The 72,089-nt window shown below is 38.3% G+C and overlaps 3 protein-coding genes across 5 annotated transcripts; 2 read left to right on the top strand and 1 right to left on the bottom strand.

Annotated features, from left to right (window-relative positions):
• The first annotated feature begins 4,291 nt into the window (after positions 1 to 4,291).
• RAG1 (recombination activating 1) lies at positions 4,292 to 7,458 on the top strand. Its single transcript, XM_037521628.1, has one exon. The coding sequence runs from the start codon at positions 4,292 to 4,294 to the stop codon at positions 7,421 to 7,423; it is 3,132 nt and encodes a 1,043-aa protein (XP_037377525.1). The 3' UTR covers positions 7,424 to 7,458.
• A 7,655-nt stretch (positions 7,459 to 15,113) lies between these two features.
• Positions 15,114 to 21,043, bottom strand: RAG2 (recombination activating 2). Its single transcript, XM_037522441.1, has 2 exons — positions 20,926 to 21,043; positions 15,114 to 16,984 (listed from the first exon to the last, which is right to left on the bottom strand). The coding sequence occupies exon 2, from the start codon at positions 16,954 to 16,956 to the stop codon at positions 15,373 to 15,375; it is 1,584 nt and encodes a 527-aa protein (XP_037378338.1). The 5' UTR covers positions 16,957 to 16,984; positions 20,926 to 21,043; the 3' UTR covers positions 15,114 to 15,372.
• Positions 17,285 to 69,431, top strand: IFTAP (intraflagellar transport associated protein). Of its 3 annotated transcripts, XM_037522443.2 has the most exons (8): positions 17,285 to 17,418; positions 27,723 to 27,893; positions 31,741 to 31,896; positions 49,581 to 49,726; positions 50,967 to 51,038; positions 52,392 to 52,458; positions 59,553 to 59,692; positions 68,114 to 69,431. In XM_037522443.2, exons 3-8 carry the CDS (start codon positions 31,764 to 31,766, stop codon positions 68,276 to 68,278), a joined length of 723 nt encoding a protein of 240 aa, XP_037378340.1. In that variant the 5' UTR covers positions 17,285 to 17,418; positions 27,723 to 27,893; positions 31,741 to 31,763; the 3' UTR covers positions 68,279 to 69,431. The 3 variants fall into 3 exon arrangements, with proteins under 3 accessions (XP_037378340.1, XP_037378341.1, XP_037378339.1); XM_037522444.2 differs by lacking the exon at positions 27,723 to 27,893 and having other exon boundaries at positions 17,285 to 17,374; XM_037522442.2 differs by lacking the exon at positions 27,723 to 27,893.
• The last annotated feature ends 2,658 nt before the right edge of the window (positions 69,432 to 72,089 follow it).

Raw genomic sequence — 72,089 nt, 5'->3', positions numbered from 1 at the left:
TAAAAAATACAATTTCTGGACTCTGTCCCAGACACACTGAATCAAACTCCCTGGGACCTGATGACTTGTATTAGTTTTTTAAACATAAGCTTCCTAGTGATTCTGATATACAGTACTTTTGAGAGTTGCTACTGCAGAGACCCTACTTTGAAGATTATGTCCAGGGTTCCTGCATAGAAGTTGTGGTGGTGTACTCTATCTGAAGTGGTTTAAACAAGAAGTACCTGGAGGAAGGAGAAGAGGGTCATTTTGTGGATGACTGTGACTTATAAAAAGGCTTTTGATGCCACTGACCTTTTGATGATCGTGTTTGGCAAATAGTAGTTGTGGAATGAATGAATGGATGAGTGGACAGGTGTGACAATGAGAGGTAACACTTGGGCACACAGAGGTCACTTAGAAATTGCCTGTAGACCATGCTGAAAAGGTTATGAGTAGAGACTGTGAGCCAAATACTAGGATGCAGGTGTGTGCAGGGGGGGCTACTGCTGTGGTCTAGGCTCCTGACTTCATGATGCACCTGCCATGAACTACTGCATCTGTCTAAGCCATCCCCAGGTTGGTTTGTCAAAATGAAGCTATGCCCTGAGGAGGAAAGAGCCCTAGAGCTGTGATGGCAATGCTGACATGGCAGTGTCCGATGGAATCAGAGCTGAGCTGGCAACCGTCACCCTGCCCTTTACTCTCTGAGGCTGTTCTACTCTGACATCTTTTGTTAGAAGACAGGAGAGTGCACATTTGCAAGATTTCTGTGTCTCAAGTATTGACCACAAATAACTTTTTTATAACCATAACTCTACACCATGCATAGGTGCATATATTAGTCCTGTTTCTACATGTATTGCAAAAAAAGATAAGCTAAGGATGGTGGTCAGATTTGAAGCTTAACTAGGTCTTCAAATATCAACTGGGGGATATTTAGGAAGAAATATGAAAAAGTGACTACGGGAATATACAAATCAAGCCTTTAAATCATTTTCTCTAAAATGAGGGAGACTCCTAGGTGGTGCAGGGGTTAAAGACACAGCACTATCAAGCTATCACCAGCCATTGCAGCACGAGTTTGAGTTCGAGTCCGATCCCCAGCTGGCCAGAGAGCAACCCACAAGGTGCAGCAGACCTCTCTTGCCTTGGCCACTGTTCCCCTCAGCAGTGTATTTCGGAAGATCGCTTGTTCTGCTCTCCACTCTATCTCTGGTGAATCCTCTCACCGCCTGCACCTCTGGTCTATACCCTAGTTCTTGTATGCGTAAATAAATAAATCTTTAAAAAATTTCTCTAAAATGAATTGATCACAAAAATGTTAAGCATGATAGTTCTTGCAAAAAATTCAAATGATATCAAAATGAATAAAATAGAAAACAAAAGAGGCTTTTTTTCCAGTGTCAATTCTATTTTTCAAAGTAAATATTGTTTGGATTTTAATGCACATCTTTTCAGAATTCTGTACTTTTAGCTATACATAAATATGAACAAATGTGCATTAATAGGGTCCTGCTATTGTCTTTGCTATTGTTCTATTTTGTTATATTGTTCATGTATTGTTCATATCACTGATGCTACAGAAATTGCACATACACATCCATGTACATAGAAATATTAAACTTCTGTGCTGTTTTCCATTATCTATTAGGATCACAGTTTATTTAATAGTGCCCTATGGGGGATTATTTATGCTGTTCTTCTTGAAGTAACAATTTTTAAAGAAGTCTCTCTTTTTCATCTTTCTGTCTTTATACTTGTAGGAATGTTTCTGAGAAATAACTTTCTAAATGCATATTTATTCCACCAAAGATAATATATATTTAGACTTCTTAAAGACCTTGATAAATTTTCCACTAGAATTATTATACCAATTTGCAATACTACTAAGAATGTATGAAGATACTTTTAGTTCCTCATGCCCTCATTAATATTGAATAATACCAATATTTTTAATTTTTACTAATTAGATAGGTAAAAACACATCGTTAGATCTAGTTATTAAAAGTTCTATCTTCTTTCAAAAGTAATACATGTTTATTTTTTTTTTTAAAAGTAAAAATCATCAGCAAGGTAAAAAATACAAAACATCAATAACTTCCCCTGTTAACCATTATGAGCTCTTGATTTATATTCACCTAAAAACAAGAAGAATAACACATCTCATTTCCCTCTTCCTTTTCTTGCTTCTATGAAGCTATGCCCTGAGGAGGATAAACTTAGCGGTTGGATAAACTTAGCGGTTTGAATAAACTGAGCTGTTGAATTGGAAAACTAATGAAGAAATTTGATTTGAATGTCAAAGGCTAATAACTGCGTGGTGATGGCATATTTCCATGAGCATATTTAAATAAGATTTTTTGGTAGATTTTCACATTTTGGGCCAGTGAGAATCAGGAAGGGTGTGAGTAAAGAAGGGTGATAGGTCTAGGTATCCTTTCAATGTGACTTGTGGTTGGCTTTCTCATCATGAAGTTCAATATTTAACTTCCTTAGTTTAAGAGATGGTCATGTAGTTGTTTTCTTTTTTATAACAGCTCAAAAAATGCCAGAGAACAAATGCATTAGAAAAGAGTTGGGAAAATCTAACGAAATAAAGGAATGCAAGACATTTGGGAATGAGTTCATCCATTGAGACAGAGAGAGGCCTCCTACCTGACACAGCACAGAATTAAGTAACATAATAGAACTGTAACTCTCTGTAAGATTTTGTTGGGCTGCGACTGAAATATTTTTTAGGTCAATAAGACCTTCAGAATGGTTTAGAAGGTCACACAGCCCGGCAAATAGAACAATCTGAAGGATTAGAACAATCTAAAGGATTGTTTAGGAAATTGACTTTTAGTTTTTAATGAAAAACATCTCTGAATCATAATGCATCTCTGATGCATGCTGCATATAAGATGACACTCTTCAGTAGTTTAAAGGGATGACTTAAAAAGAAACAGCAGCAGTGAGAATTAACCTTTACCACCACTGCAACCTTTACTAAGCCCCACCCCTGTCCAAAGTACATTCATTTGAGGATTAGTCTCCATGACTGCATGACTACCAAAAACCTAACTATTTGATTAATTGCCTGGGGAGGGGACGTGTTCTTTGATGTCATTGGTACATCCAGGGTGCTAACCCAGGCAAATTTGAGAGAGATAGTAGGTCAAAAATGCGGTTGCTCTTTTCAGTTCTGTGTGCTAAAATTTTGGAGAAGATTGGGCTAATTCTGTTTAGAGAGAATGCAAATGACATATTCAGACTATTTTCTGTAGTGCTATTGATGACTATATGGCAACCAGATTGGTAGGGCTTCCAGGCATATGCAATTGCTATTTTTTTTTTTTTTACCAGAAGAAAAATATTACTCCTACCGCTTATTACAAATGATAGAACTCCTACCTCTTATTACAAATGATATAGAGTAATGACTTTCAGGATGACCTGTGTGAGTTTTATCTGAAATGACTTGTATTTTTCATCTTAAAAGTCCTTTAGTATCTTTGTAGTTGCACATTATGGTTTGTTGCAAGTTTAGAGAGTTCTGTGGCTTTTGTTTCTAATGTAGACACAGCCTTATAATTTATAGCATTGTTCACTAATTAAAATTGTAAGCATAATTACTATCCATGATACTTATTATTAGTTTGCATTCATAAAGCTCAAAATTCACTTCATCCTTTCAAGTAGTGAATAATTAGTTTCTTTGGGTTTGTAGCTTTATCATCCCTTTATGACCCATTTGGAAGAAATAAACAACCAACCTTCTGAGACAGTGCTTTAAAAAGCTGAAAATATAGTGTCCAGCTAGTGCAATGAGGCTAATACAATGCAGAAAATATAACTTTTCTTTGGTTTTACTAGCTAATTTTTCCTTGCATTAGCTCAGCAAATAACTATTGAGCACCTTGTGTATACTAGGAAACTTGGGGAGATAGATGACTCACTCAAAGTTTCCGTCTTCAAAGACCTTAAGGATTTTCTGGACAGGAGATAAAATTTCACATATATATGCAAAACAAACTATTGTGTATTTAGATGTAATATATATCATAGATAAACAGACAGATAAATAGATAGAGTGATAGAATGATAAATATGAATATATAAGCACTGGTAGAGCAGGAAATAGCTCTTTACTCTGATCATCATCTGAAACAATGTATTAACATAGGAGATGTAATAAAAAACTTTCTGGATGCATCAATGAATGAATAAGTAGTATATTAACTTGTACTCCTTCCAAGATGTGTCAGTGGCATATTGGCATATTTCCTCACCTGACTTGTTTTCATTGTTCCCAGGTATCTCAGCCAGCATGGCTGTCTCTTTGCCACCCACCCTGGGACTCAGTTCTGCCCCAGAAGAAATCCAACACCCACATATTAAATTTTCAGAATGGAAATTTAAGCTATTCAGGGTGAGATCTCTTGAAAAGGCACCCAAAGAAGCTCCAGTAGAAAAAAGAGATTCTTCTGAGGGGAAAACATCTCTTGAACAATCTCCAGCAGTGCTTGACAAGGCTGACAGTCAGAAGCCAGTCCTGGCTCAACCCGCATTGAAGGTGCACCCTAAGTTTTTGAAGAAATCCCATGATGACGGGAAAGCAAGAGACAGAGCAGTCCACCAAGCCAACCTTCGGCATCTCTGCCGCATCTGTGGGAATTCTCTTAGAACTGATGGGCACAAGAGGAGGTACCCAGTTCATGGGCCCGTGGATGGTAAAACTCAAGGCCTTTTACGAAAGAAGGAAAAGAAAGTCACCTCCTGGCCAGATCTCATCGCCAAGGTTTTCCGCATAGATGTGAAGGCAGATGTTGACTCCATCCACCCCACTGAGTTTTGCCATAACTGCTGGAGCATCATGCACAGGAAGTTTAGAAGTCCCCCTTGTGAGGTGTACTTCCCAAGGAGTGCCATTATGGAGTGGCACCCTCACACACCTTCCTGTGACATCTGCCACCATGCCCGTCAGGCACTCAAGAGGAAGCGTCACCAGCCAAATGCAGAGCTCAGCAAAAAACTCAAAACCGTGATTGACCAGGCGAAACAAGCCCGCCAGCGCAAGAGGAGAGCTCAGGCAAGGATCAACACCAAGGAGGTGATGAAGAAGATCACCAACTGCCATAAGATTCATCTTAGTACCAAGCTACTTGCAGTGGATTTCCCGGCACACTTTGTGAAATCTATCTCTTGCCAGATTTGTGAACACATTCTGGCTGACCCAGTGGAGACCAGCTGTAAGCATGTGTTTTGCAGGATCTGCATTCTCAGATGTCTCAAAGTCATGGGCAGCTACTGTCCCTGTTGCAGATACCCCTGCTTCCCCACTGACCTGGAGAGTCCAGTGAAGTCCTTTCTGAGCATCTTGAATTCCCTGCTGGTGAAATGCCCAGCCAAAGAGTGCAGTGAGGAGGTCAGCCTGGAAAAATATAACCATCATGTCTCAAGCCACAAGGAATCAAACGAGACTCTTGTGCATATTAATAAGGGGGGCCGGCCCCGTCAGCATCTTCTGTCCCTGACTCGAAGGGCTCAGAAGCACCGTCTGAGGGAACTCAAGATGCAAGTCAAGGCTTTTGCTGATAAAGAAGAAGGTGGAGATGTGAAATCTGTGTGCCTGACCTTGTTCCTGCTGGCGCTGAGGGCGAGGAATGAGCACAGACAGGCGGATGAGCTGGAGGCTATTATGCAGGGACGGGGCTCCGGCCTGCAGCCAGCTGTCTGCTTAGCCATCCGCGTCAACACCTTTCTCAGCTGCAGTCAGTATCACAAGATGTACAGGACTGTGAAAGCCATCACAGGGAGGCAGATCTTTCAGCCTCTGCATGCCCTTCGCAATGCTGAGAAGGTCCTGCTGCCAGGTTACCACCCATTTGAATGGCAGCCACCTCTGAAGAATGTGTCTTCCAGCACTGATGTGGGCATTATTGATGGACTGTCTGGACTCTCCTCCTCTGTGGACGATTACCCGGTGGACACCATTGCCAAGCGCTTCCGCTATGATTCAGCTTTGGTGTCTGCTTTGATGGACATGGAAGAAGACATCTTGGAAGGCATGAAAGCCCAAGATCTTGACGATTACCTGAACGGCCCCTTCACCGTGGTGGTGAAGGAATCTTGTGATGGGATGGGAGATGTGAGCGAGAAGCACGGGAGTGGGCCGGCCGTTCCAGAAAAGGCTGTTCGATTTTCATTCACCGTCATGAAAATCTCTATCGAGCATGGCTCACAGAATGTGAAGGTGTTTGAAGAAGCCAAACCAAATTCCGAGCTGTGTTGCAAGCCCTTGTGCCTTATGCTGGCAGACGAGTCTGACCATGAGACCCTGACTGCCATCCTGAGCCCCCTTATTGCCGAGAGGGAGGCCATGAAGAGCAGCCAATTAATGCTCGAAATGGGAGGCATCCTCCGGACTTTTAAGTTTATCTTTAGGGGCACAGGGTATGATGAGAAACTTGTCCGGGAAGTGGAAGGACTTGAGGCTTCTGGGTCAGTCTATATTTGTACCCTCTGTGATGCCACCCGCTTGGAAGCATCCCAAAATCTTGTCTTCCACTCCATAACCAGAAGCCATACCGAAAACCTGGAGCGCTATGAGGTCTGGCGTTCCAACCCCTACCATGAGTCCGTGGAAGAATTGAGGGATCGCGTGAAAGGGGTCTCGGCCAAACCCTTCATTGAGACAGTCCCTTCCATAGATGCCCTTCACTGTGACATTGGCAACGCGGCTGAGTTCTACAAGATCTTCCAGCTAGAGATAGGAGAGGTGTATAAGAATCCCAATGCCTCCAAAGAGGAAAGGAAAAGATGGCAGGCTACACTGGACAAACACCTTAGAAAGAAGATGAACCTGAAGCCAATCATGAGGATGAATGGCAACTTTGCCAGAAAGCTCATGACCAAAGAGACAGTTGAAGCAGTTTGTGAACTAATTCCCTCAGAGGAGAGACATGCAGCTCTGCGGGAGCTCATGGACCTTTATCTGAAGATGAAACCTGTGTGGCGATCATCATGCCCTGCTAAGGAGTGCCCAGAATCCCTCTGCCAGTATAGTTTCAATTCCCAGCGTTTTGCTGAACTCCTCTCTACCAAGTTCAAGTATAGATATGAGGGCAAAATCACCAATTATTTTCACAAAACGCTGGCCCATGTCCCTGAAATTATTGAGAGGGATGGCTCCATTGGGGCCTGGGCAAGCGAGGGCAATGAGTCTGGCAACAAACTGTTCAGGCGCTTCCGGAAGATGAATGCCAGACAGTCCAAGTGCTATGAAATGGAGGACGTCTTGAAACACCACTGGCTGTATACCTCCAAATACCTGCAGAAGTTTATGAATGCTCATAATGCATTAAAGAACACTGGGTTTACCAATAACACTCAGACTAGCTTAGGGGAGCCATCAGGCTTAGAGGACACTTTGGAAACTCAAGATTCAATGGAATTTTAAGCAAGGCAGCCACTTTTGAGTTGGTTTTGCAAATGAGTTTTTCACTGGGTTGCATGGAGACCTTCTCCTAGTACCCTCCACTCCTGTGTGGGGGCTTCACCATCCAAGTGGTGGCAGGTTGGAGAGGCCACAGATGCTAAAACCTTGTCAGGAATAGATAACTGATGAGCTGATTGCTTGAACCACTTAGGGAGTTCAGAAAAACAACAGGAGAAATCAGTTACTTGAAAGTTCAATAACTCAGAGCAGGAGTAACTGCAGGGGACCAGAGATGAGCAAAGATGTGTGTGTGTGTGAGGAGTGACAAAGAACAGCAGTGACACCAGGAAAGAGATTTGTTTTGTGGTTTGCATTATTTCCCCTCAATTTATTATAGTTTGTATTGAGGTATAAGTGCAACTATTTCATTTTTGTAGAATTTTTTTGTATGAATTTCCCATATTTGGGTTTATCTATAAGATTTGAAAAAGCTTTTAGATTTCTCTAATAATCATGTTTTATGTTTTTATGACATGATGACCTCTGCAGAGTGTTTTTAATGCATTTTCTCATTTGATACATTAATGCAGAAATATTCCACATCCAGAAAGTTCTTGGAAAATTGGTCCTTTTCTAGGCTTAAATAAAGTCTTTATTGTAACTTTAAGAGTGTAGGAGGTCATCTGTCACCATGGATTTTTCTATAATGAAGTGGGAGGAGTCTACCTGTTAGTTACGGTTAGTTATTAAATCACATGATGGTATGTGTATTTAATGATCAGTAGTCATGTATGGTTTTTATTTTTACTTTTTATATCTTAATAATTTAGAATCTCTAAATACATTTTCATATAATATCAAAGCCACACAGGTTTTTTTTTTTTTTTTAACAGTTTGGGTTTTCTTATTGTATAAAAGGAGAATTAATATCTTGCTGAAAATATTGATTTTTTTTAAGGATTCACAAGTAATCACGACAGTACATAATCTTGGGATTATATTTCTTGGGACAGTGATAGGTGGATTTTAAGTCATGGGTGTGTTTTTGACCTTTTGATAGAAGAAATAATGCTAGAGCTCGTGGGCCTTCCCCCCCAGCCCCGGCCCTTTGGTGATTCTAGTTATTTGGAAACTATTGTCTGCATTTTTAGGAATTTGGGATTTGCCAATTGCTTGCAAGTTTGAGCAGGCATGGCATTTTGTATGCTAGTGAGTCATAATGATATGTTGGTGTTAATTAGTTTTTTTCTTCCTTTGATTTTATTGGCCATAATTGCCACTCTTCATACACAGTATATCAAAGAGCTTTGTAATTTAGTTGTCAAACATGCATCGGTGACATTATCTTAAATGGTAAGCATTTGGTGCTTTTGCAGGGATTGAACCAGTGTTATCCAAATACAGCAGTTTCCTTGCATATATCTATATATCTATATATATATATGTATCTATAATATGTAATATCAAAGACATTTATAATTCAGTTGTCAAAGACATATCCTACACATTTTAATATTGTCCTTTCTTGAAACCTAGTTTTGCATTTTGTAAATTAATGGGCTTCTAAGATACCTTCCCTTTATCCCATTTAATCCTTACAAGCGTATCTCTGCACTAATACATAGCTAAATCCATGCAACCATCCTACTCCCTGTAGAATGCTGACATTGATTTGTAGATTTTTTTCTTTTCCACTCTGCTACTCAATTGGTGGCACAGTGAATACTTTCCAATGTTAAACCCCACACCCCCCAGCATTGTAGGAACTGTTCAGCGTGCATGATTTATAGCACAACCTTCCCAATAATCCCTTAATCAGATCACATTTTGATAAACCCTAGGAACATCTGGCTTCAGATATTTCAGTATGTAGAAATGCTGCCTGTGGTTGTTTTTGTCTTCATTGTTGAGATTGCAATATTCTAGACTTGGTTTTATACGTGAGTTTTATTTTTGACAATGCCCGTTGTAAATGCAATCACATACTCCAGGGAAATTTGCCACACTGAATGGAGCATTTTTTTTTTTTTTTGAAGTATAGACTGGGACTTCAGAAGTGCAATGCATTTTTCTCCGTGAAACCTGATTCTACAAGTTTTCCTGCCAACCCACTGAGGTGCACTGCAGGGACCAGTGATAATGGCTGATGAAAATTGATGAATGGCTGGTGTGAGGTCAAAAAGTGCATGGGGATTAATAAACATGCACTGAGCAGCAAGAGCAGGAGGAAAGATGTCTTTTTCTTCCAGGTGAACTGGAATATAGTTGTGCCGCAATTTGTTTTCACAAAATATAGATGAAGATACAGATTTTTTTGGTGGAGCATGTGAATCTCGCATTATATCAACCTGAATTCAAATTCCACACAACTAGGAGGCAGGATTTGTAAGTGCCAGTGGTGGTTGGGAGAAATGAATCATCACTAGGATGCAAGTGATTTTTGATTGCAGATATGTGCCTTCAGTCATTATTTGTGAAGGCCTTTTCCAATATTATGAGATCTTAAATAAGAGTAGTTATTTTGTCCATATTTTATTTTTTCTTTTAACTAGAGAACTTTATATAAATATACCTCAGAATTCATTTTTGGTGAAATTTTTTGGTGAAATTGCACTTTACTTTATTTTCTTGCAAATAATCACATACTTTTTGAAATGGTTTCCAAGAATCTTCATATTTTCTCTTTCAGGGAAAGTGCAGGTACCAGGACACAATGGATTTATTTGATGCTTTGGGGACCTGTTTTCAAATTAAGTGTTTTGTGTATTTCAATGCTTCCTTTTATATTTTATTATTTCTTCTCCTTACTAGTATGGTGATTCTTGCTAACAATTGTATGTTTAAGTATTTGAAATAAAAGTTTGCATTTTGAAAACAGTGAGTATTTGTGATTTATATTCAACTCATAATATAGAGTGCAACATTTAAAAAATGAAGCAACATCTTTTCTTCTGGGAAACAGAATAAATTTGGTGATCTTTGAAATAAAGGGCAACAGAATAGTGATAATGAGTATAATTTATCCTACTGCAGGATGAGAGAGAGCATTTGTTTCTTGATACTGAGGAAAATAATAAGCCTTTTGAAAATGCAGTCTTTGAAATCAGTGTTTATTTTTTTTAACTCCTTTGAAAACTGCAAAAAAGATGGACCCATTCCCCAGAAAATTCATGTATTATTTACTCAAAATTTTGGTCAGAGTGGTTGACTTGTCCAGGACTCTATAGATCAGGGCAGAATTGATCTAGAACCCAGATTCTTTTGTCAGTGCTTTCAGTGATAATAGCAACAACAATAGCTAGGCATTACATAATCCTTTTATATTGGGGGGGGAGGAAATTTTTGCATGTATTTTCTTATTTTGCTATAGGGCAGCCCCGATATTGAACGGGTTGCCTGGCTGTGGGTCCTCACCCGCGTACTTACAAGGGACTTATGAATACTCCACTACAGACATACACAAAAGGTTAATAAAAGGTTTATTTACAAGGGAAAAGGAAATAAGGAAAATGTACAACTCAGGGAGAAAACAGGGAAATAAAGTCTTTAATGCGTCCTACCTGATCCATCGACCTGGAAACCCAAAAAGCACTCTCTGAGCTGGCCGGACTCTGAGAGCTGGCGGAGAGTCAAAATGGGGGACCCCTCCAAAGCCTTTGGTGGTGATGGGATTTGGAGTTCCCAGTGTCTTTGGCTTTGGCCTGGGGTGGTGGTGGAGTCCACAAAGCCTGTAGGGAATTAGCTTTAGGACATCCTGTTCCCCCTAACAATTTGATCTCTTTGACGTTGGTAATGTCATCTCCATGTTAAACACAAAGCGTATCCGCTTTGTGCCACGTTTTGTTGTTTTTTTTTTTTTAAAGATTTATTTATTTATATGAAAACTGGGGTATAGGCCAGAAGCGCTAGAGGGTGAGAGAATTCATTAGAGACAGAGAGGGGACCAGAACAGGCAGATGGAACAGAAACAGGGGAGCAGTGGGCAAGACAGGAGAGGTCTGTGCACCATGTGGTTATCTCCCTGGCCGGCTGGGAATTGAACCGGTGCTGCAGAGGCTGCAGAGGCTGCAGACAGCTTCACAGTGCTGTGCTCAACGCGCTGCGCCACATTTTCACAGGGTTCCCTCTTGCTCTGTCCTCCCTGTCACACTATTCAGTCACCTTTTTATGATCCATGAATTTTCAAGCACCTCAGTGCCAATTATATCAGAAACTTTCCACCCAGCTCCCTTCAACTCAACACTGGGGTTCATGGTCTGTCTTCCTGCAACCAAGTCAATTTTTAAAATGTTGAGATATGTTGGTACACATAGGTCAATAGTTTGTGCCCCAAGTCCCCAGCTTCCCTTCCCATTCTGACAGCTCTACCCCATGCTTGGGAACCCACAACCCAGCAAGGAACAGGTTAATTCCTGCACAGCAGGGGGCCTTGCTCTTTGCTGTAGTTGTCTTTGATTTTTTTTCACTAGTGCTATCTATCCTTGCCTAGTTTTTGAGCTGTAATTGATAAACAAAATTGCATTTCTTATGTGTGCAACACCATGATTTGATATACTTATTCATTGTGAGATATTTACCACAATCAGTCATCACACAGTTACCTTGCATGTGTGTGAGGTAAAGTTGCTTTACGTTGTTGTACCTGCTTTGGGGGTTATGGGCATAAATTCTACAAATACATATTTTCACACCCTGCCTGTCATGAGAGACCCAATAATCCTCCGCCATATAGTTACCCAGGAATTGCCAGGAGTCATCTTATTAGAACAAAGACACTCCTATTACCCTTATCACTCGAGACATCTCTCTCGCTCTTATCTCTCCACACTTGCCTTGTTTGCTATGTTTTAACCAGACTGATGTCTTTCAGTCCCTTAATATTGCAAGCTTCATCTCACCCCAGGGCTTATTGGCTAACTAATCCTTTTTCATTATGCCTTTTCTTCTAATATGTTGAATCCATTGATACTTGTAGATGAATATATCCCCTTAAAAAGGTCACCTTGGAAAGTCATATACTTATTTACTGGTATTTTTCTCATGTTAATAGTTTTGAGACTTACTTTTAAGCCCTTTTTTTGTAAGGCACATCAGAAAACCCATTTTGTTAGCTTGTATTCAGACTTGGTTTTGCACAATATTGAGAGTTTTTTCAAACCCCTATTAGGCTTTAAATGACATCTGTCTGTTTCCAGAAAGCAAATGCCTCCTTAACAGTTCTAATGGAGAAAGAGGAACAACTGTTGAGTATCTTAAAAGGAATGACCTGTAAGACTCTGAAGGTGATTGAAACATGGGTTCTAGAAATGTTTTACGCAAAACATTGGTGGAATTGCTGGGGAGAGAGGATGTCCTGAACGAACTCCACAAACTCAGGTTTTATGGACTCCACTCCCACCCTAGGCCAAAGAGATCCCTGGGCAAATCCCATAATGTCATCACCACTGAAGAGAGGATTGTTGGGAACTAAGGGTGAAGTTAAGTAGCTAGGCTTGGTAGATAACCAGAGGCATGTGGGCCTTGGGGGTTGCTGATTTTTTGCCAGCCTTCAGCGTGCTATTGGGGTCCCAGCCCAGCGAAACTGGTAGGACACATTCACCAATTTATCTCTTTTTTTAAATGTGTGCCGGCAGCTGAGTCTCATTCTAAGTCCTCTCTAAGCACAGGTGAGGACCCATACTCAGGTCAACCCATTTCACACTGGGGTTGTCCTGTAACAGAAGCGAATAACCTTCCAATCTGTTTCATTTGAATGTTTGTAAATGCTTATTAGAAAAGAATTTAAGATAATTATCCTATTATCTTAAAGTCACAGCTGATGAACTAGTTGGTGAGATGACTTAAAAGACCTGTCTTTTTACTGATATATTATGAGTAAAAGCTTAGTACTTGTTTTTGAAACACACACACACACACACACACACACACACACACACTCCAAAGCAGCTATGTTGATGAGGTCTCAGTTTGTCTATAGAATCCAGTAAGTTCAGAATTGAAATCACTTAGGTGATCACATCTTGGTCTCATTGGCTACAAACCTGATATGGGGTAATAAGTTTTTTGCCATTGCTCACTGTAGACAATTCAATATAAGGGAACATATATACTTCTTGAAAGAACTCTTTTGAACTCAGAAATATATTTTAGCTCCAATTTATGCTACTTTTTACTAGCAGATAAAAAAGAAATCAAAGAAAAATGATCCAGAGAAAATTAATTTTGCCCTTATTTGTATGACTATGAATGCTAATGACAGCAGTGAATCAATATAAATAGAATACATTTTAATATTTTATTAGTTTTATGTATGGGGTTGAAACAACAAAAATCAAGAAGATACAGCAATTGTTCAAAAGGAATATTCCTAGAACAACATCACTGAAACAAAGAGACAATGATTTGATTTATTCAAATTAACGTCAGTATTTGAGACATAAAGCAGTTAGCAGAACTTATATTCCGGGGTTTCAATTCTTGTATGGTACACATTTCCCCTAAATTTGGTAATAGTTTTTTTCACAGTGGAGACTCTCAATGAAGGCTAATGAATAAGAGGTCAAGCTCTTAGAAAAGGGGAGATGGTCTTCTAGGGAAATGCTTCAGGAGGGAAGATATTTGCTTCTATGATTTCTAATTTTCAATTAATATCTTGAAGTCCCCAAACTGGCATTCCTTTTAACTTTCATTCTAGAAAGTATCTAATTGACCTTAGCGAGCTCACTGATTGTATAATTTTTATTGGCAGCAAAATCCATATATTAGCAAAACACATACACAAATTTCTTTTTCATCATTTAAAATCTGCCTGTTAACTTTATGAAAAGTTTAAAATTTTTATTATTTGGGAAAATAATACTATTCTTCTCCATTAGATTTACTTGGTGGTCCTTTCTTAGTGTACTCCCATTCTCCTCTATTTTTCAGAGTGCTAAGTAGCGGTGGAGTTCAGTTTTCATTAAACTTCTCAAAGGATCAGTTCAAGTGACTGTGATTTGGCATCTGTGCACCAGGTGAAGGAAGAATCCTCTGAAAAAAGTGCAAGCAGATGATTTGATAAGATGTAACAAATGATGTAGATGGTTTTTCCTATTCCTTCATGCTAATAGTCTATCTGTCTACCTACCTACCTACCCAGCTACCTACCTACCTACCTAATTTCTCACAAAAGTTCCTTACAAGGAACTTTTTCTGTTCATGGGCATAACCAGGGGGCCAGGTTAAACATGCATAAAGAGCATTTGTGCCATGGGATATAGGTGGTTCAGTTTTGATTTTTGGCCAACCATCAAATTGTTATGTTGTCCTAATTAGCTTAATTCCTTTGGGCATGAGCTTTTTTTACTGGTTACATTTGTTTTAAATATAGATTCTTTGTTAACAGAAATTATATAAGGATTGTCAGTGTGCTTTGACTATTTTTTTTAAAGATTTATTTATTTATGTATCCAAGAGCTGGGTGCAGGCCAGAGGTGTGGGGATGGGGGTGGGTGGAGAGGATTCACCAGAGACAGAGTGGAGGAGCAGACCAGGCAGATCTACTGAAATACACTGCTGAGGGGAGCAGTGGGCAAGACAGGAGAGGTTTGCTGCTGCGCCATATGTGGATTAGCTTCCTAGCCAGGGATCGAACTTGGTGCTGCAGTGGCTACAGATAGCTTCATAATGCTGACACTTAACCTCTTGTACCACCAGGGAGGCCCCCTGCTTTGATTATTATTACTGCTACTGTTTTCATTTCTTGGATAAAAAATTCTGATCAGAATGTGTCTTTAAGAGATATTTAAGTGAAATCTTCTCAGTTATTTTGTTTTGCATTACAAGCACTTTTTCAATGCAGTCAATACATATAAATGAGAAAACAGACATTTTTGATAAACAAAAATAGGGGCACAATTCTTATCATTGTTATGATTCTTTAAAATTGGTTGAAAAATTCAGTGAACTTGAATTTGAAAGGCTTTGTGAAACTAATCAAATAATCTTCTAAGAAAGGATTTCTTGGCAGGAGTAAAAATTTTCCCTGAACCCTTTTTGTGGAGGGATTTCAGTGGAGGCTTTTTTAAGGGTGGGACTCTTTTGGGGGTTTGCAATGCTCTTGCTATCTCTACATGTTCGTTGCAGTAATACTTGTTGCTTCCTTCTGACAGATGGATGAGTGTGCGTTCTGCCAGATCCATGCACTTGGCATGGACCCAGTGTCCATCTCCATGTGAGCAGTAAATCATGGCAGGTTTGTTGAGCTCAGTTGAATAAAATGGTACCCAAGTGTTGATATCCACATCACAAGTAGCACAACATGTAATCCAGTAACCTGTCTCAGACTCATCTTCCTCATCATCTTCATTATAGGTGTCAAATTCATCATCACCATCAAAACTGTTTGCTTCTGCACTGAAACAAAATTCTTCTGAGTCTTCAAAGGGAGTGGAGTCCCCTGGGTCATCTGTTGATGTCTGACTGCATGTTAATGTTTTCTGGTCTTCATTCACATCATCTTCAACACATTTCAACATATAGAAGTAGAATGCTTCTGACCCAGCCTGTTTATTGTCTCCTGGTATGCCAAGGAAAACAGTTCCATTTCCCATATTGCCTCCAAACCATATCTTGCTGTGCTTAATATCTGGGGTCCAATCTGGAGTCTCCATCTCCTGAATATCTATCTTGTTGTCTTCTAAAGAGACAATGTTGCAGACCATTCTTTTTTGATTTTCAAGCTGATAACCACCAACAATAACAAATTCATCCTTGTTTGTTTGAGTTAGGATTGCACTGGAAACAGAGATTCCTCCTGGTAAGACTGTGCAATTCACAGCTGGGCTACCCAAGGGGAGATCAACCTTTATTCTATATAGGTTGGCAGGGCGGATGTTATTGGCAAGAGAATGTCCTCCTAGAATATAAATGGTATCGTTTCTGGCAATGGAGACATGAAAAGAGAGTCCATCCTGAAGTTCAGGAAGAATATAGGATGTAGAGCACCCAAATTCAAAATCCACCAAGAAAACATGGGGCAGGCAGTCAGCTACACTATTCCATTTTTCTGTGGTTCTCTGGGCAGAAGGTATGTATGACCGTCCTCCAAAGAGAACACCAATACTTTTTCCTCGACTGTACACCACATCAATGGAATGACCATATCTGGCTTCAGGAACATCTCCTACCAAGTCTTTCTCTGTGCAACGAAAAGTAACTTTTTTGTTGCTCTTGCAAACAACAGACATGACATAGATCTTATCTGAAAGCTCATTGTTTGGTGTTTTCCCACCATGGATAACGTATTGATGCTTTCCAGACTCTAAGCTGCCTTTGATTGTGCAAATGGCTGGGTAGCGGAGAGGAGGAAGGTAGCAGGAATCTTTAGAGAAAACTGCAGGCTTCAGCTTGATTTGGTTATGCTTCACATCAAAATGGAAAACTCCAGTAGGGCAGGATCTCTTGGGCCAGCCTTTCTGACCAAAGAAGAAAACTTGCCCATCAAAATTCATCAGTGAGAAGCCTGGTTGAATTAAGGCTATGTTATTACTGACTGTTACCATCTGTAGTGACATATTTTCTGGTGGTGGGTAGATCTTTTATCTGAAAGAAATGTGAAAAAAAAATAAAGACTTATATCTCTTTAATAAATTATTATATTTAGAGTCCCTCACAGGATGCTTAAAAAATATTTCTCCCACAAGCCTGTAGTGAGACTGAGCAAAATCCAAGCAGCTAGGAAAATAAAGAAGCCCAGAACCTTACTGCCTAATGCAATCCAAGCAGCAGGGACATGTTTTAGTCGTGGACGATGATCACTTAGATTTCTGGGAATTGTAGTTCTTTTTCCTTAAAGACTCACCACTTGTTAGCAGAAAGAACTACATTTCCCAGGAACCCATTCTTCCTGGGTCGGGTGGCTACAAGAGTTTGTCTTTATTGTTCCAGGAAAGGAGACCTCTAGGATGCTGCTCTGAAGAAAGACGCCAAAAAGTACGAGGTGCCTAGATGGCAACCAAGGCGGGAAGCTAGGGGAGGTGAGAGTAGCAGAGCCAACATCCGGGACATGGGAAGGCTGTAGTACCGGGAGGGGCGTCTGGCAAGACCCCGCCCCAGTGTTGCCGGTGCCTCTCCGGGGGACTCTTAAACCGGTAACCCGGTGGGTAGCCCCACTGCGGCTGGCCGGAGCGGCGTTGCTAGGAAACCGTTGCCTGGAGGGACTTGGCTCGGAGAGGTCCCTGCACATTCCTGCTGGGACTCTTGAGCGCCTCTCAGACTTGCACCCCGAGCATCCTTAGGCTGCTTCGATGGGGCGTAAGCGGGGCTTCGGGCTTGCAAAAGTTGTGACTTTTTCAGAATCAAAGATCAATCTCAGAATACCTGGCGTGCAGGGAAGAAAGTACCCGATAACGATCAGTACCTTTCCTGTATTTAGTAATGGAAGTACACTAATTAGACTTTTGTGAGCGCCACGTGGAAGGCTGTTTGTTTTCTCAACTGCTTTTCCTCCTGTTTTTGTATCGGGGCTGCCCTATAACATTTTTAGGGTCGTTTTAAAGAACCAGAGAAGCTTCCTAAACAGTTCCCTCTCCTCCTCCATCCCGCAGATCTCCTTTCTCACCCATTTTTGTGGCTAAGAAAATGGAGTTAGTCACTATGATTTCAGATCTTTTTTCAATATAATTAGTAATTCTGTATTAAGTAGATATTTAGCAAAGAGGAGCCAGGATTATCCAGGACTTCATGTTTGTCCTACAGTATTTTAAAACAAGGTATTTAATAGATGAAGTAAGTTCGACTTTTTTTTTAACTTTATTTTTATTACCTACCTTAGGTGTCACCAGCCTTAATGAGAAATACGCTTCCTGTTTGCAGATTGAAGTCCTAGGCACCAACTTTAAATGAAAAAAATTAGTACCTTTCCATGATTTAAAAGAGTAAATTGTATGTTTCAAACAGTGTGGAACAGTAACTAAGAAAATGGACTCTGAAGACTGGCTATATTCAAATCCTGAAATGAGAAAACATTTTAATTACCTCATAGCTAGATGTGTTATGATTAGTAAATTAGTATTAGCACTTAGACTAGGGCTTTTGCCTACTATAACTATCACTGTTAGTAATAGTTATGATCATGCTTGAACTTACCACAAGTAAGGTTGTTAGAATAAAATTACCTGCTAGTACATATAACCTGCAGGTGCTATTTATAACATTGGAGATGATTAGAAGGCTTTAGGATCTGAGAATCTGGCCAGTAGGTATAGAATGATAACTCTAGATTAATGAGAATTAGATAAGCATATATAATGGAGGTGCTCATGGTGGGTTCAATTTAAATAACAGGAAATATATCATTGATTTTTTATCATTCTCTAATCCCTCTTTAAAGATGCAGACTCTGAAGTTGGATTTTCTGAATCCAAATCTGGAATCTAAAATTTAGTTGCCAAGAAACCATCTTGAGCAAGTTATTTTCTCTTTTTTCTTATATCTGCAAAATGGAAATAATACTAGACTCTTTAACTGAGTTATTTGAGAAATAAATGTGATAGCACATATAAATCACATAATTCAGTGCCTGGCACAATATACGTATTCAATAAATGATAATTGATTCTATAATTTATTTTTATTCCTTCTGCAAAAGTTCCTTAGATGACTAAGAATTATGGTCTTGCTCTGAACCACTTCTGCAGATCAGATAATTGCTAAATATGTTATTTTTTTATTGGCTTGGGAGATTCCTCAAAGTGTGATATATTAATAATCATCTTGTGGGTTATTAAATCAAGTGAGAAAATGATGAATGAGAAGGATTATTACTAAGGTTATGAAAGCAAGCCTCTTCTTCAGACCTTGGTGGTTTGTAGGTTCAGCAACTTGCTTTGTTTGTGAAATAACTCAGTCAAGTGTGTTGTTTATACATGGTCTGCACAAGTATACATAAGAGAAGACATCTGTGCAACTAAGGCAATGTTATCTATAGGAACTAAGAGGAAATATTTATCCTCAGTTCAGTAAATGAGAACCATAAATGACTATACTATGAAGATTGTTAGAAAGTTGCCCACTTTTGGATAAAGAGGATACTGAAGCCAAAGCCTACATATTTTAAAGACTGTTATTGGCATAATAAATGAGCTATACAGGGGTAATAGATTCGAGACCCCAGGGAGTGAGTATACACCAAGAATACGTGCTTTTAACAGACGACTTTTTGAAAAACATTTTCATTGTAGCCCATTGGGTTCATTTTAAGGTTGTTATAGGGATTTTGGTTTCTTGTAAGTGAATTAAACACTTGTAAGTAGATTAAACAGGAACATTTTCTTGGGCAAAACATAAGGAATATTACCTATTTTTTTTTTTTAACTTAGTTCAGGTCCCTAAAAGATTTCTGACCTGTTTTCCCTTTAATACCCTGCTGTTGGCTCGCCCTATAACTTCAGGGCTCTAAATACAGTGGTAAAGTTTATTACAGTTAAGATGAATTAACTCCTCTTGTAATACAATTTAGGTACCTGTGTATTTAATTTTTAGATTATCCATTTTAAACCATAACCAGATGGTGTATATCTTCAAGGAATAAACAAGTGCATCAAGAGTGTTTTCCCATTATTTTGCAGTATCTATTTTATTTTTGAAATTTTTCTTTATTAACCTAAATATGTTTTCATTAGAGTAGACTATTGTATATTTTCCATGGTTTTAATATGACTATATTAGTTACATCTTGGTTTCTAGAAGAATTTTTTTAAAGGTTGTACTAGACCTAAAATAATCTACTGATGTGTTTTTTTCTTTAAATAGGCTGGATAAAAACAGGCAGGTTTTGAAAAAAGAAGACACCGTTCTTCAACTGAAGGAAGTTTCAAAGTCAACACATTAAAGATTCTTTTTAAAAGGCAGAAATATAAGACCAATAAATTTATACAGTTTTCCAGCCCCATGCTCACACTCCTCAGCAGGGAGATTTTCACTTATTCGCTGTGAAGCTAGGGTATAGTTGAGAATCAAAAGAAGACTAATGGTGTGAGGTCTGGGTTTGTAGTTTCCTGTGCCTGAACTGACTCTTTTTTTCCTTCTAAAGAAAGGTACTGTACTCTGAAGCATTAAATCTTACTGATCAGTGTTGCCCATGTTTTCCTGATTGCTCCAAAATAGCAGGTAACCTCTTGTAACTGTAGTCATCTAGTGCATGAATTAACACGATCTTGCACAGTCAATCAGGTTTGAGGGATACATTATTTGACTTTTTGCTGGCAGTAAAACCTGGATTAGGTCTTCCTTCTGACACTTATGCCAGAGCAACATTTATGTACTAAGATTAATACACAGGCTCTGATGCCACAGAAATTAAATCTTTGTAGTGGTCTGAGACCAGAAAGCCCCACAGTTTTCAAATTCTGCATCATCCCCTCCCCATCAGCAGACCCAGTCTTCCCATATCCAGCACGCTGCTGAAGGGGTCTTTCCCTGGAAGTTTACAAATGTAGGCTCCCATCTTTTAGCTTTGGTAGAAATGAAGGTATTGGACCTACCTGAAAGCCAGAGGGGCTGCTCACCCCTGTCTGAGTCTCTGCTGCTAACGCAGGTACTAAATGTCAGCACTTGGGGTAGATGCAGTGCCCACTCTGACTGTGGCAAACAGCAGGCTGATGGTAAAGAGAGTATGTATGTGTGTGCTTACAGCTGTTCTAGGGAGTGCTGATCTAACAGGAGCAACTGACTGTGACAATTTTTTTTTTTCTTTAGATAGACAGGGAGATATCCACCAGAGTGTGCCCTCAAGATTTAACTATTTCCTTACTGGTGAACAATGTAAACACAACCCACTATTCATCTGTAAAGACAAAAAGAAAATTCTGGTTGAAAACCTGAATGATACTTTTACTAAAAACATTCAGAAGAACAGAAGAAAATGAATCTTTAGTTGTGTGATTTAAATAAATACCATTATGAATCAAATGGGAAATTTTTTTCCCTAAAGCTGAGGCTACTGATACCAGTGTCAGTCATTTTGACTTTGAATTGCTCTTCATTTGTCTCATTTTTAAATGTTATTTATTATTATTTTTAAAAAGATTTATTTATGCATGTAAGAACTGGGGTGCAGGCCAGAGGTGTGGGGGGTAAGAGTATTCACCAGAGACAGAGTGGGGAACAGAACAGGCAGACTGACTGAAACATACTGATGAGGGGAGCAGCGGGCGAGGCAGGAGAGGTCTGCTGCACCATTTGGGTCACCTCCCTGGCTGGGGATTGAACTCGTGCTGCAGTGGCTTGGGATAGCTTCATAGTGCTGTGTCTTAATCCCTTGCGCCACTAGGTAGGCCCCTGGTCTTTTTTAAAATGCAAGGCTCAGAAGGAGTTCTGTTCATGGAGGCCTACAACCAGCTTTGTATCAGGGTGCTGCTGTGTGACAGTGTATGGTGGATGATTAAGAAAATGTGTTTTAGTGTCAAGGTAATTTGTGTTTATTTCTCCTCTGTCTTTGGTGAGGTGTCTATCAGGATCTGTGGACCATTTTTAAAATTGGGTTATTTGCTTTCATATTGTTTAATTTTAAGAATTCATTGTATATATCTTGGGTAATAGGCCTTTATCAATGTGTCTTTTGCAATATTTTCTCCCATTCTGTGGGACTTCTTATCCTTTTGTTAGTGTGGAGTATTAAAAAAAAATCAGACACAGGTCTTACCCTCAAGGAACATATATGGCAGTAGAAGGAAGCAGCTTTTGAGTGTGGATAAACTTGCTTTACATTCTTCCCACTCTTTTAAAAAGTTCACCAAGAAATCACGACTGTAGTATACTCAATCCATTTTTAAGCTTGGAAGCAGAATAGAATTCAAACTCCTAATAAAATACATTGATTTCTTCTGTTTTAAGTCCAAAAGCAGTGGACAATTAAAGAATACAAGTCAGTGTAATTACAGGATAAAATAATTCTTTTTCCACATGGAAGATAAAAGACTTAGTAAAGGGATATACCGACTTAGTGATAGAACAAGAGGGAGGCATCTTTGGAGAAAAATAGAATGTCTAAGATAGAAGACAACAAATTCAGTCCCTTTTTACTTTACATTCAAAGTACTGAAGACCAGAAAGATAAAAAACTTGATAAGGGTAACATAACTGCAGGTATGTGTGTAGAGGTAGGTTAAGGGCAGGAGGGGATGAAGCACACTTCCCTGAACTCGTAATAATATTTTTCAAGAAATGCTTGTTTCTTCATTTTATTTTATTTTTTGTTTGAAAGATTTTATTTATGCATACAAGAACTGGGGTACAGGCCAGAGGTGTAGGGGGTGAGAGGATTCACCAGAGACAGAGTGAGGAACAGAACAGGCAGATCAACAGAAACACACTGCTAAGGGAGCAGTGGGCGAGACAGGAGAGGTCTGCTGCGCCATGTGGGTTGCTCCCTGGCCAGGGATCAAATTGGTGCTGCGGTGGCTGTGTGTGGATAGACTCACAGGTTGCATTTCAACCCCTTGCGCCACCAGGGAGGCCCATTGTTTCTTCATTTTAAAATTGGAGAAACCAATAGGTTGTTGCTCAATGAATTCCTAAGTTTTGAGATAAGGTTAGTGGCAAATTTTAATCACATTCAGATAGGCATAGACAAATTTTGCTTTTTTAAATAAGTGGCTGGTTTTTAAGGAAATAATATAAATAGTATAGGAAAAGGAGATGTTTGGTTGAATCCTACATTAGGAGCCACAACTGAAACTGGCAGAGGAGAAAAGAGGAAGGAAAAGGAAATCTGCAGAAGGAAGCAATCTGCAGTTAGTTTGATGGATTGTCAAGAGAAGAACATGACAAGTGACTTGTTGCTTTTTATTTAAAGCATTTAATTAAATATGGCCACTTAACCAGAAGGGCCGGTATTTTCCTATGTTCCATTTTCTCTGATTTGAGGGGGCATTCTTTGAATCTTTGCTGTAAAATAAAATGCAGAAAACTTTCAGAGGTGTTTTACAGTGTACCAGAAAAAAATTCACTTGTGTACATTGAGACAAAATTGCAAGTAAAATTCTGAGAGAAATTGGAAGCTAGAGAAGCACCGTATGACCTCTTAAAGCCCATTTATTATTCCACAGTCATTGGAATTTAGAATCAAAAATAACTGAGAAATATGTCTTCAAAATCTTTTTCTTTTAAGAGAATGTCAAATGAAAAGGTCGATTTTATTTGCAAGATCTGGCATTTTAAAGCACTTAGAAATGAATTCCTAAAAGCAGAGCTGGTTTAGTTTGTTTGGTCTACACCTGCTTCCAACTAGCTGGGCAGGTTTTGCTTTAAAGCAGGCTTTCTGGTATGGTAGAAGAGCTGTGCACGGCACAGGTGGCTGGCAGGCTCAGGAAGTGGAGAAGGGGCAACGTTATTGAGGAGTGGATGCCTTTGTTCCACAGTTGTCATTCAATACAGAGACACTAGGCATTAATGGGACATCCCATCCCATGTGGAGGCAGAATTACAGTTGAGCCAACAAATCTTTTATGATTGAAATATTATTGTGTGTTTATAGAGAACTATAAAGTCGACTCAGATACTGCTGCCTTATGAATTTACTGCTTTATCAGGAACTTTAAAAAAAAAAAATGTTTACCAAACCACTGACTGTTATCATCCTTAACTCACTGATGTCATTGATCACATTTCTGAGGATAGGAGATTAGTTTTGATATGGTTGAAATATGTGTATTATATATTTTTCTTGATAAATATACTAGATTAGAGGTTGGTTGATATGCTTGTGGGAGTTTTGTTAGGGGGTGAAAGTATAGTATTTACTTGTGATTGCACACAACTCTCAAAATTTTTCAAGAAAGGAAATAAAAGTGGTTTTGAGAGGTACTTTTCCTTATTTCAGAAACAATGGGTTTTCAGAAATTTGGCTTATGTGTATATACTTCAGATTCCAAGTACACAGGTAATCTGCTTTTTAAAAAGCAATAGGGAGTGATGGCGAGAGGAAGTTTGAATACTATTTGCAATTTTTTTTGTTTAATAGAATTAATAACTGTGTAATTGAAAATAATCTAATACTCGGCTGACCAGCCTCAGTGAGTCAATGCAGACATTTCAGAATTGACTGAAACAGCTTGAAGGAAGACTCTATTTTGGGGAAATAAAATTGATTTTATACAATCTGCTGATGAACAGCAAGGCTTAATGAATGATAGCCTCAAGAAACCTCATTACAGTAGCTTGGACGAATGAGCAGAAAAAGGAAGCAAATTTTTCAGGAGGAAAGTTTCTGCTTAAACATGTAATTTTATAGATTAGTATTATACCCCACCCCCAAAGCTTTCTGCAGGGGGATCGCAATCTACATGCCTGAGTTCCAACAGGCTTGGTTAACTTTTGGTGATAATTTTCTTCCCCTAGATCTCCTTTGCCTTCACTTGTTAATCCATTTTCTCCTGCTTCTCACTTTCTTATTCTTGATTTCAAAATACTTAAAGTTTCACAGACAGACTCATATGAATTTGTGAAGAAAGGTTCTGGAAGATTCTTTGCACCCTTGCTCCAGTCTTCAGCAATCTTAACATTCCATATAACTGTAAAATAATATAGAAAGTGGGAAATTGATATTGTTATAGCCCACAGGGCATACACAGATTTCACGTTATATATACACACTCATTTGTATTTGTGTGTGTATTTCAATCATATCATGTGTTTAGCCTTGTACAGCCACCACCTAGTTAAGAGACTTGGCTTTAAGACTTTATGTTCTTAACCATACCCCCCTTTCATCACTAACCCTAGCAACCATTAATCTGTCCTCCATCTCAATGATTATGTTATTTCATACATGCTACAGTATGGAATTATGCAGTGTGTATGTAGCCTCTTACTAATTTTTCACTTAGCATAATTTCTTTGAGAGTCATCCAAGTTACTGCATGAAACAATAATTTGTTCCTTTTAACCACTGAGAAGTGGTCTACCTTATGGATATTCCATTGGTAGGTTAACCATCCACCCACTGAGAAACATTTGAAAGGTTTTTAGGTTTTGGCTATTATGAACAGAACTGTGAATATGCATGTGCACATTCTTGTGTGGGAACAAGTCTTTATTTCTTTGGGATAAATAGTGTGTACTTGATAGTTCATATGGTAGGTTCATCCATTACTGTGAAAGGAACTACCAAACTATTTTTACACTGCCACCAGCACCATATGAGTTACCCAGTTTCTCTTCATGCTAGCCTGATTTGGTATTATCACAGTTTTTCATGTTAGCCATACTAATAAGTCTGTAGTATTATCTCATTGTGGTTTTAATTTGTATTTCTCTAATGGCTGATGACATTGCATATCTTTTCATGTGAATACTTGCCATTTATATGTCATATCCTCTCAGGTAAAATGTCAGCATTTCTGTTGTTCTTTTTATGAATTAAGTTTTTCTTTAATGTTGACTTTTGAGAGTTCCTTACCTAGTCTACATGCTAGTCCTTTGTTGTATATGTGATTTGTAAATATTTTTTCCCAGCCTGTAATGTTTCATCTTCTTAACAGGATCTTTCACAAACCAAGGTTTTAAATTTTGATGAGGTTTACAATTTTTTACTCTTGTGGATGACGATTTTGGTGTCAATTCTAAGAATTTGCTTAGTCCTATGTTCTACATTTTTTCATTTTTTTTATGCTTCCTTTATAAAATTCAGGGGCTTGCTTCATTATGTTTTTTTCTTATTCACATTACATTTTCATTTGAAAATACGTTCATTCAATTCAAGATTGCTTAATTTGAAAATAATCATGAAATATGTCATTAGAGTGATTTCAGTTACAAAAACTGGGATTCTGCAGTAGAATATGTATTATGGATTACAGTGCTCTTCAGGGAAGGAACTGTCTTTTTCTCTGAAAGCAAACTATGTGATATCTGTGTTCTAGGTAAATGTGTACTGAGCCCAAATTTTTTATTAGATGCAGATATTATTTTTTTAAAAGATTCATTTATGCATACAAGAACTGTGATACAGGCCAGAGGTATGTGTGTGTGGGGGTTGAGAGGATTCACCAGAGAAGGAGTGGGGAACAGAACAGGTGGACTAACTGAAATACGCAGCTGAGGGAAGGGGTGAGTCAGGAGCGTCAGGCTGCGCCATGTGGGTCACCTCCCTGGCTGGGAATGGAGCTGGTGCTGCAGTGGCAGAGGATAGCTTCATAGTGCTGAAGCTTAACCCCTTGCACCACCAGGGAGGCCCTAGTTGCAGATTTTAGAGGACAGCTTAAACACTCAGGTCAGTCTGGCTATAGACTAGATGCAAATTTTAGGATGGGCGTCTCTTTTCCTTCAAATGAAATTTTTGTCAAGGGAAAAAGCATGGCTAAGCTATGCACACTTCTAAGACCTCTGAGGGCTGACAGTACTTCTTTCCTTTAAAACTTTGTAGTCTGTCATCATCCCCGGGCCTTTCCTACCTCTAACCAAATGCTTTCTTTAATATTCACTGTAGTGCTGCAGCTAGGGAAATTATATAGAAGTCTAAATGCTCATACCCTGAATTTTTTTGGTGAGAATGAAGAATTCCATGCCTTTTAAGTATTAGAAAAAACTTAATTGGGAGAAATTTGTAACGTGAAATGTAGTATATTCTTTGATGTTAGAATTTTATGTTTTTATCTCATCCCGATTAAAAAAAAAAACAGTAAAGGAACTTATTACTTTGTCTCGGGTCTGTATGGTTTCGAAGCACAGAATATAGTCAGACACATGGATGCACCCATCCACGGCAAGATTACTGCTTTTTGCTTAATTTTGTGCTGACTTTGTGTATGCCTTAACATATGTTACTGTTAATGATATGAGAACCTCGTGACAATGCTCAGTACTCAAAAACTCCACCTGAAATTTTGTCCTCAGTTTCAATTGCTTGTTCCCTATAGTTGGACAAGATAACTTCCACGATTCTCTCAACTCAGAGTCTTTGTCAATATCTGTCATTGGATTCTTCTTTCATTTTAATGTGCTCTAAAAGACATAAGAATATTAGAGGATGCAAAATTATTATAGTTTAGTCAAGAATGATCAGTTCATACTGGATCTCATTTATCATATTTTACACTTCTAGTGTAATTCAGTCTTCTCGAGTTTTGTCCATTTTCTAAAATATAAAAGGAAATTCACCCTCTGAGGTATCAAGCTGATGGTTATTTCTATAGGCAAGGTGAATTATTTTGATCATATTCCCTCTTACCTTTGAGCATAGCACAAAAGTATTGTTGAACAAAACTTTGAAAATTTGAGAAAGGGGCCTCTGATAATACACCATCATTCTATAAAATGTGTTATTATTTATTATTTTCAGGTATTAGTGATCAACCTCCCAGCTTTTAAAAAAGAAAACATACCTTTTTTTGTGGGCATACAATTCTGTCTGGTTAAGGAGCAGATTATGCCCTTTCACAGGAGACTTGCTCTTGGAGACTTCTTTTTTAAGGTTCACCATGCCTGTCTCTGAGAAGTGCATTTTGTTTAGGTAAGTTGCATTAACTGGAGATCTGCAGGTAAAATCAAAGATGTGCTAGATCATTGGTGATAATGCCCCATAACATATTTCTTAGTAACGTCCTGATAGAGAACCCATAGCACTAAGGGGCTTGGGTAGTTGGTAGCTTCTTACTTGATAGTGGTAAACAGGACTGATGGTAATACTGATTCTCATGCTGTCTTTCCCTGACTTGGTAAGAAGACAACAATGTTGCTCACCAAGCCTGGCGTCTTGGCAGTCCAAGCAGAGCCTCACATCCTCCATGTGTTTCCTTGCGGAGGCTGTGATCCTGAAAGTGCTTCTTACAATTTATTGGTGGATAGTTATACACATTTACTTATCATAACATATTCTGGGTCTTTCATGTGGAGTTTTAAGCCTTAAAACATAAAAACCAAACCAAAACAAAGAATTCTGTTAATCAGGCAAGAGCTCTCTCTCTCTTTCCTCTCTTTTTTTTCTTTTAGAAAAATATTTCATGGTAAAAGCACAAAAGTACATGAATGGTAACTGAAAAAGCACTGTTTCCTTCTAGAAAACCACTAGGATTTGCATAAACCACTTGACTGTCTGGTAAATGATTATCTGCACTGTCAGTCCCTGGGGACTTTTGACAGTGGATTATTTGTATTTTTATAGATAAAGTAAGTTCTAAATTTGAAGGTGGGCATTTGTTAAATTCCTCAAGTAATGACAGTTTGTAAAACTGGATTTTCCAAAAGTCTTTAAAAATTCGATAAAAATATAACCTCTTGAGTATTGTGATAACCACATGAATAAAATTAAAGACCTTGAAAGGTTTTGAATTTGGGCTGTGCACAGCCAGTTAATTATTTGCCTGTAGTAAAACTCAATGTGTTAAGGCTAAATATTCAACATACACCAATTTGAGAATTGGAAAGGAAGTTTAAAGAAATTTCTGTTATCACCGAAAGTTTCCAGGAGACATTTTCAGCAATTTAAAATGCAACCTGACTGCTTCTGTTTGGTGTTTGCTCACTGAAGTATAGATTACCCAAGTTGCTTTGAGAATGAGATTGTTATGTGTTAGAACTTTGCTAGGGTCTAATTCTGGAAAAGCAGAGACACTGACATTCTTGTAATTAAGTACATTGTCCTTCTGAGATAGATAATAGCCACCTTTGAATATATTTATCATTATTTATTATCTAGCAAATGTAAGCATAATTTATTAAACTTTGGATTGTAGAAGCTTAGCAATGTTACAGTAAATTTGCATAAACCATAACTGATTATTTTTCTGATATCTAATTTTCAGGTACAAGTAGCTTGAAATAGTTCCTTTCATTTCCATTCAGTACGTAGCTACACTTTATATTTTCACTTAGTTTTCTACAACACCATGTTTTACCTTGAATTGTAACAATGAGGAATTATCTTGGTTTATCTTTAGGTAACATCAGGTCCTTCAAAGTCACAGGGTCGCAGTCAAAACAGATCTATCTGTGGGCAAAAGATAGGATATCTAGGCTGATCTGTTATCAACATTTTTTGCGGTGCCTTTTATGCTCATTTTATCCTCATAGAGACCTTGTGAGGCACATGTACTTTACAACTCCTTATTTAAAACCTTTGGGTCCAGATGTGTTTCAGAGTTAGAGTTTTTTGGAATTTGGAAAAATAATCAGAGTAAATGCCACCTGTTACACAAAATCTCCAGTTTAGGGTCTGGGAAAGCCCCTCAAAAGCAAATCCATTGGTGTTTCCTCAGGGAAACTTACGAATAGTCTAAGTAGAATAAATGAAAGTCAGTCATACTTTTATGTTAATTCAGGTCAGGTCTTGCCACCAAATGATGTAGGCTGGACATCATCTTTTTTTTTTTTAAGATTTATTTATTTATGCATACAAGAACTGGGGTAGAGGCCAGAGGTGCGGGGGCTAAGAGGATCCACCAGAGACAGAGTGGGGAACGGAACAAGCAGATTCACTGAAATGCACTGCTGAGGGGAGCAGCGGGTGAGACAGGGGAGGTCTGCTGTGCTATGTGGGTTGCTCCATGTCTGGCCGGGGATCGAACTCATGCTGCAGAGGCTTGGATTGCTTCATAGTGTGCACTCCCTTGCACCACCAGGGAGGCCTGTGGGCATCATCTTTTGAAAGCATATTTTTCCTGAGCTTTTGGGTAAATACCAAATAAATAAGGTTTATAGCATCTTTATTTTGTTTCAGAAAACTAGAAGAGGCTTCATGTTTTCTCTTCCTGTTATAAAGTGTTGGCAAACCCCGTCTTTTCATTATCTCCATGAGTTATACTGGCAACTTAGGTAGTAACTACTCTTCTTTACGTAGCTAGTCAATTTGCTCAAAGCCATGTAAGACTGATATTTCATCAGAATGAATGGGATTTAACAAGATGAAATATCACAAGCAAAACCAAAGTTCAAACTGTGTGAGGACTGAGGCACTGTGTTGTAGCTGACAGGCATTTAGTTAGCAGTGTGTTAAATGAACTGACAATGTGAAGGGGTCACCAGCCATGTGGAAGTGACCTTCAGCTAGATAGCAGGAGTGCACTATTTAGGATGTGAGAGTCAAACCTCACTGTATCCAGACCATATCTAGAGTCTCGTCTTTATTTCTGGATGGCTTATTTTAAAGGGATGCAGGGCAGTGTGAAATTTTTCCCAGGTAGATTCATCAGAAGGATGAAAAGGACTCGGAACTGTGCCATGTAAAGCACAGGTGAAGTAATTGGGCAAGTTCAGTGGGTGTTTTGCCAGTTTCCGGCAATATTTGCTCAAATGGGTAGTTTTAGCTTGACATTGATTAACTGCCAGCTCTATGCTAACTCCTGAGCTATTAAACATTTGGGATACAAAGATGAAAACATGGATCCTCCCTTTCCTGGCTTGGAGTCTAATGGAGGACACAAGGATGTACACAACTATTTCCAATATGATGTGATGGGAAAAATTTATGATCAGCTCTTCCTGTGTTGATGGGATTTGAAGTTTAAAAGCCTTCAGAGAGAAACTGAATTCTGGGCAGACTTTTGGAAAAGAAATTTGTTTGAATTTTTCATGTTGAACCTAATGCGGAATAATATACACATGCTGACTTTCAGTGATGCACACCTGACTTACATAATGTTATATACAATGTTACTTCTATAAAAAGCAAAGACAAAAAAGTTTGAACTCAGAAGATTGAGAAAGGACAATATAATGATGATATTGTTTGTACATTTAAAAAGATCTCACTGTTGAAATAAAATCTGACTTTTGAATTGAGACTATCAGAGGGGGAAGGTGGCGAGCAAAGGGGGAGGAAGCACACTGGACTTTGGTGAAGGGCTATTTGCTGGTAGGTGTGGTGTGATAACATACATCTGAAGAGGTGTGAACCAATACCTCTAACTCATCTACAGTGTGGTAAACTTACCTCAATAAAAATACGTATATTAAAAATAGAAAATTAAAAACGTCAGGGCATCTTTTCTGACACAAAATTAATAAGGGTGTGATGATATTCCAGTAAGTTGAGGAGATGGAAATGAGGAAGTTAAAACAAAATTAACATTGTGATAGTTAACAAATTCAGTGGCAAAGGTGTGAATAAATCTCTGGTCCTTTTTTAAAAATTAATTAATTCATTAATTTTTTTTTCTTCCACCATTGTAGTCCCTGTAGTTCTACTGACACCTGTGAACCATCACCATAGGTCCCATGTGTTCATCCCTACCCTGTAAAACTCTTTCTTTTGAACTACTTGATGTATTTTGGAGATGGGATTCTTTCACTCACTCACCTGGAGTAATTTTAGAGACACTGGTATCAACAACTTGTAGCTCATGATTTTCTTTGTCTCATAGATAAAGCAGCTTTGTGAATAGGAATGCCTGCCCAAATAACAGCATTGGAGATCATGGACCAAGATCGATTAATTGAAGAAGTCTTGGATAAGTTTGTTAATTGTCATGAGCAAACATATGAAGAATTTCTGAGCACGTTTACTTATCTTTCAAAAGGTAAGGAGAAATAAGCTCTGGATAGCAGTAGAGGTAACAATTTTTATTTTAATTTTGTGTCCTTGCTGTCTTTTCTGACAGACTATTTTATGAGCATTCATTCTACTCCTTTGAGCAGGTCTTCTCGTCAGGATACTCACATTATTGGTGTGTAAATACCAAGAGCCATTGAATTTGAGAACAAAGAAGGACCTGAGAAATAGTCTAGTTTAGAATAATCCCTTCATTTTGTTTTTGAAGACGCACAGTGCCAAGAGTGGAGGTTGTTAAAAGCATATTTAAAACTAAGAAATAGTACATAGTACAGACCGTGGCGTTATGTTATATATGTTTGGATTCTGGCATCTCCACCTTTTGGCTGTATGACCTTGGGAGGTAGTTACTGAGTAAAGGGGAAATAATAGTGGTATCTTTTTAAAATTTTATGTATTTTTTACATCATTTTTCATTTTTGCACAATGTATGCATTTTCATCTTGGTTATAGTTCCCGTATAATTTCAAAGATTGATGGAGGTTAATTGAGATAATCTGTGCAAAACTGTCAGCACAGTAGCTCACATGTAAGTACTTAATGAACACCAGGTGTTATTTTTGTTGCTATGATGCAGCTGTTGCTGCTCTGGCTTCAGTCCTCTACATGAGAAGTGATCAACTGAAGCCTAAAGGCCAGTTTCATTATGTGTTTTGTTGGCTTCACATAGTGTTATTGTTGTTTTTTTAATAGTCAATATTAAAAGCTTGATTTGTGTATTTGTTTTTTTTTTTCCTGATTGAGATCTGTTGTTTTCCTCATGTCAATCTCAGCTTGACTAGGACTCTGCCTGTGTGCTCCCTGGTTTGTCACACCTTTGGTCCTTGAGGAATCTAAAATGGGTGTATACATTGCCTGCTTCATTCGCTCAGGCGGCTCCTCTAGGCATCTGTCTCTGTAATCTTTGTTGCTGCTCCAGATGCCATTGGCTTGCTCTCCACCTTGGTGCTTTCTGGACCATTGATCCGTATTTGTAGGGTCATTGGTTTTCCCCCTACCTGCATGTTGGACTCACCTGAGTAGCTTTTAAATTATATTGGTACCAGGGCCCACTCTGAATCTTAGCTGGGACCTAGAAATCACCAGTATTTTGTGAAAGTTCTTATGGTAATTCTAATGTGTACGCGGGGTTGAGAATAGGTCAAGGTAACCTGTTTTCATGACGCTAAGTCATGACTGATGTGTCCTTAGCCAGTGGAAAAGAAGGGCAGTTACAATAAAAAGCAGGAGAGTTGATTCTAACTGGTTTCTTTTATCTTGAAAGAAAATTGGAAAATTGTTATCTGTTTTGTTTATAACTTAAAAATTTGCACCATGATTTTTTTGCACTTAATGGAAATGGAGACTTCAGGATATATCAGTTAACTTTAATGCCATGAGTGATTTATTTTGACATGATATATGAATCAAATTAGTCTTGATTTTTAAAAAAATTTTTTTTGCATAGAACTGTAGTATAGACCAGAGGTGTAGCAGGGAGCGTGAGAGAATTCAGAGACACAGTAGGGAGCAAAACAGGTGGATTTACGGAAATACACTGCTGAGAGGAGCAGCGGGTGAGACAGGAGAGGTCTGCTGGCCCATATGTGGGTTAGCTCCCTAGCCAGGTATTGAACTCAGGCCGCACCAGTGATAGCACTGAGACCTAGCCCCTAGGCCACCAGAAAGGCCCAAATCAGTCTTGATTCTGGCCAAGTCATCTTTTTATCTATTAACTGGGGTGATGCTTGCTTTCTCTGATCCTAGATATTTAGTTTCTGTTTTCTGGACCCACACACAGTAGTGGTATAAGGCTGGGGTGGGGTGTGAAATCAAGGGTAAAAATCCACAAAAATAATGCATTTTGGCATGCCTGTGACATTTTGATAATCCAAATTATTTTAGGACTTATTTGTAAGATTGACTTTATATACTCTGAAATCAATAAGAACTTCTTCTAAGGATTTTGATACTTTATAGGAGGTTACAATGTTTTTGTTCTTGGGATAAGAGGTTTATTTTGTTTTCAGATTTCTGTAAGATCATTGCATGTTGAGAAAGAAAATGTTGCAGATGTGGTGACTTCTTTATGAGTTCAGTTTGGGCCCCAAATTGAGCTGAAATAAATGATGACGCACGTCACATAAATTGTGTCTCCAAGCAGACTAAGTTTTTTTCCTTTCAAAATATCCCTAGGCGCCAGTTCACATTATAAACTAATGGCCTGAAAAAATTCCTCTTAAAGCACAAAGAGTTGTGAGTGCAAAAATGTGCCTTAAATCAGTAAGCATCCTACCCCTCACCCCACAAATATTTAAATTCCTACTAAAAACCAAACAGGACTTAGGGACTAAGAATTGCATGGAAGCTAGTGGAATTGATCAAAGTGAATGTGGTCAGTTAGTTCCCTTTTAAAGAGATGTGAAAGCTACTTCTTGAAAGTTTATCCCTTCTTTCCAAACCTTCCTTTGTCTTAGTGTGTTTGGTTGTTTTGTTGATATGTAATGGAATCATTCCTCTGTTAAAGTGGTCATCCCCACACATACTTATGTACATTCCTTTGTAAGTTCAGTGTCTCAAGTCCATTACCATTTCCACTGATTGACTGTTCTATTTATTTTTATAATAGTTATACGCCAGAATGCTTATGGGATTCATTTTCTTTCCAAGAGTGTTAAAAGGGTCAGTAATCCTATTAAAAGTATTTTCCTGGAAAAAATGAAACTATAGCCTTATTGAAAGAAATTCACATTACTGCTTCAGACTCTTGGAAAAACAGTTGGAAACTGTTAATATTGTAGCATAACACAGCACATTTATGTTGATTATATTTTGCAGGTTTTTTTTTAAGCAGTTCTGTTTTTCAAACCATGTTACATAGCTGATAATGAAGACAATGTTCTACCAAAATCTTTAAAGATCCATATTAATGATTAGTTTTAAACTAGCAGTTATAATTGAATTCTCAACAGTGTCTTTGGTTCAAGAGAATGAGACCAGATTTTAAGATTTATATTAGAAAATCAGTGTGCAGATTTGGGCTTTGTTCATTATTGTTGAAGATATTATTAGGTTGTTGGCATCATTGCGGTCAGTGGTGAGAGGTTCAGTTTCAATCTTCTGTATTTCAGTTTCTTTGTGAATATGATTAATTTATAAGCCATTCCAGAATATCTGTCTTTTGGGGAAAAATACTTCTTTCTCCTTGTCTATCATACTTCTCTCATTTTTTAGGGCTATAAAAACACAGATGTGAACAGTTCTATTCATTCATTAGTTTTCTGAGTGTCTTGTTATGGTCTAGATATTATTTTAGGTGATGAGGATTCAAAAACAACTAAAATATAGCGTGTACTCAAGTACTAACAGTCCAGTGAGAGATAAATAAACAACCAAGATGTTACATGTATGGTAAGTACCATAATGGACAAGTGTAGAGGGTTTTATAAGAGCTAGGACCATCCAGTCTGTACTGGGGGGGAGGTATTAAATTTGTGTCTTTATTGGAGAGAATGCTCAAGGTGAGTCTGGGAAAACCATTGATCGAGAGCTTACCTTAGGTCCTAAGACATAAAATAGAGTGGAGGGAGTCTTGACAGATCAGAGCCATATTTGAAAGGTGTTAAGACGCCTCCATTGATGATGGATCTTTTGTGTTGTAGTTTCATTTGTTTTAGTGTATATATACAAATGTATTCCCATATATGTGATTATAAAGAATATATTCATATCCTTTAATATGTCTTTGAGATGGGGATGTAGCCTCGCATTAGCAAGATTTAGAGTTATTTGTAAACTGCTGAAAGAAAAAGGGAGGTTCTTTTAATTTCCCTCTATACCATTATTACCACATGATCCAAAGCATTTGCTCCTGCCTTTAAAGTGATAGTTACTGGTTATATTGCCACCACACAGAAATTATTTAAGAAGCCAGTGACTTGGAAATTGACATTCAATCTTTTCAAATCCATTTTGTTGCATATAGTAACCTTGGGGAATTGTAGTAGTTACATAAATCTCAATTGCTCTCTCTCTCTAAAACACATACACACACACACACACACACACACACACACACACACACACACACCCACCCCCCATTATTCTGATTTTGTGTTTCAGTGTAAATGATTAATTTCCATTGAATTTACCCAGTTGACCAATTATTCAGCTTAAAATAGTTTGGAAATTGAAATGAATCTACTGTGATATTTTAAAACAGACTTTAAATAAGTCTGTTTTTCATTTGCTCATTTTTAAAATACCTAGCATCCAGTTTCCCTAGTGGCTCTAGCAGTTTATATATTACCACATAATAACAGCCTTTTATTTACAGTCATGTTTATCTGTTCTATCCTGTTTTCTTATGTCTAGCACAAAGATATTGTTTCTGATTTTGATGTATAATTTCATTTCTAGTTCTCTTTATGCTACTCTTACTTCACTTGTAATCCTTCATGCTTTTAGCATTTTATTGTTCTTTCAGTGCATTTTTGGGAAAAAAACCTGTTAACTCAACCTTTTTTCTCTCCCTTTTTACTTGTTCATGTTTAAATTAAATTCCCCCTTAGATAGAACATTGCATATCTGATTGTTCAGGACAAATGGCCATTACTTAGGCTTATAAATTGGTGGTGATCTGATCTTTGATTGTTACAAACTGTTAAGAGTTTCCAAATCTCTAAATAGGTTTCTTTAATGTTCTTTTTTAATAACCTGAGTAATCAGAAGAGAATTTAATGTTTGTTATTGTTTTTAATTGAGGTAACACTGGTTTGCAGCATTGTGTGATTGGGAGGCATGGGTCATACCCTCCAGATGTACGTTACCGCACCACTCCCAATGTCCTCCATCATGGTCCTCTGTGCACCTTTCCCACTGTGCTCCTCTTCTCCTCCCTCCCCTGAGTAGTCTCAATTCTAATCTGATTTATCCTTCATTCACACTTGGTTCTTTAATGCCTGTGCCATTGCACTCTTACAAATTTCAGGAGTACACTCTTACAAATTTCAGGGTTACCACATGGCCTTGCCATCACAGGCCTGCACTGTCCAATGCAGAATCTACATGTGTCAGGTGAGCACTTAAAATGTGACTAGTGTAAAATCTGATACTCCATTCAGTTGTTGGAAAACCTTTAAATGTGTTTGAGACAACTTGGTTATGTGAATTAATTTTTTAAAATGTAAGTTTTGTGAAATATAGGTAAAGTATTTCTGATGAAAATTTGGCATCTACATTGACATAAACCATAAGTGCAAAATATACACAGGATTTTGAAGACTTAGTATAAAAATAGAAAATTTCCTTCTGTTTTTTTTAAAGATTTATTTATTTATCTATTTATTTTTCTCGTTTTTTTAATTTAAATTTTATTTTATTTTTTTAATTTTAGTTTTATTTTTATATCCCCCATACATTTTCAACCCCCTTATTTTGACCCCAATCCCTCCTTTCCCCAACCCCCACCCCCCATAGAGTGTCTCTGGTTCATAGTTGTTTGTTGATTTTGATTTTTACTTTCTTATAGTTATTCTTTTTCCTGGTCTCTTATTTAAGTTTTCTAGATTCCTGCTATGAGTGAGACCATCCGGTATTTTTCTTTTTCTTTCTGGCTTATTTCGCTGAGCATGATCCCTTCCAGCGCCATCCATGTTGCTGCAAATTGCACGAGTTTATCTTTTTTGATTGCTGAGTAATATTCCATGGTGTATATGTACCACATCTTCTTGATCCAGTTATTTTAGAGCTTCCATATGATCCAGCAATTCCACTCCTAGGTATTTACTCAAAAGACACAGGAACATCAATTCCAAAGAGCACCTGCACCCCTATGTTTATAGCAGCACTATTTACAATAGCTAAGCTTTGGAAACAACCCAAATGCCCAAAAATAAAGATTTGTTTATTTATACAAGCACTGGGTACAGTCAGAAGTGCGGGAGGGTGAGAGAATTCACCAGAGCCAGAGTGGGGAGCAGAACAGGCAGACTGATGAAATACACTGCTGAGGGGAGCAGCGGGCGTGGCAGGAGAGGTCTGCGTGCCGTGTGGGACTCTTGCCGGCGGCCAGGGATCGAACTGGTGCTGCAGAGGCTGCGTGCAGCTTTGCAACCCAGCACTCAACCACTGCACCACCAGAGGAGGCCCAAAAAAATAGAAAATTTCTTAATTTTTTTTATAGTCACTACATTTGAAATGACAATATTTTCAAAAAGATTTTGGATGTTATTAAAATTAATCTTTTAAACAAACTTAAAAATTATTTTTTATTGAAGTAACTGCACTATATGTGTTTTAGGTGTTATGTAAATTTTGGGTGTTCACAGTTGAGAATCAGCATGTGTATATACGACATTAACTTTATCACTGAAAGTCCAAATCTATCCTCTACCATACAATGATCCCCTTTAAAACACTTTAAAAAATGTGGTTGCTCAAAAATTAAAAGTTACATGTGGCTTACATTATTACTTCTGTTGGGCAGTGCTGGTATAGTCTAGTAGTTCCTCAGCTTAACTATCAGAGCAACTTTTATAGTGGTAAACTTTTATAAAAAATCAGATTTCCAGACATGCTCCTGAGCTTATTAAATGATTTGATAGCAATGGGACTAGGGGGTTTTATACTTGTGAACTTCTCTAGGCAATTCTGATCTAACACTAGTTGTGAGAACCACTGGTTCAGTCTACAATTGCTGATAATTCAGTCCTTTAAAAAGCAGGACTACCTATACTTCTTCAAGATACGAGATCACTGCTCAAAATGTGCTTCTATTTAAATTGCAGACAGTCCAGTGTTCTTTTTTTAGATTCATTCATTTATTTAGCATTTATCTTAACTATTTGTCATAATGAGACAAAAAAATAGTAATTATTATTCCTTTTTTTTTTTTATAGTTCAGATAATTAAATCACTGTAGATTAGGAACTTGCCTGGAGTCCAGTGAAGCATTCAAACTCCAGATATCTAATCCTCTGTGGACCCCCATACCTTCATCACAGAAACATCTGGGATTGTGAGATTGTAAGAAAACTAGTCTAATAATACTGAAATGCAGCTAACATTTATTAACTACTTTACCCATGTCAGCTTGATTAATCCTTATTTTTTACATTATAATTCTTATTATTCCATATTTACAGATGAGGGAACCTATGCTTAAGGTTAAATAGTTGCTGTCATGGGCAGGATTTTGTCCCCTCAAAATTTTTACGTTGAGGCACTAACCTCCAGTGGGACTGTGTTCAAAGATAGGACCATTAGAGGAAGTAATTCTGGTTAAATGAGGTCATAAGTGTAGGGGTCCCAATCGTGTGACTGGTCTCCTTATAAGAAGAGAAAGACGCACTCGGGAATTGCATATGCAGAGAGACCAAGGAGGACATGATGAGAAGGTGGCTGCCTGCAAGCCAGGTGACCTCAAGAGACATCAAACCTACCAAGACCTCCCTGTTGGACTTTTAGCCTCCAGAATTGTGGGAAAATAAAGCCACCTAGATAGGGGTGTTTTGTTGTGACGGTGCAAGCAGATTTGCATAAGGTGAGGTAACTAGTTAGTGATGGGATTGGGGGTCTTGTCAACATGGCTCTGAAATTCATACTCTGACCCACTTCGCTTTCCTGCCCGCCATACAGCTTTGGGCAGTTCATTTCAAAACCTGGGGTTCCTGGTGAGTAGAGAATATAAGTTACAGGAATGAATGTGCTACCTCAAAATATAATTATTCTGTCTTCTCTAGAGTGTGAATTCCATGAGGGCTGGCAGGTTGAGTATTTTGTTCACCACTATTCTATATACCATTATTATTCCAGCACTATCAATTCCTGTAATGCAGAATAAGTAGATACTTAATAAATAATTGTTAAATAAGTGAAATAAAAAGGAAAAAAGGGAGAAAATATAGAATGACAGGAAGACAGAAGGGCCTTAGAACAAAACTTAAGAACATTAGGGCCTCCCTGGTGGCGCAAGGGGTTAATATGCTACCTATGAAGCTAACCACAGCCACTGCAGCATGAGTTCCATCCCCGGTCAGGGAGCAACCCACATGGCACAGCAGACCTCTCCTGTCTCGCCTGCTGCTCCCCTCAGCAGTGTATTTCAGTCAATCTGCCTGTTCTGCTCCCCACTCTGTCTCTGGTGAATCCTCTCACCACCCCCCACCCCACCGCACCTCTGCCCTATACCCCTGTTCTTAAACTTTTTTTTTTTAATTTTTTTTTTAATAGAGGCATGTTTTATTTATTTATTTATTTGTTTGTTTGTTTTGTTTATACAAGCACTGGGTACAGTCAGAAGCACGGGAGGGTGAGAGAATTCACCAGAGCCAGAGCGGGGAGCAGAGCAGGCAGAAGGACCGAAGTACACTGCTGAGGGGAGCAGCGGGCGGCAGGAGAGGTTTGCGCGCCATGTGGGACCCTCCTCCGGTGGCCGGGGAGCAGCCGGGGATCGAACCGGCGCTGAAGAGGCCGCGGGCAGCTTCGCAACCCAGCGCTCAACCGCTGCGCCACCGGGGAGGCCCTCTATACCCCTGTTCTTGTATGCATAAATAAATAAACCTTAAAAGAAAAAAAAAAGACATGCACACTGAATGAATAGGCACAGAAAGCAGAGCTGGCAAAGGTGATTGTGTTTGCATTTGGTATATTTAGCTAATTTGGAGCCATAGAATTTAAACATGCACACATTTATGCATGCAACGGGCATGCACATGTGCAAACATCACAAGTGATTTTGAAAGGTAGAGAGGTATACTGAAAGGAAAGAAGCCGCTGGATTCAGGGCTATGAGGCTGAGCAGAAAGGCATATGTGGAGGTCTGGGGGAAGGCAGTGAGGGAGGAAATGGAGGAAAAAGGGCTGATGAGACACTTGCAAGCCAAAGAGTGACAGCACTTGGTACCAGGTTACTGACAGAGGAATAAGGAGAATAAGAGAGTCAAAGAGGAGGCACAGGTGTCTTGCCGGGAGACACGGAGGCCCACAGAGGCCAAGCAGCTTGCTCTAAGTTACACAGGTCTCATTTCAGGAGTCTTATTTTTTTCCTGATGAAGCATATGTTCTGTCAGGAGCTTAGAATCTTGGGCTGGGATTTGGTTTACACTTCTGGACTGGTAAATTTTGAGTTGTCAGTTCAGCCAAAGGCATCTCACAACTCATACTTGACAACTTCTGAAAAATGTAATTAAAAATGAAACTGGTGACAGCACATAAAGCAACATGTTTCCAAAGTTGACATACCATTTTGGTCCCCAAAGCTATTTGGAATTTGAATGTTAGTAATGCATCTGTAAACTTCCACAGGGGTACAAAGATTCTTTCCCCAATCTGAAGAATGAAGAGTCTGCTGCAGAAAAAAACACCACAGAGAAAAATAGAGAAAGCAGCTGGCCCTCTTACCAATTTCAGAGCAGGAAAGGAATTTCAGTAGAGCATAAAAACAGCTTTCTCTCATAAAAGAAAACACAACAACAAAAAATAATCCTCGCTGGGTAGCCGTCTGCAGTTGTTTTCTGTCGAGTATTAGATAGAGACCAGCGGGCTTAACATTGTTTTGATAGCCTTGCAACTGGCAGATTGCCTGCCAGAGGAAGTTGGAAACGAACTGACCAGCTTTCTGCTTCCAGGTGGCACTGAGGCCACATTTGCTGTGCTGTTGTTATCAGTCATTTAATTCCCTACTGAATATTGAGTGGTGTTTTTAGTTCACAGGCCATTTGCAGTGTCTTTCTGTTTCCTTTTTTTCGTTAGCCACATTAAGAAAAAAAAGGCAACTCGGGAAGCGCTTTTGCAAATGCCAGTGTAACAGTTATGCGCGAGATTGAAAGGAAAACAGCAAATGGTGATGTGGTCTCTTCAACAGGAGACACTGGCCGTGGGGATGTTATCCTCAGGAGAAACTTGTGGACAGCGTCATAGGAGAATTTGCTAATAAAAAAGCAATCAAGCAATTAAAAAATATACCTAATTAATCTAGCACCCTAAGGGAGGGAATAAGTGAGCAGTGTGATGTTAAAGCTTTTTATTGATGTGCCTTTTTTTGGTGTTGCAGAAAAGGAATAAAAAAGGAGAAGGGAAATAATTCATCGTTTTATATTGATCATTGATTCAATAGGTATATATGTGTGACTTCTTCGTCTCAACTTTGTGTAACATCTAATATCATGTAGAATGTTGAAAGAAACAAAGATTGAGTGAATTAATTAAAAGCAGAGTCCTAAAGAAGCAACACTATCAGCTGCATTAACCTGTTCTGTCTTTTGGGGGGAACAGCTGCAAACTGTAATTAAGCAATTTTCATTTGTTTCTCTATTTCTTTTGTCATCAGTAAATCACTACACTTAGGGAACAAATTGACAAATTATGAAACACAGAAAACTGCTGGTTCAGTTGCAGGAGGAAAATTCCCCTCTCAAATTATGATAGATTTTGAGCTGATCGAGCCATTTTGTTTTATATATATTAGCATAAATCTTCAGCTGTGTCTGTTACAATTCATATTCATGCTACACATGAATGTGTGGTCCATAGATAATCATTTGTTTTCTATGTCTGCTGTAGTTTAGGTGTAATTGGATAAGGAAAGAAAATGTATTTAAGTATTTACAACATTTTGAATTATTATCATTCAGTTTATTTTCAGCACTGTTTTTAGTACATAGTATTTTGTTTCAATAAATATTGTTTCCAGAATGTTTTCTCAGTGATGTGATCTGTTTTAAAATTTGGTTTATGTACAAATGAAAGGATCAATTTCTTTGATTCTCTTTATATCTTTTCAGCTTGTATTTATTCTATGTAGTATATTTTAGTGCACATATAGAGAGGTGAACTTTCTTAAGCTTAGGGGTTATGAATTTTTGCAGAACACAAGCAGAGAACTATTTGTAGCCAAATAAGCATTTTAAGATGGTCACTGTCGACCTTTATGCAATCGATTTAAAGTCTTAAATGGATGCACATTTGTTTTGTATTCATTAGTCTTAACTTTAGACATTATCTTACCCGTTGTTAAATGTGTTTAACTTCAAGGAAAAGGGTAAATTACTCCCCTTGAAACTGAGGTGGTCATAAGACTGCTCCTTTGATTCAGTTGAATGGGCACATATTCACATTTGGATGGTTTTAGCAAAATGATCTCTCAGCCATGGAACAATAATATTTTCTTTGAAATGGTCAGCTAAACCCAAAGGAATACAAACAGGAAACTTTATCTTAACCAAATGCCTATCTTCCTTATATGAAAATTAAACCACAATCTGTCTAGTGTGAGATTTTTAGTGTCATTTTTTTCACCTCCAGCTTGGATTGTTTCCAGATGAGATAGATTTAAGTGACACCAGTTAACCCTCTTTTCTTGCAGCCCCTTGTTGCATAGGGAGGAACCGTCATGCCATCTTGTGTGTTTTGTCTACTTGGCCTGCTTTTGCATTAGATGTAATAGCATATAAATGGCTGATTAGAAAAAAAAGGGATTATGAATCAAATAACATTTTCTCCTCCCCCATAAATTGCGCTTTGTGTGACTTGTAGTCAGTCACCAATTTTTCTGGGTATTTGGGTTAGTCCCCAATTATAGTGTCACTTCTGTCCTTCTTGCTTCATGGAGGTCATTTCAGTATTGACTGTGTTCCTGCTATATATTAGGCATTGACCTAGAATCTGGGACTAGAAGTGGGAATTCTGTCTCATTTATCTTTTTTTCTTTCTGTTGTGAGGTGTTCCAAATGCTCTAGATGTGTGAAAGTACAATAGCAATCTGTGCATTTATAGACTGTCTAGTTTGAGTTTATCAGTGAGGCAGTACTAACTATTCTTTATAAAGTGCTGATAAAACATTGTCCAGAATATTGCTTTTGGGTTTGGAGTCTCTAAGACTGAATAAGCACTCAATATGAGTTAAGAAAAGAGCAATAAGAATGATTAAAACAGTGGATTTTCAGACTGGTTTCTTCTTTTTTTCAACTTCAAACTTTTTTATGAGGGGTGTGGTGGAGTACACTAAAAAAATGAGGGAATATGAAAGATGGGTATTTTTCTGGTATAGGGCTATATACTAATATGTGAGTCCTGGATTATTGTAAACTTGTGCAGAAGAGATTATTCTACTTCATAAAGTTTGGACACTCCTACTTATTTATAAAGGACACAGAAAAAAAATTTACTCCCTCTGACTTTCAGATGCATCTTTGTACAAGCAGGCAGAGGGTATAATCACAGGGTGAAAGGAAGTTTTTTAGGTTGATGGGATTTAGTTCTATGAAGCAGTTTACTGTCCTTATATTTCTCATTTTGTTATAGACAGGGCCTGTATAATGGGATGGGTACTATTTTAGCTTAGAGTTCAGAAGGAATTTGTTAATTCTTTGAGATTGCAGGCTTCCGACTTCTTTTCCTACGGTTGTAGAGAGAATCAGATAAAATATACACCAAGGTACTTGGCAAGTTTTAAAGATTTATTCAAGTGTAAAGTTTTATGATTATGGGGACTTTTTATAATTTAAAAGAAGAACATCGAGGTGAAATATTAAGGAGATCTTCAATCTACAATATAAAAAATTTAAAATGCTATCTATGGTCTTAATTGTCCACATCCTATTCCTTGAAGTAATTAAAACCAGCTATATATAGTAGGTATCATATAGTATCTATGTAAAGTGTACAGTATCTGGTGTCTATTGCATAGTATCAGACTGTGCAATTCAGGGAATAATCTAACACTGGCCTCTGGTGGATGGATTAGATAACAGGTCTCCCCATAACCTTCAGGCAATAGTATTTACATGCTCTGACAAAGGTAAGGTATCAGCTGCTTCTTAATTCCCAATTTTTAGATTCTACTCCAAGGAATCATTACTTGAGACTCTTGCCTTATGCATATATGAAGTTCACCTGGGAGATGCTTACTAAAATACAAGTTCTTAGGTATCAACCCTCAAAGCTGATTGAGTAGTTCTAGTATGCAACCCAAAAACCCTGCTCTTCAGATGAGTTTTAAATACAGCCTAATTGAGGTCAAAAAGGGATATAGGGATATACATGAATTCCCCCCAAATTCTGTGCTTTTGTATACATTACGTTCTTCTAGAAATAAGGTCATAGCTTTCATGAAATTGTCCACATCCCCACCCAAAAGGTAAGAATATTTAATTTAAATGTAACTTTCTGTTTAATATCACCATTTTATATTATTTCAAGGATATTTTGTCAGTGAAAAAGTAGGATGGGCTACAGGAAAAATTTTACTGTGACCTAGCTGATCTCTACTGCATACTAGGCTATAATTGCTTATAGAATTTCAGGGTGGCAAGGCTGAGATACTATTATTCACGGACACTTAGACCCTTACACTGAATCCTTCACTTGATGAGCATATGGCCATGACATGGATTTGGCTCAAGAACCAGGAGAGGCCTGTTGGTCTATAAATATTTTCTATGAAAAAAACAAGTTATTTGTACACAGATTTGAAAGGGTTAAGTAGATAAGGCTGTGATAATGAAAGAAAGGAGCTTCTTAGTTGCAATGGGCTTCTACCTGTGTAGACATTGTCACCAGCAGCTGTCACCCTGTTGGCGATTCTGGGAGCTAAGGGAAGCTGTGCCCAAATACACTGTCTCTGCTCCCTCTCTGGGCAGCTCCCTTCTGTGGCTTTGACGGAATCAGTTGGGAAGGTGAGCATATGTCATGGGGTGATAGGTGTGACCTCTTAGCACCAAACTGTAATTCATTTGCAGACATGTTGTATTATCTACTTCTGCCATCATGAAGATTGTGGGCAGGAAAACAGGGCTTTCCCTTCATGGGGGGCTTTGCTTTCATGCATTTTTCCCATTGTGGAGTCATTCCATCCATGGTCCCTTGTTGGAATCGGCGCTGTCTTTCTAAACCCCATTCCTAGTGGAATCTTGTAATTCTTACCAACCATTTGTGATTTTGTCACTCTCTGACTCTGTACCTCCCTCTATCTGCTGTCATTTTATCTTCTGTTTTGGCAGTTTGAATTCCTGGCTTGATTTCCTAGTTGTAAACGGTAAAAGCAGGGACTTGGTCTTACCCATCTTTGGCACCTTGCACATATTGATGCCCAGAATATAACTTTTGGATTGGATGAGTTGTGTAACTCCACTACCACTCAGATTTTCCCTCTACAAATAAACTTTCGGCATCTTTATACTTTCTTCACATTTTCCTCTCTGGAAATGCTTAACTTACATTTCAGCAATCTCAACTTCCTGCTATTGTGCCCCTCATCTTGGCTTTTGACACACGTTTTCAGGGGCTAGGGGTGTGCATTTGTGGCTTGGCAGCTTGAGAGCTATGACTGTGAATAATGAGTCAATTATCATCCAGCCTCGGGGAAGGCACAATTATTCCCTACCGGCCAGGCTGAGGTAATCCTCGCCTCCCTGTGCCCTTTCAAAGGAAGAACATAAAACAGTTGGAATTCAGAGCACTGCAAAGGGAATGTAGACAAAACATTTGCCTGCTGAATTTAGCCTCTTTGGATTTATTCTGATTTATGATTGATTGGTTTTTAAATTGCTTATTTAATCCTAACGACTATCGCTCCAGGGGAGGCCAGATACCAAGGAGCATGTGATCAAGAAGCAGTGGAGTGAAGTAGTTTGGCTGGACAAATCAAGAGCAAATATTATTGTCCAGAGAAACATTGCTCTAGGCTAGGAGTATAATGCGAAAATCACCCCCGACTTTCAAAGTACCCAGCCTTGTTATAAGCATGATTGCTTATCCCCTGTTCTCTTTGCAGAAGGCTTTTTGCAACTGCCCAGTGTTTCACAGAACTCCTTTCTCCCTCCCCTCCAAGAATTTTTCTTTTCCTTTTGGCAACACAGTCAATATTTTTTTGCAACTGAGAACCTGCTCCTGCTTTATATTGCTATTTACCGTGGCGTAGAAGGACAGACACACAGGGGTTGCTGGCAGGATTTGGTTGTGAATTCTGATGTTGGTTGTCAAAACTGTCTTGCGGAGTGTTGATGCTTTTCAGCACATGGACACTAGTCTGGCTGTTGTGTGAATGAATGGATTTTGAAAAAGTTTCATCTCAAATTGAGTTCGCTGAAAGTGATCATTTTCATCTGGAAAATACCTAATTAGTATGTGATTAGTGTCCTGATTTATCAAGGTATCACCACTTTCAACCTTTCAAAAGGAGTTTAACCTTTCTTTGGCCTGAAATTGGACACTGTGGGTATAGTTGGTGGCCTTGCAAGAGAGATCTGTTGGAAGCTGGTCTGTTTGGTATCAAAAGAAAATTGAATTTCCATTGCTTCAGAATAATGAAACCCTTAAAAACCTTTAGGAAAAAAAAAAAAAAAAAAACCTTTGTTTCATCTGTATTGAAGTTTTGACTCAGAAATAGCCAAAGAAAATCTCTTTCAGGTCTCAATAACCTACTTGTTCTCTGAAATATTGCTGTCGGATTTCTAAAGTGTATTATGTCTGACACTTATTTCAAAGCAGGAAACATTAGGGATAAGATGAAAGGGTAGAAAAGGACTCTGATGAAAAACAGAAGCAGAAGAAGATGAGACGAGCACTTGGGCGGCACGTTTGGATTGCCACCCTGGTAGCTCTGGGAAGAGGCAGCTGGTTCCCTAATCAGGCTGGAGGCCACTTTGGATCCTGGGCTGTGCCAGCATCTGCCATTTTGACATTATCATGTTGAAAAAGAACTTTTTCCCTACCTCATTCTGCCAAGCGATTTATTATTTGCTGTTTATGAAAAATGATAAAAGCCATTGTAAGAAGCTCTTCTGGGTCTTTGCCGTGAGATATTTTATATGTTCTTATGAAACTACTTTTAAGGTTGAGGAAGGAGCTGTAAACTGTAGGTTCAACCAGAGATACAACAAGTTCTTTTCTGAATCTTCTCATATTTTAAAAGTGAAAGTTTTATGTTTATAGAAGGAAAAGTTTTTAAAGAGGGAACAAGAAACTTTGTTACTCTGAGACCCCCATAGTAGTTCAACATCAGCATCAGAAACTGGGGATTCATTTTATTTTGCTCTTTGCTCTTTATTTCAGAGGAGTTTCATCTGGTTATCTTCAAGTGTCTGGTATTCACTGGAATGGTAGAGGAGTACATTGAATTATTATGAGAATAAATCAAACTTGTCCTTTCGAAGACTCTGTTCTTCCCAAATATCACTGTGCTTTTCAAGTATTTACGTCAATAGGCTATGGCCTTGGTGTTATGCTGGGTACATAGTATTTTCTTAGTAAATGCTAGATTTAGGTTGTGTGAGCCTTAAAGGCTAAGCAGGAAGCACCGAAACTCTTCCATCTCTATTAGAACATGCACTGAGGAATGACAGGTAGCCCCAGGAAGGCTTCTTGCTTGTAACTTAGATGCCGTTTTAGGAGCCCTGCATTCTCCAGATAACTCCTCTGGTTTCCAAGCAGCTTCATGCCTGCCTTTTCCCACTCTGCTACCATTGTTTATCTTTGCCTTAGGACTGTTTGCTATAAAAGAAGAAGTCAGGAGAAGTCCTCAATCGATGCTTTCCTCATTTATCTTTTATAGTGCTAGTTACTCCAGGATTATTATCAAAACCCCTCCCCTTACCTTCCTCAGATCCTCAGTCCCTTTATCTCCAGCACCTAAAGCTGGTGCTTCACATTAATTTCTAGAGATTAGTAGTGGCTAGCAGCTTGTTAGGAGTCATAGGTGCTGGTGTAGGAAGCAGTAGGGAGAGTTGGTGTGAGCTTGTGTTATTCATAATATTATCCTGTTAAAGAGAAAGTGATGCATGCAGATGTTTGCGTTTTCCCTTCCTGGCTTACTGAGTTTGTAATGTATTCTTGTCTAGGTTACTTTACCTCTGCTTCCCAGTGGTTATTTCTGTGCTAATGCCCTATTGACATCCCTGCAAATCTTAGTTGTACTAATAATGGGGTATTCAGAAGTAAACAAAGGATCTCTCTTCACTTGAACCAAGTTGTGATCCTTAGAACAATAAGGATCTCACCAATGGCTATGCCAATGGAGAATTAGTAGTTCTTGAGCAATAAACAATGGTCACTTTGTCGGATTAGGCTGTTTTATAGTTTGATACCTGCCTCTGATTTTAACATTTCCCTCAGTCTTCAAATATGACCTGTCTGAAGCTTAATTGACGCTCTCTCATCAGAATTTACCCCCCCCCACCCACTTCCATTTGTGTTAATGGCATCATGATACCATAATTTCCTCAGCTTTTTAATTTGGATTAATCTTAGATTCTTTTTTTGTATCCTAAAAAGAAAATCACAATGGGCACAGATTTAGTAGTATGAAGGTATTCCTTGTTTATGGCTTTAAATAGTTGAAAATAAAGGAATGGTTAAGTCATCTATGTTACTTTTGTACAATGGACTTTTCTAGCCATTAAACTTATGTAGGATATATAATTTGTATTCAGTAATACAGTAATTCTGTATTCAGTAATACAGAAGGAAATGCTGTTGTCAGGTTGAGTTATAACACAATATATACAGAAAAATTCCATTTGATTTTTAGAAATGAATGGATGCCTATATAAGAGATTGGAAAGATGACCACTGGAAAAATTTTGTTGCAGCTTTTCTGTCATATTGTATTGTGAATAATTTTCAAATTTAATTTTTTCTCTTACAAATTTTCTAATATTATGTAACATCATTCCAGAAGATAATGTGCCCAAAAGAGGAGCATCTGGAGCTGATTCTGCAGGACACATATTTATGTCAAGAAAATTTACTCATGAAGAAGAACCAAATGACCATCTTAGAAATAAAACTATTTTTCTTCATAATACATTGGAAGAGGAACAGGTAAAACAATAGCACAGTTATAGAAATGGTCTAAAAACTTCAATTAAAAAGCATACATTTTTTAAAAAAAGACCCTAAGATCATAAGAAAAGATCAGATGACTATTGGATAAGTAACTCTGATGCCTAACTCTGAAAGGAGTGCAGCAGGGGACACCATTGAAATCATTATTACAGCTCATCATTTCAACAGTCAGCATTTATAATGGTAACTTGGTTAGCCTCAATTTATTAGAAACCTCTTAAGGATCTTCCACCCTCTTATTCTTCTTGTATTTACTTGTATTTTTTAGTGTATCTTCTTTTAGGGACAGAAAGAGTTCCCTTCCATAATTCTCTATGTAAAATGGGACTTTCTTATAAGTGTCATGGATTCATCTCTTTCAAACTTAAAGTTGAATCTGTTAACTTGGTTTTCCAAGTTGGATTTGCTGGTTACTCTCTTCCTAATCTCTAAGACTTACAGACACTCTTCATGTTCTCCTGAGCTGTGGTTTTTAATTATCAAATAAGCCTAGTGAAAAAAGTTATACCCTTTAAACTATTTGAGCTTTTAATTTTCTACCTTATCATGTTTTCCTTTATATATTATGGGTAGAATGTATATGAGATTGAGTTTTTTAATAAAGAAACTGAAAATCTATGTGTTAGGGATATGGAGGTTTACACATTTCTAACCTGGATACCTACAATTTTCTAATTCTAGAACTTGCTTCCAGTGGGATGATTGTGGGACGAAAACTCACTCTCCCCACCCTAAATCCACCCCCACCACCTCCCAGGATTCACTTTCTACTGGCAATCTTTGACAAAAGAATTATTTATTTGATCATTTACCAGCATGTGAGAGGCAAAAAATTGTTCAATGGCATTGTTTTCTAATAACCTAAAAGTGTTATATTTGCATGCTCTCATTTATCATTGGGATGGGATGTAAAGTGGGGTAATGAGTTGGGAAGTGTTTCTATTTTAAGTATGAGAAAACTGAAGTTAAGTAATCTATTTTAGGTTACACCATGGGTAAGTCTGGAGAACAGACGTAGAAGTCAGACTTCCTGAGACCTTTTCCCTGCCCACTGCTATATCTTAGTGAATCTGTTTCATCATGTGTAGTTCATTAACAGAAACCAGAAGGGGCATTATATCGTATGAAGGGCTGTAAGATCAGTTCTTTTATTTTTGGTTGTTTAATTTCCACATCAATATGTCTTTACTATTTTTTGTTTTGTTTTGTTTTCCAGATAGTGTTGGATGAAGGCCAAAAAGTTGGTACTTTCCTGCAAGGTGATCTGAATAGGGCAGGAAAGGTGAAGGTAAGGCATGGTTCAGTGTTCTTCCATGATAAGATATGAGAAAAACATAGAAACAGAACTCATTTGCTGTCTCTCATACAATGTTGGAGAATTTAGTATATTTTTATTCTTAGACTTTTTTGTTAATTGGTATTTGAATATGTAAACTCTGTTTGGTTGTCTGGGTTCTGGGTCTTTTTTCCTCAAAGTTTAACAAATGGAAAGGGTGCTTTGATCAACATGCATCTGGTTCCTCTTAACAAATATCATTCAGAAAAAAGACATTATAACAGATTCTCAAGTTTTAGTATTAAAACCATTCGATGGAAGATGATTTTTTTTGCTGTCACTTGGTTGTCAGGAAATTACTGCTGTTGTGTACTTACTAGCAATGGAAACAACCATTTTAATTCCTATGTAATAGGCATGGTCTGGCAAGTCGATCTGAAAGAAGATAGACACAGGCTGTCTTTTCAAATTCCAATTATGAGATCTAACTTTGTGATTTTAAGGTATTTTGTTATGCACATGTTTCAGATCATGGACGTAAAAGGCCTTCGACATTACACCTTTACTAGATCTCCTTTGTGCCAGCAGTGAAATAATTTTCTTATTTACACTCTTTGATATTCACCTGAGATTAATTAGTTCATGTCTGAAATGTTACCATTCTATTCATCTAAAATGTCTCATTGTCAGCTTGCAGTGGAAAGCCATATTCCACGTGGAATAGTTTTTCATTGAAATGCTGCTATTGTGTCTGTAAAGGTCACTTGCTCTGCGTTTTACCTTTGAAGTAATTTTCAGTTTTATTTGCTTGAAAGAGAGAACACTTGATTTTTTGCCCTATTCACCTCTCGTGATTTACCTGGGGCAGGATGATTTTATTTTGAATGAACTTTTCTTTCCCGCTTCCTTTAGTTTCTTCTTTTTGGCTCTTCTGAGTGAAAAACACACTATTATGATAATAGCCAGACTCACCAAAACCATTTGCTTGAGAAGCAAAAGCAATAAAACCAACCAAAAAACAGAGACACTGTTTTTGGACTGTCTTGGTGGTGGTATATATGTTGGGATGAAATCTGGAACAAAGTCTCTCTTCAAAAACTCCCCAGACTGTTTTTTCCCTTTCAGTATAGAGATCTTACTATGGTGCCTACAAAATCCAGGCCAACTTCCAAATTTACTGCTTCTTTCACACATCTCTGGGAAAGCACAGTGAACACAAAGACCTTTAGCTGGGACTCAACAGTTAATGAGAAAAGGGGATTCTGTTGCTCCGTTGAGTGTTGTGGAAATAGATTCACTGATTCTTAATTGCCTTTTTTTTCTTTAGACCTAATATGCATAAAAATGATGTTAATCCTTTTCTAGGTAGACAATTTCCTAGATTTAGAAGATTTGGACATGGATGAAGAGATTAAGCCCCAAATGAGCAACGGTATGCTTTCTGCTTCCTTTCTATGTGATTTGACCTCTTTCTAAAAACTACAAATAAGACTTTAGACAGCCTTTCTTTTTCCTTTTTTTTTTTCTTTTCATTTTTTACTTTTTGGAAATCCTTACTTCTACTTCCCTGAGACTGGGAAATCTGGAGTCATGCATTTTCTTTTTCAATAACAAAGATTTCAGCTGAAAGGTAAAAATCTATTGACAATTATAAAGTAGTCTTAACTGAAATAAAGATGCTCCTCCTCCTCACAATTTACCAGATGATTGAACTTTGAATAATTGTCGTAAGCAGAGCCATTTAAGACTTCAATTCTTTGAAACATCATAATCTAAATTGACATTTTTTTAAGATTTATTTTTATTTATACAAGAACTGTGGTACAGGCCAGAGGCACAGGAGGGTGAGAGAATTCACCAGAGACAGAGCGGGAGCAGAACAGGCAGACGACCAAAATCACTGCTGAGTGGAGCAGTGGGTGAGACAGGAGAGGTCTACCGTGCCATGTGGGTATCTCTCTGGCTGGTGGGGAATTGAACCTGTGCTGCAGAGCCTGCAGACAGCCTCACAGCGCCATGCCTCCCACTGCACCACTGGGGAGGCCTGAGATTATTTTTGAATGATGCGAAAATATGAATTGAGCGTAAAATATCTGGATTGATAATAAAATAAGCAAAAAAGAATAAATTCCAAATGTTTGGTTTTATAAAATTTTTCAAACATGTAAACCAACTATTTACTACTGAAGACATTGTAAATGTTTCTACTGCGTCTTTTTTTCCATATGGATTTGGGCCAGGAGAGACTTTATGCTACTCCACTGAGGTGAGTATAGATGAGGGCTTTTTTATTTTTTGGTAAACACTTCTGTGTAAGCATAGGCAGTCTTTGTTGCTTGAAGGCCTTCTGAAATATGCTCAACATTAGAGCTATTTGTTTTCAAAAACTCATTCCTGACTTAATATGTAAGAAAATCTCAAAGTCAACGTTGAATGTTAAGGAAGGGGCAGTTTCTATGGGTGTTTGATCGCTGGCCTTTAAGTGTTGTTTACAGTCTTTCAGTGTCACAAAAATGATGAGGACCATTATTGTTGGGGGAGGGTGGCTTATGTATAATCAGACAGGGTTTAAAGCTAGTGGGTATAGTTGGTTTAGAGATAGTGACTCTGGAACCTGATCTGATTTATAAGCCCCCTGCTCTGGCTTCCCTGGCTCCCAGACTTTGAGAGGTTTTAGTAATTAGATGCAATTAATATTTTATTCTAATTCCAAACAGCGTCCTACTGCATTCAAAGGATTGTTTTTTGAGTACTCTACTAACTAGTAGACTTTGCAGATTTTTCTGTTACTTACTTGGTTCAAGTGAGATCAGAGATCTGAGGGAATCACATGCTCCAGGGAGAAGTTCTCTTAACTTTCATATCCTAGGCAGCTCTGAATTTCTATATGAGCAGCATAGGGGCTCTGACTGGATTATAAGGGATAGGAAGGGTTTATCTGAAAGCCATGTTTGTAGAGCAAGCACCCGGTTTTGGATTTTGGATGATTTGGGGCGGAGGAGAGAGACTAGTTAAAAATGCAGATAACCTGGGTTCTGTTCCCAAGAAAAAGTCTAAAACAGAGGGCCTTGGGCCTCCCCGGTGGCGCAGCGGTTGAGCGCTGGGTTGCGAAGCTGCCCGCGGCCTCTGCGGCGCCGGTTCGATCCCCGGCTGCTCCCCGGCCACCAGAGGAGGGTCCCACATGGCGTGCAGACCTCTCCTGCCGCCCGCTGCTCCCCTCAGCAGTGTACTTCGGTCCTTCTGCCTGCTCTGCTCCCCGCTCTGGCTCTGGTGAATTCTCTCACCCTCCCGCGCTTCTGACTGTACCCAGTGCATGTATAAACAAAACAAACAAACAAACCAGCAAACAAATAAATAAAGCATGCCTCTATAAAAAAAAAAAAAAAACAGAGGGCCTTTGGTGGCAACCGGTGAACTGCATTTTAAAGCACTATCCCAGGAGATTCTGAGTTTGTCTGTAGATGACTCTTGTAGACAAATGTTTCTAGCCTGCATGTAGTACATGTGCAATACAAAATTCATTTGACAGGAGGGCACAAAAGTGCGTGGACTGGGCATTTTTGCAAGAATTTAAGTTTCTTGCTTCCTGCCTGTAATGAGAAGGTCTATATACTGACATGAACTGACATAGCCAACGAATCTGATTTTGGTTCTATCAATCTTTTAAATTAGTTTTGTTACCTTTTCCATTATTTTCACATTGTTTGCTTTAGATGTTTTTTTCAAGTTATATTTTTCTATTACTGTATCCATTTATTTATTTAAAAAATTTGCATAAAGTTCTCATTAGTATGATTTTTCCAGAAATCCGATAACAGGCCATCTTGCATTTGTGTCTTAAAAGGTTACTGAGGCTGAACCAAGTCTCAATGGACTTGAGTAAGGTAGTCAGGACTTTCCCACATGTAAAATAATGTGAAAAGACTAGACTGAAAAGCGACCTAGGCTTCAGTGATCTATTCCAATTACTGAAAAGACCACCAGGGCTTCACAATTTTCAAAAAGCACAATCTGGGTCATTTGAAAGGAAAAAAAAATAGTTTGTGCCAAGGTGAATTTTAGTTTGAGCCTAATTTGTATTACACTTCAGGAATGCGAGCAGAAGGCAAATATTTATATCAGATGGGAAATGTGACATTTTAAATAGGCAAGTTGCTTGTATAATTTTGGCAGCTGAGAGGTTTACTGATTAGATTCTGTTGTTATTGTTTAAGCAACAGATTTGCCTTGGGCAACAAGGCAGTGAGTTTCATATTGTTTTTCTAACATTGACTTTATTTGTTCACCCTATTCACTTTCATAAATATTCTCCAAGATTCACGAGCATGATTCTTTCCCGGTGTTTGGTTTATCATTCTGGCATCCCATGTAGAGACATTTCTTTTTTTTTCCAGAGGAGCCAGCCCAGGGCCCTGGTGGTGACCAATTGTCTTAGGGTAACCTTTGTGGCAAAGTTTGGTGCCCTGTTTTATTGGATATCAAGTTCATGGTTGTTTCCTGCTTTGGATTTGAGAGACTTAGTTAAGCTGATGGGTAGTTACTGTCATGCTCTAGATTGTTTAACAGAAAAATGATTTGAGATAGTTACTATGCTGAGGGCACTAAAGTAGAAAGAATCTTCTGGTCACCTTTTTTTCCCTTTTTTTTTCCCTTTCACTTGTTCCAGCCTGTTCTCTGAATGAATATTATTGGCTGAAGAGACTATTTGAGATCTTGTTCTTAGAATTATACTGTCATGTGGTTGATTGTGTTGAACGAGAATGGGCAACTGATTTCTGCTCCAAGATTGGCAGCCTTGTTTGACACTCATTTCCCAATTTTAATGAAGGTGTCAGTCTCCAAAATTCTGTATTTATCTACAGCTATGAGCATATGTATGTAGCCTATAAATGATCAGGGACTATTAGTCAACAAATATTTAACAAATGTGAATAAAACCAATCTGGTTCCTTTCTCATGGAATGCATAGATTATAGATTAATTTATTTCTTATCTATGTCTTTATGGTCTCAGGCAGTCCCTACATTTCAGGATATTTTGGCTATTCCTACATGACAATAAAGGAACAGATTGGTTAATTTTATGAAGATACTAGGAAGGTTAAATATCATTATTGTCTGTATTACCAGATATAAGGTAGATTGCTTACTTTTTAAATCATATGTCAGGTTTGATTATGTCCTATAATAGCCTTTGACTTGCTAGTCATCGACTAAATATGGAAAGACAAGTGGTATGAGTATACTTTATGTTGTATACTTATGAACACATACTTTACAAATATTGCAAGTTCTTATCATGTAGTTGAGAAAGAAGAGATTGAAATACTTGCAACCAGTCTTGCCATCCAACATCTACTTGATATTTGAGAGTTGCCTTGGCTATTGCATGCATAAAAGTCAAAATGGTGGTATTGAGTTAAGATAAAAGCAAGGCCTTTGATTGTTTTACAAAGAGCAGTGAATACAATCCAGATTGAGCTTCTCAATTTTAGTTTTAGAAAGTTTTATAGAGAATTTCAGAAATTAAATTCCCCACCATTGATTCTTATAATCATTTCCCCCCAAGAGAATACAAGTAATATAAATAATCCATGATTTTTAAAATAGCTGAAAGATAAGGTGGCTCCTGTAACATATGTCTTACCCGACTATTCCCATCAAATTTATTGGTTTCATTCTTTTTATAAATCTTTCCTTTTTAGAGTTAAAGCTGTTCAGTTTTGTTCTTGATTATTCTCTGATTGATTTTATGGGGGAAAATCTTATCCTCATAACAAAGTTTAGTTTTTGAGTGTTAGTGATATGCATATTTTACACCATCCATAATGTTCTATAGATATTGATAGACTCTTGATACTTGCTATTTAATTTGAAAGTTGAGATGCAGGAAATTAGCTTCCTAGCTTGCAAGTATTTGTTGAGAATTTATGATGTGTAAGGTGCTGTGTTAGGCACCAGTAGTTATGCATTTCTGCATTTTGCTTTTACACTAAAGAAACAGTTGACAAGAATTTTAAATGTGGAGATACTGCATCTTATTGCCTTGAAGGAATTGTTTCTATAGAGTAGAATTTTTTATGACAGTAACCACTTTTGTTGAAAATTCTATTTCCTTTGCAAGCATATTAGGGAGGTGAAGAATTTCAGCAGAGGAATTGGAGTTGTCCTCCTTAGTGCACAATATTGTAGATCAGATTTTTAAATATTCCTGAAAATAGAGTTGATTTTGAGTTCACATTTGAATTGATGTTTGCACTGGCAGGCCGATGGGTCTGGTAGAATTGGTTTGCATATTATGAGACCTGAACCTTCTCTTCTTGCTTTTGTTGTTGGCAGGCTCCTAGCCAGGTGTGCCAGTCCTCAGCAGGTACACCAGGGAGCTCAGTGAGGGAGTTTGGCTTTCATCTCAAGTAGGTACATTAGAAAGTCAGTCGTTCCACCAATCTTATCGAGTTTAAAAATCTTGCTTCTTTTAGGGCCTCCCTGGTAGTGCAAAGGGTAGGGATGCAGCCTGTGAGGCTGTCCACAGCCTCTGCAGCATGGGTTTGATCCCTGGCCTGCCAGGGAGCAACCCACATGGCGCAGCAGACCTCTCCTGTCTCACTGGCTTCTCCCCTCAGCAGCGATCTGCCTGTTCGATCCATCTGCCTGTTCTATTCCCCGCTCTGTCTCTGGTGAATCCTCTCACCCCCAACGCCTCTGGCCTGTACTCCAGCTCTTGTATGCATAAATTAATAAGTCTTCTTAAAAAATGTCTTGCTTCTTTGGGTATAATTTTTTGAAGTGCACTTAATGCTGGCTATGCTGGCTATGCTATACTAGTGACGTTTCTTGGCCTTGAGTTTGGATGCATAATCTGATAGATTTCAACAATAGTAATAGTACTGAAAATGCTTATTTAAAACAAGTTCATAATGTGACATTGTGAATTAAGAGTGTGGGCTCTGCAGACACACTCCCTGGCTCCACCACTTTCAAGCTGTGGCACCTTAAATGAGGTTACTGTCAGTGCTTAGATCTCTATCCTGTAACACAATAACAGAGCTGTTGGGAGAATTATTTGAGTTAATGCATATGCAATATCAGCTCATAAGTGTTGGCTGTTACTGTTGTTTATACTTGTGCTCATTCATTAGATCATACCCTATGATTTCACTAATTAATCATAGAAATACCTTTGTCACCATGTCCCCACCCACATTCTCAGTTTCTAGGCTGTGTCCTCTGTTGCTGAAGTCTTTCAAATTTTGTAATCATGTTTTTTTGTGAAGGTGATCTCTGTGGTTATGAGAAATATATTTCAAGTAAGTTTCAGGTTTTGAATATCAATACCTGCTCAGTTATCTCCCTCTATATGCTGCCATTGGCAACAGTGAAGGCATGCCTGTTGTTAATTAATCATTTCCACTGAGAACTTAATTAGTGTCTTAATTAGGATGATCATCGAGTAGCAGGCAGCATCATCCTGAGCCAGCTGCAAGTTATTGGCCAGCTCCAGCAGCTCTCTGGTTCTCTGAAAACTTACAGAAGAAAACCTGTTGTGTTTCTATTTTGTTGTTGTGTTCTTTAAAGAAAACTGTTGAAGATCATCAGTTTCTGTGATGCTTTCATGTCCTGTCACTTATACCCACTTATAATAAGGGATTGTATCCACTTAAAATGGATCGATCAGAAAACCAAGATTGTTATTGAATTCTTTTGATTGTGCTAAACAAGCTGGAAACACGTTGTTTGCAAGGGTTGAAAATTAGACCATGTATTCTGAATATGACAGAGTATTTCATTTTTCTGTTGAAAGTTGAAGTTCTTTCCTTCTGGCATCATTGTTTTTTAATATATTTTTTTGAAATATTGCCATATTGTTACAGGATGAAATAAGTACTCCATTTCTTTCTCTTTACCCCTCAGGAAAATAGGGAAAGTGAGGGAAAAGTAGCATCTTCTTGCTTTATTTTTCTACATAGGGAGAAAATTGGGTTGGGGGTGAGAGGTGTGTTTCTCCCACACCTTTTAGATGGGATATGGCTTTGCAGAAATAAGATAAAAATAAATGTACAGATGGATTCTATTTTATAAAAAGGGAGGGGAATCCCTTAAGTTCCAAAATAAGGATAGGTGTTGTGAAATGCAGCTTCTTACTTGAGTTCATTTTGTTTCATTCTTTTGACCATTATAGGCTTTTAGATGATTTAGATAAATTGTGAACTTGGGGCCTCTCCAGTGGTGCAGTGGTTGAGCTCTGGGCTGCGAAGCTGCCCCCAGCCTCTGCAGGGCCGGTTCTATCCCTGGCCACTGGCAAGGGTCCCACGTGGCACGCAGACCTATCCTGCAGCGCCCGCTGCTCCCCTCAGCAGTGTATTTCGTCAGTGTGCCTGTTCTGTTCCCCGCTCGGTCTCTGGTGAATTCTCTCACCCTCCCGCACTTCTGCTGTACCCAGTGGTTGTATAAATAAATAAATAAATCTTAAAAATAAAAAATTGTGAACTTGGTGCAAGGATCAAGCAAATTATTTTGTACCCAACAGATTTGCTGCTGCTTCCAGGTGAAGTGGAGCAGGACGTAAACACTGATGGTCCTTCTTATATTCCTTCCATGGCCCGGCCCCTTGGCCCTGATGTAAAGCCAAGGTCCACTGTAAAAAGAGTCGACAAACAAATGGAAGAGGTACTCCATGGGGAATCAATCCGTCTCAAAACTGCCTTGATTTCTTTAATTTGTCCTTTCAGAGAAATGTCACTCTACCCATGTAGCTTTGTAGTTTTTCTCAGAATTGGGAAAATTTAGAATTTAAGCTGCTTAATTGGGTCTTTCTCACTGCTGTCTCTCTCTGATGTCTGTGTTTCTTTTAAAGCACAGAGAGCAATTATGTTTTTATGTGGAAACTATTTTTGTTTCATGATGTGTGCCATGCTAGAGGACAGTGCTACCTGGGGACTTTGCAACAGAGCACATGGACAGTTTTTTTTATCTCTTTCAATCTGAGCTGACCATTTTTTTTTTCAAAATAATTGTTTCTAACATCCTATAAATATTTTGTATTAGTTAGGGTAAAGCCAGACTGCTATAGTAGAGAATCCCAACAATAATTCAGTGGCTGAAAGGGAATAGACCTTTCTCTCATCTAACAATTTGTAGAGAGCCTTTCCAATGAGCCCTTACTCTGTTCCCTGGGGTCAGCAGGGAAGTAGGTTCTTTCTCTCTGAATCTCCACTATGCCTTAGGACCTTATCCTCAGTGCTTGTCCCGTAACGGTCATTCATTGTCTTACCTGATAGGACAGGGTTTGAGAGCAAAAAGGGCAGCATGTCCCCCCAAGGTTTAGGACTCAGGACTGTGCTCTTCTGCCCCATTGCATTGGCAACCACTTACTCACATATTTTTATTAAACCACAAAGGAGGCTAGGAAATGTCATCGGGCCTTGTCAATTCATGGGGGAAATGCAGGAGAATGGAATTTCTGCACATGTTAACTCTCCCCAAAGCATGATTCAAGTCTTTTTTTTGCCATCATTTGCATCTCTTCTATATATCCTAAACAAATGTGCATCCGCTGAGGCTGTTGGTATGGGAAATGACATTTATAGCCCTTTTTACTCCAACTTTATTTTTTTTATTTACTCCAACTTTAAAGGAGCTCAGGTACAAGAAGTTGTTAAGAGGTTTTTGTTATTGCTTTCAAATAAAACCCGCAGGATGTTTCCTGATTATTTAGTCATTTAGGTACTAGCTTCCACTAGCAGATATTCTATTTGGAAATAGTTGGTCAATCAGAAATAACTCACACATTTCAAGTTTAAAATGCTCTTTTCTCGTAGAAGTTTTGTTCATTAAAAGAAAAATACCGATGGTCTCACTCATAACAGGAATCTAGAAAACCTAAATGAGGGACCAGGAAAAAAGAATAACTGTAAGAAAGAAAAAAATCAAAATCAACAAACAACTATGAACCAGAGACTCACTTTGGGAGTGGGGAAAGGAGGATTAGGGGTCAAAATTAGGGGGTTGCAATTGTATGGGGAATATAAGAATAAAAAATAAAAGTTCAAATCTGAAAAAAAAAAAGAAATTTTGTTCATTGACATCCAGTAGTATATGCACTATACATGTGGTTTTTTTTTCCTTTAAAAATTTAAAAAATGCTTTCAGTCGACAGGTTTAAAAAATGGAAATAATTCCTGAAATCTATGAAAGAGTCAATAAAATAAAAGTTAAAACCCTTCAGGTGATTGTGTCTTTAAAAAGCTTATAAATTTCTTACCAGAAAATGTGAACATTTTTAAATGTGGGAGTCAAAATGATATAAGCATTTTTTTTTGTGTTGGCAAACTCATGAGCCATAGATGAATAAATTTGCTTTTTTTTTTTTTTTGGTGGGACCCTCGCCGGCGGCTGAGGAATGAAGCAGTGCTGCAGACGCAGCCCAGCACTCAAGTGCTACGCCAACAGGGGAGGCCCTAAATTTGCTTTTTTAAAAATATCCAGAGTAATATTATGGTTGGAATTTTTATTTCTAGTCACTATTTGTTAGAGAACTTTTCAGAATTGTGTGGGATGACAATAGTGCACCAAATTTCCCTTGGCTTAATAGCATTAATCTAATTTTAAAGCACCCAGTGCCAGTAAAGGAATTTGTTCATCAATTTCCAGCAAATGCCCTATAATGGACTTGCCAAAGGGCTATTTTGTACTGGAGAGGTAGGTGCTTTTTATGACTTCAGTCTCAAATGATAAAAATGTATGCTTAATATCCTGATTTCCTCTTAATTGCCTAATGAGAATCCATCAACTTCTGATCTGGATTGGACCAATTTAATTTTTTCCCCTAATTTTATCACTCGTTTTATACATCTACATTTCCACTTAGAGTTATTTTCCAAGAGTATGCCACTTTCTATCTTACTGTACTTACTGTATTCACAACCATACTATTACTCTGGATATTAAATTTCAATTTTGATGAATTTTAGAAGTTCTTGAACAGTTATATAGCACAAAAGAGTTCACATTTTGGAAAAAAAAATGTGAATTCTCCCTCCTTAACCCCTAACCATAGAAGAAGTCATAGAATATAATTTTATAGTATTTTAATGGGAGATTTTCTGTTTTTCCAATTCATAATGGGACTCTAAAAATTTTCACCTATAAAAGCAGTGTATTTACCATATTGTTTGTGAGATAGCCTATAGCTAAATGTTGATATTATTGGCTTGAGCATTAGTTCTGTTTTCTTTAATTTGCTTTGCGGGTGCTATGAATGAAAATAATTCCTCCTGTAACAGTGTCTCTGTTAGAGTAAGTCACATGAACAATTTTAAAGAAACTAGCAGTTTTCTAATGTGTACAAGTTCTATTCCCTCAGAGGTTACAAAAAGATTTCAATTAGATTTGAAATTAGGCACCTGAAATCCACATATTTCTCTCAGCTCCTTAGGCAAAAGTAGCAAGTTAATAACTTAATTCACAGTTGTTTTCTGTTCAGTAGCAAGGGATTTGGTGTTCCAGTGCACAAATTCGTCTCTTTGAAATAAATCAGAATTTCAGCTTGTAATCGAAAAACCGTGGAATCTTATAGTTTAGAACCCTAGAATGAACCTAACTTGAAAGAAGAGAATTCCCAAAGTAAACCACAGTAGCCAACAGCTGAAATATAAATGGAAAGGCAACTTTACTGGATTTTAAAAGTTGTCATTTCAGAGATTGCAGTGATAGCTTCTGAATTGCAGTGTGCGTCTAGTTCCCCTTTAATTACATAGGTGCCCCTTTTCTTGGAAGACTCTAAAGTCACTCATGTGTGTCCTCATAAGCTAACTTAATCAAAATGCAAAAAGGATCAGAACTAGTGCTGTCGTGCATATTGTGGGCTTGCAATAAATATTTATTGAATGAACAAATAAAGAGAACAACCCTCGTTACCTACTAGGAGTGATTTTTCTGGTATAACAGGATAAGAATCATTCTCTCTTTTCTTCTCTGATCAGTTTATTCCCCTCCGGCATATAAACTTGTTCAAAGTACTCCCATCCTTTACAAAAATGAACCCAACTTTCCCTTCCCTTGCTTTGGACCCTTCTTCGGCAAGTATCTATTCTTTTTTCCTCTCTTTTCAGAAACTGTTACACTGGACTACTTGCCTCTCCCCTTTTCCCCAACTCAATATCCTGCAGAAACATCCTTGGCTCCAGTTACCTGTCTGGATGTGTTCAGAATAAGGGCACCAGTTACCTTATAGTTGTCAAATCCCAATGGAGACATTTCTACTATATATAATATCTTGAATCTTCCCCGACACTCCACCTGTTCTAGTGCCCATTGACCCCTGGATTCCTTTGGGTATTTTCAAATTCAGCATGTTAAAAACTGCTTATCTGTCCTTGCTTCCTTCCTGCAATTCTACTCTTCCTTTTCCATATTCCATCCGTCATCAGGTGCTGCCCATTTTACTTTCAAAATATTTTCAAATCTTTGCTACCAGTGCCCTGTTCTTTGGCAGTGAAATGTTTGGGAAGTTCACGTAACAGTACCTAGCCATGCTAATAGCTAATAGTAGTGACACTTCTTCTTATTATTTTAAGGTAATAATATACTGTTATTATTTCTTGCCCGGTCTGCCTCAACAGTCTCCTGATTACAAATCTACCCTCTGTTTAATCTTCACAGTGACCTCTCCGGATATAATCTCCAAAGAGGCAGAACATCTTTCTGTTTGTACATGTCTGTGTCAGTGTCATCATAGATAGCTAAAAGTTAAATGAAGGAAGGAATTTATCTGAAAATGCATAGATCACCTAGTATCTACCCTGCTTTCAAAAAAATCCTCCAGTGACTTTTCACCTTCTCTTGGATAAGCAGCACATAAGCCCGGTCACTATCTGATGCTGTCCTCTCCACTTACCGTTCCCTGCCTTACTCTTTATACTCTGACAATACTAAACTACTGGCAGATCCATGCATGTGAAAATCTCTTATTTGCATGGTCTGCTCATGGGATTTCACTTTGTTTGAAAATCTCTTCATCCTTTTAAGTTGTTAACTAATAGTTACCTTGAAGATTCTGCTCAGGTATCACCTCTTCTGGGAAACATCTGATTCCTTCCAAATACCTTCTTACCTGAGCAGGTGGGTGTCCTTTCTCTGTTCCCTTCACACCCTAACTATACACCACTTGCGCTTTATACGTCTCACTGTAGTAGTTGTTTATGTGTCTGCCTCATTTCTATGTGATTTCATACAGGTCTTCATCTTTGTATCCTCAGCACCTAGCACACTGCCTAGAAATTAGTGGAAACGTACAGTTTGTGGAAGGATTGGAAAATACCGAAAAGATTGTAGGAGACTGTTCATCTGACATTTTGACATAGGGATGCACTGGCCACATTGCAGTGTGGAGTGACAGTCTTAGCCCAAATCCAATGGCTTTAAATGCATTGAGTGTCAGACTCTGGCATTGCACACATGAAATTGTTACTCTACTTGGTTTGTTGCTTTTATATTTCAGCATGTATGACATATAACCTGGGAAGTTAATTTAATAATAGCTGCTATGAATAATAGTTTCTAAGTGAAGGAAATTTTATTTAAGCATATTTTATACCTTAAGTGGATTATAAATAAAAATTCTTATGTGGGCATCCTATATGTTGACTAGCTCAAAACTTTATTTCTTGCTAATGCTTTGATTAATAACAAATATTTCTTTTTTTTTTTTTAAAGATTTATTTATTTATTTATACAAGCACTGGGTACAGTCAGAAGCGCGGGAGGGTGAGAGAATTCACCAGAGACAGAGCAGGGAACAGAACAGGCAGACTGACGAAATACACTGCTGAGGGGAGCAGCGGGCGCAGCAGGAGAGGTCTGTGTGCCATGTGGGACCCTCGCCAGCGGCCAGGGATCGAACCGGCACTGCAGAGGCTGCGGGCAGCCTCGCATCCCAGCGCTCAACCACTGCACCACCAGGGGAGGCCCAACAAATATTATTTCTGAGAAAAGAAATCATGTTGCCTAACAGAGAATTTATTTGTCTCAAAAAGAAAGAAAAATAAGAATTTCCTATTTAAGGAAAATTCCTATATCTCTAGTATACCATAATGTTGGCTATTATGGCCTCAAGGTCTATTGGAACCTCAGGGAAAATGGAGAAGAAAGGATGGCTTGGACCATATCTAGGACTACTTTGGCATGGAAGTTAACTGTTACTAGAGTTTAGGAGTCCAACATATAAGCCTTACTTACTCTATTTGGGTTGCTAAAACAAAGTGGATGATCAGTAGGGTGATGAGTGGGAAGGCTAGTAGGATTTTCAAGAAATTTAAGCTTTAGCACTTTCCCTCTATGCTTATGCAACCCACTTTGCATACTGGAGAGAGAGCATGGTCTGTGATGTTGGATTCATTCATTTATTTCTGTCTTCTCCTTGAAGTTATGAAACCTCATGGACAGGTTTTGCTCTATTCATCTTGTGTTCCCAGAGTCTAATATCAAACACTCACTAAGTATTTAAAGGGTAAAGGGGAGGGAGGTGGAGCTGTGCGGATCCTTTGTTTTATGTCAAAGGGGTGGAATCGGGTGGGGAGGGTGGTATATTATAGTATGGAATTACTGGGATTTTAGCACAGTGGATTTGTCTACTTTGAAACTGTGTTCCAGCCTCAAAAGGGAGTGAGTGAAGGCAAAGTGACTGCAACTAGTCAGAGTGGCTCGGTAAACCTAGGCGGGTTTTAGAGGCCTCAGGGTGGGGTTCGACGTACTAGGGCAATGTGGTTGCTGGGCCTGAGGCCAGGTCTGAAAGGCAGGAAGCAGTCATCCCAGCAGACTGCATATACTGGACTCCTTGTCCTCTGCCAGAATTCCTTACAGTCAGCTTGGGGTGGAGTTGTGGCCAGGCCTGCAGACCTCTACACTTACTGCTGAATAGCGTCAGACACAGCAAGGCCACTTATGTACAGGAAATGAGTGTAATGTGTTTCTTCATTTGAGCCAGTCTCAGCAATGTTGCTCGACTGTGACTTTGGCTGTGATGATGATATATTTAATCTCAGAAAGTGACTTAAATGGACAGATCAGTCCATCTGCAGGCAGATTCGCTTCCTGTGTAGAGTCGCTGTTTGGAAGAGAGTCACTGTGGCACCTGGGAGAATGTTGTGATAGACGGTGCGGATCGTTTAGATCACAGCGATACTGTGAACCATGCAGCCCAGGTGTGTAGCGAGCTGTACCATCAGGTTTGTGTAATTCACCAGCAGTGAAGTCGCCTGAGGATGTTTCTCAGGACGTGCCTCTGTCTTTAGGTGATTTATGTTTGTTTTTAGAAAAGGTCTTTTCTCCCAAGGAGCTATGATTTGGCTTAATAAAATCTTCAAGGCTGACTTTTTGCTGTGTTTTTGTTGAGGTGAAACTTTATCTGCAACAAAGTGTCCTGGATTCAAATGTTGCTTCTCTCCCTTACTAATTGTGTGGCTCTGGACAATTTCCTTATTTTTCAGAGCTCTTTTAAGGTCAGCAGCAGGGTTGTTGGAGATGGCTGCTGGTACACACAAGCTCCCTAGGACTGGGGCTGGCAGGTGGTGGGAACTCTCCAGTCATGATCTTTATCAGGGAAGCCTGCAGGTTCTTCTAATAAGGAGGAAATGAGCAAGTCTCTGAAATTTGTTCTCTTGCTGGTTTTACTAAGAAAGGATTATATTTGACTGGGTGTTTGCTATTAGCAATGCATGCCTGTAAAGCAACCAACCCATTCTGAGCAGGTTTATGAACGGTTCTAGCAGCCACATGCTCTTCGCCGTGGTTTGTAGTCGCTCCAACACTCCTCCGTACCCTCCACTCCTCCACCCTTAACACCGCACTACCACCACACCGCACTCTGCTGCACCACCCTTATATTATCAGTCTTTTAGCGCAGGTGTACCCACTTCAGGTGCCCGCCATCAGGCATGCACCCAGGATCACAGGGCTCCCTCATCTATCCTGATGGCGGAAGGGCAGAAAAGCCTGATACCTTTTACCTTACCCTACAATGCCTAACTGCAAAATACAAACTGCTGAACACATAGGAGACATGTACCTTTCATGTTTTTTTTTCCCCACCTGTAGTAACAGCACATGGTTTCTGAGCTATATGATCCATTTTCAAGGAATTGCAAGATCCACTCAATGAGATCATTCTCCACACAAGAATATTTAAAGCTGATTATAGCTTCAGGGCGGTTTTTTTTTTCCATTCTTGCATAAACCATAATTTTCAATTATTTTAGCATCACCATGCATAGTACAGAGCTATATAGAGGTGCTAGATGATTTCATTACATCACACCCCATTTGCTTTTGGAGGGACTTTTTAGGAAGTAATATAATGAAATTTAAAGCATTCCTTTTTTGTTTATTAGAAAATATGCTTTTTAAAAATCTACTTTCCTTTAGAAAGTCTTTAAAACTCACAGGTTATGAATAAATAGATGCAGAACTATTACATCTCTTTGCAGCGACTTGGACTTTTAGATAAATTCTGTAATGTTTTTAAAATTCTTGGTAGGAGAAACGGACCCTGAACATTTTAACTTAAGGTGGTATTTTGTGCTTAATTCTTACTGTTTGGCACACTGATTCTAGGTATTATCTGAAGAAGTAAGCTTATTAACTTCAATTTATTTCTACTTTTGCGATTGTTTTATTGATCAATTTTTTTTAATAAGTGGTGAAAAAAATCTATTTAAAGTCAATACAATTTTAAGGTATATTTTCACATTTTAACATAAATCTTAGTTTTTCATATGCCTCCAGTCCTAACACTACAAGTGGTAAAAATGTAATGAATATGTACAAGGGAGACTTTCTGATTCTTGCCGTGGGCGGAATTAGTTAATGATATTCATTCAGATGCAAGATGGTACAAATGGGGCATATTAAGAGGCTTAAATTAGGTCAAATTGAATAATTGAATTTATTCCTTTACTTAAAAACAGCTTAATCAGCTGAGAGTGCTGAAGTCTAAAAAAAGTTTTAATTAAATATTAATAGGGAGTTTGTTTCCAACTTTATCTTCCTTTACAATGATTGTATATGTTTTTCCTCCTTTGTGATCTTTTATAGATACCTGGAGATGAAATTCAGCCCTTCACACTTGATGAAGAATTTGATTATGACTCCGTAATGCTAACCCCTAAGTTCACTCCTGCAGAGATAGATGCCATCAAAGAGCTACCCAAGCAACAGAGAAAGAAGACCGACACAGGCTTACAGGAACCCGGTGACTGATTCACCAAGACATCTTTGTGTTTACTTGTATTTTCTTATTCAAGCAACATTAGAATAAAAGATATTTTATTGCAGTCCCTTTTGTGGAAACGTATGTGTGCATTGATTTGTTAGTTAGTTGTCACTAGGGAGATATGACTAAGAAGACCAAAGAGATCTCTACCTTTACAGAATTCCTTTCTGCCATGTTGTTGCTGGAGCCCCATGGCTGATAGAGGAAGTGCAGGAACAGGAAGCAACTGCTGCAGAAAGTCCACATTTGTAGCCCCCCACTATAACTGGGGGTTGTGGAGTATTTTAGCAGAGATTAGAAATATCACGCCATCTCCCTGGAGGTGAAGGACAATTAATGATACATGCAGAGCACATTGTGTAGCACATAAGGAAGAACTGATTTTGGGGGTTGGTCTCTTGGCCCAGCTAGTCAGAGATAGTGGGATAACTGTAAATGCTGACAGGCAAGGCTTCTGGAATTGACTTAGAAAGGATATACTGAAAAAGATGGCATCTGAGAATTGCTTGTGTGTCATATATTAAATTCTTGTACTATGTTATTACCTTTGCCATGTATTAGGATAGTTGTGAAGTATAAGGAATCATTTCTATGATCAGAAGCTTTAAATATAATTTGAGAAGGTAAGACATAGAAAAAACAACTTGAAATGTAAATATGACCAAGTATTGTGGGGTGTTAATTGGATAGAATACCCATAAATGCATAAAGAGAAGGAGGGGGTAAAGATGAAGGCACAGAAGAAGGGGATCAGTATGTAGGAAGTATTTTTTTAATTAAAAGACTCAGTAACAAATCAAATGTACTTAGTTTTAATTGATGGCCTCTTTGCTTGTACACATGTGCATGTGTATATATTTATAAAGTCACAATCTTTACCATAAAATGCTCTTCATTTAATGTTGTGGTTCAATCAAGTTATTTCCATATTGATCTTTTCCTTACTCAGTCAACAAACTTTTGTAAGATGCCATTTATGTGCCAGTCCTGATGCTGGACAATGACAAGGGTACAAGTAAATGACAAGTGGTTTGATTGAGTGGAAAAGAGGGATGGATAACAAATAATCACAGCAGAGCTGCTCTGTTCAGTATAAGAGCCGGAAGCTGCACGTGGCTCTTGAGCACTTGAAATAGAGTTAAGGTGAGGGATTGATTTTTAAATGTCACTTTTATTTCAGTTTAAAATAAAAGTTGATATTTGAGGCAGTCATAAAACTTTCAAGCGCATTTGAAACAATCGGGATATGTAAATCTACTTTTCAACTATAACTTTTATATGAAAATCTGAATCAATTATTTTTGATGACAACTTAGTGTCTACATTTAAAATATAAACATAAACATAAAATGCATATTGGGTTTCAGAGAATTAGCATACAAGTTGTAGAATCACTTGTTAGGTTTTTATATTATTTGCATGTAGAAAATGGTATTTTGGGACACCTGGTTGAATGAAATTATTAAAACTCACTCATCTCTTTTTACCTTCTCAATGAGGCTAACTAGAACAAAATTATATATGTGACTTGCAGATTTTCATTTGACAGCAATGCATTAAAGAATTATCTGTTATAAGAGTAGTATGTACCAAGAGCGTCTGGAGCAAAACAAGGTGGAACTGTTGTATCCGTCCGTCCATCCATCCATCCATCCATCCATCCATCCATCCATCCATCCATCCATCCATCGGTTTTTACTGAGGTAACATTGGTTTACAACACTATATGATATAGGGGAATGGGTTCACACCTCCTCAGATATATGTTACCACACCCACCTCCAAAGCACCCACGGTGTAGACCACTGGGCCTCCTCCCTGCAATGTTTCTACCCCATGTTTGTGTTCCCCCTCTAGTAACTTCAATTCTGCAGTCATATTTCTAGGGTTTGTTTTAGTTTTGTTTTGTCAGTTCTTTTGTGCCTCTATGTTGTACCTACGACTGAAATCACACAGTATTTGTCTTTCTCCTTCTGACTCATTTCATTCATTCTGTAGTTCCATCCATGTTGCAAATGGCAAGAGTTCATCCTTTCTTTTATAGCTCAGTACTATTCTCATTCTCTCTTCTTTCTTTGGGCACTAAGGTTGTTTCCATAAATTGGCTATTGTAAATGCTGCAAAGAACTTACGAGTACATGTATCCCTTCAAATTTCGTGATTTGCATTCTTTGGGTTGAAACCTAGGAGTAGAATTGCTAGGTCATGCATAGATCTATTTTTAATATTTTGAGGAACCTTCATACTGTTCTACAAAGGGGCTGGACCAGTCAACATTCCCACTTCCAGTGTATGAGATTTCCTTTTAGTCCTGTAATCATCTTAATTCTGCCTTGTAGAGCTGGGGGATTTTCACAATGGGGGTGACAGTCTTCATTTGATCATGAGGACAGTGAAACTTTTGATTAGAATAGATTGTGTGAAAGATAGGAGATCTAATTAAGGTAGTATAGATGGAAGTCAAAGGCATGAATGATTAGAGATTTGGAGTCAGAACTAGCAAGGATTGCTGATGCAATGTGGGATTGATAGAGCAGTTGTAAGGTTAATACAGGATTTTAGCTGACTTGCTGAGTTGAGGAAACAACTACACTGTGATATGAGAACTGAAATTCCTTGATTCAATATATTTACAGCATTTGGTATTTTAAATAAAAGACTTCACCATTTCTGAGACATTGCCATTTTATGGATGAAAATAGATTTATAATTAAAGAAACAGAACAATCTTTCTTAAGTGTTTTAAAATAATTGCATTTCAGTGTAGCATTTCATTCACCAGACAGGTGGATGACAGGTGGATGTTACCGCAGAGCAATTTAGTTGCAGTATTGGTGGACTAGGTTTTGGCTTCATTCCTTTTAGCAATTTTTTTATTTGGGGCAATTGTGCATTACAGCAAAAGTGACACTGGAAAATGGGTCCCTTAAAGCCTCTAAGTGTAATAGTTTTTCTCAATCGTACTGTGATTATTGTCCTAACAAGCAAATATTCCATGACTGCCTTTCAGCTTTATGAAGCCCTTGAATTGATGTAAATTGTTTGTTTTATGTTGTCTGGCAAAACCTAACCAGTATCTTAAGAAGAAACCTGTGCTTATATTGATGGATAATGCTTACCTGGAGTAGGTGGTGGCAGCAGAGGTGAGATTAATAAACAATAGAAGGTAAGGAAAGCACTTGGATGTATACAGCAGAATGGGAGGGAAGAATATGAAAAATTTTAAAGTATTTTGAGGTAATATGATCATTTCACCACAAAATAGCTTGAGTGGAGAAAATTGTACTTCAAGCTGGCAACATCAGTCCGAGCTGGTTTAGTCTGACTCCACCAGGATCCATCTTTTGTAGCATGACAAGAGAAAGAAAAAAAGTATTCTAACATGACATTGAATTTTCTTCATACTTTCATCAAGAATTCTCTTTTCTCATGAATTAGATAGAAATACACCCTCATTTAAAAAAAATAAAATTTCCATATGGACTAGGTGATTGAACAATTGAATTAACATGTAGTTGGTAGTGCCAAGCAGAATCCTTTATGAATTCATTTAAAAATGTTAACACTCAGGGGCCTCCCTGGTGGTGCAGTGGTTGAGCGCTGGGTTGTGAAGATGCCCGCAGCCTCTGCAGCGCCGGTTCGGTCCCCGGCTGCCAGGCGAGGGTCTCACATGGCGCAGACCTCTCCTGCCACCTGCTGCTCCCCTCAGCAGTGTACTTTGTCAGTCTGCCTGCTCTGCTCTCCCCTCTGGCTCTGGTGAATTCTCTCACCCTCCTGTGCTTCTGACTGTACCCAGTG

The sequence above is a fragment of the Talpa occidentalis genome, unplaced genomic scaffold (genome assembly GCF_014898055.3).
Source record: "Talpa occidentalis isolate TD23 unplaced genomic scaffold, MPIMG_talOcc4v2.1 talOcc4.3, whole genome shotgun sequence".
NCBI lineage: Eukaryota > Metazoa > Chordata > Mammalia > Eulipotyphla > Talpidae > Talpa > Talpa occidentalis.
The sequence above is the reverse complement of the archived record's forward strand: the minus strand, read 5'-3'. Positions and strand labels throughout refer to the sequence as shown.

Excerpts from the sequence above, each read along its gene's own strand:
- RAG1 (XM_037521628.1), top strand. The coding sequence starts at position 4,292 with ATGGCTGTCTCTTTGCCACCCACCCTGGGACTCAGTTCTGCCCCAGAA.
- RAG2 (XM_037522441.1), bottom strand. The coding sequence starts at position 16,956 with ATGTCACTACAGATGGTAACAGTCAGTAATAACATAGCCTTAATTCAA.
- IFTAP (XM_037522444.2), top strand. The coding sequence starts at position 31,764 with ATGCCTGCCCAAATAACAGCATTGGAGATCATGGACCAAGATCGATTA. Across the intron at positions 31,897-49,580 it reads GTTTACTTATCTTTCAAAAG|AAGATAATGTGCCCAAAAGA; the intron begins GTAAGGAGAAAT and ends ACATCATTCCAG. Across the intron at positions 51,039-52,391 it reads ATAGGGCAGGAAAGGTGAAG|GTAGACAATTTCCTAGATTT; the intron begins GTAAGGCATGGT and ends ATCCTTTTCTAG.